General features: G+C 41.5%; 1 protein-coding gene across 3 annotated transcripts; it reads right to left on the bottom strand.

Annotated features, from left to right (window-relative positions):
* Positions 1-34,979: 34,979 nt before the first annotated feature.
* On the bottom strand, positions 34,980-38,587 carry LOC133903363 (F-box/kelch-repeat protein SKIP11-like). 3 transcript variants are annotated; one of them, XM_062344705.1, is made up of 3 exons: positions 38,143-38,331; positions 36,452-37,934; positions 34,980-35,207 (listed from the first exon to the last, which is right to left on the bottom strand). In XM_062344705.1, exon 2 carries the CDS (start codon positions 37,814-37,816, stop codon positions 36,497-36,499), a length of 1,320 nt encoding a protein of 439 aa, XP_062200689.1. In that variant the 5' UTR covers positions 37,817-37,934; positions 38,143-38,331; the 3' UTR covers positions 34,980-35,207; positions 36,452-36,496. The 3 variants fall into 3 exon arrangements, with proteins under 3 accessions (XP_062200689.1, XP_062200688.1, XP_062200687.1); XM_062344704.1 differs by lacking the exons at positions 34,980-35,207; positions 38,143-38,331 and adding an exon at positions 38,343-38,587 and having other exon boundaries at positions 36,089-37,934; XM_062344703.1 differs by lacking the exon at positions 34,980-35,207 and having other exon boundaries at positions 36,089-37,934.
* Positions 38,588-72,089: the final 33,502 nt, after the last annotated feature.

The raw sequence follows: 72,089 nt of genomic DNA, 5'->3' as shown, positions 1-72,089 counted from the left end.
TGTGTTAGTGTGTTTACCAACCTGTTGGTTTCTAGGAGAGCTTCGACTTTAGGCCTTTGTAGAGGGGGTGGAAGCAATGCTTCAAAAATCACTGGTTAGTCGTAGGTCTTATCTGGTGAAGCTGAAGGTGCTGGAACATATGGCTGCATCAAAGCCATTGGACGCCAATGAGAAACAAATACCAAAGGATTTGGCCTGTGAACCTGGCCCTTGCCCTATTGGAATTGCCATGCATTGCCCAACCTATATGACATGGCATGATGCACTACTCTTGTAGGGTCAAAGGGTTGCTTCCCTAGGCCTTCCTTCATGACTAAAACATGTGGATATTGTTAAGTTGTACGACCAACACCTTTGCTGTGTAGCTCACAACACATTGTGCTTGGGTCGCGTGCTTGTCCTTCCTCAGCCTCTAGTGCTTCGGGCGTCACGGCCTCGACCACCCTGGGCCTCAATGACCTCTTACAAGATGTCCTCAGGCTCGGATTCTATTTGGTTGATTTATTTCTGCTTTGAAGTATACCCAAAGGCATCGCTTTTCTTCGAATTCTTCATCCTGTCTTTCGGTTGGCCACTATTTCCCTCCTTGCTGGAGGGAGAAGGCTTGGAATTTTTAATGCTGCCATTTCGCTTTTCCTTCGTTGATGGTCTTCTTCAGATCTTGCATATTCCTCCATTTTGTTAAAGAGTTCCTGGACACTCTCCGGCCTCTTGTGTGTTAGCTTGTTGCTAGCAACCCTTGTCTGATGCCCTGGATAGCAGCATCGATGACTATGTCCTCACTCACTCCATTCACCTAACAACGCACATGTACAAAATGACGCATGTAGTCTTTGAGTGCCTCTGTCAGCTGCTACTTGACTATGAAGAGGTCACCTGCCATGACTTTTTTTGCATGATTGCCTTGGAAATTGCATAAAAGGGCATCGTAGAATTGCTCCCAAGAATATATTTATATCGGAGTTAACACGGAGTACCAAGATCTTGCTATTCCTTTTACTGCCAACACGAAAGCTTTCGCTAGTGTTGTGTCATCTCCACCAACAGAATTTACTACTGCCTCAAAACTCATGATGAACTCCCTGAAGGCCAAGGCTGGTTCTGCAAGCTAGAGGAGAGCAGGGAGTCTGGATCACCTGCGCATGACCTGGGCCGAAGATCTTGCACAACCCATGTCAAAAATGGTGATGAAGGGGTGATGGTGTATTGTGTCTCATCTCCTTCACATTGTAGCATGATAATTTGGCCTTGCAATTGTTCCAGCGTTTTTCTAGCTTCGTCAGCTCATCGACGGTATTTAGCCACCATCCGACTCACTATCAAGCTATCTATCATACGCTTCTTCTGTGCTATTTGGTGTTCTAGGTCTTCGGCTTCTAGCTGTGCAGTTCTTTCTAATTCGGTTTCATCTTCTTCATCTTCATAGTCTTCAAGATGATCAAATTCTTCATGCTCTTCAAAACAAGGGACCTTTTCCTTCACTGTTAGCGAAGCATCAAATTGAGTCTGAAGCCTATTTCTATCCTTTGCATTGAAGCATTTGCCTCTTCCTGTTGAGTTGGCTCTTTGTGAACTCGATCATCCTCATTGGTCAGCACAAACACATCATTTTGTTCTTCTTTCCCTCTTCGACTACCTCGGTCGAAGTGGTGATCAACTCTGCAATGGCTGAAGGGGTCGTGGTTGCATCCCCCCCCCCCCCCAAAATCTATTGTGTCTGCTGTGCTCTTGATGTATCAATGACCTTCGACTTCTTTTTTGGTGGCATAGCTTCAGAATGTTTCGATCCCCACATATGGCACCAATTGTTGGGAACTAGTGTTCCCGAACAAAGTGATGGGCCTTTGAACCCTGGACTAATCCGAAGGCTAGAAGGAAACGTACACAAAGTATGGAAGCTTTCTCTGATATTAATGTAACATGTCCTATCAGTTACAATTTTATCCTATTTATACGATGTAACCAACCATTCCCTGTTACAATTTATGAGATTACTCCTCCAACTGCCACATTCTCGGCATATTTGTGGGTAATACGGTAATATCCTAAGTACACCCAGATTATTTACAGTCTTGCCCTTCATGGTCTTAGATTGCTAGCAACAATCCTCCCTTCGACCATGCCTTTGCCTTTCCATCCGTCTTCATGTTGGGACTTGGGCCTCCCTTCGCTCTGACTCTTGAAGGTATTTGCTCAGCAATACCTTCAGCATCCCTTCGGATGACTCCCTCACACCGAGCTCCAAAGGCCCAACGAAGGCTTCGCCCATCACACCTATTGGAACGGCTCATGTGTTGTCGAGAGTCCAAATGGTTCCTCTGACTTGCTAAAGCATTCCTGCAACATGACAGAGCCGCGAGATTTGTGAACTTTGTTAGTTTACGGTGGCCATAAAAGTCTTCGACCCAGTGTTCGAAGGGGGTCTGTGAGACCATTCCCCAATAGGCTGCATACCAATACAATAATAATGGTTGATTCTTAGACACATCAAATTCAGCTCGAGGATGAGCTAATGGTAATTAGGGAAATGATATAGGCGCAGAGAAGTAATTAGGGAAGGAATGAACTAGTTTCCTTTTAGGTTTTAGAATAATTAGATTTCAGGGTTGATAAGTTTGGCTACTATAACAACCATTGGCAAAGAACCCATTTTAAGCAATTGCACAAACCAAGCTCACGGCCTAAAGGACGGAGGGAACAAAAGTGAAAAATCCCTTTTACAAAACTAGAAATCACACAATATAAAATAGGAAAATTGGGAATAGTAAAATCTTTAATGCAAAATAGGAAATCATACATTGTAAAACAGGAAAACTGACAACTGCAAGATCTCTATTACAGAATAGGAAAACACTCATTATAAAACTGGAAAACTGACGAACAGAAAATCCCTATTTAATGCACTAGGTGTTAAATAGTATTTTTATATATATATAGCTCCGAGCGCATTAAATAAGAAATTTAACATGCGTCCAAGCGACACTAGTTCAACCCAGTCAGCAACCGACGCGCTCGCCCCCAACCATGCGTACAGCAATACAGACCGAAAAAATACATGTTCCCTAACCAGAAAATGTCCATGTATGCACGAAAAAATAGGCTTTCCTGTTTTATATTTTATGTATTCCTGTTTTATGACTTGTTTTTTTCCAGCTTTCTTATTTTATAATGTGTGTTTTTTGGTTTTTCGGTTTTTTATCAGGTGTTTTCCGGTTCCTTAATAGACTCTAACCCAGTTGGCCTTTAAATAACAGTTGTTTCCTCTCTCCCCCCTCTATTCTGCCCCCAAGTAAAGATCCAGGTTTGTAGCCAATGCTAGTGGGGTGATTTGAGAAGGTCGTGAATATTTTTATCTCGTAGCGCTCACTCGCCAACGTTCAACGATGAGCTGAGGCGTCGTCCATTGTCTCTGACACATTCGTGAATCTCTCCATCTCGATGTGCTCGCTCCCTGACGTTCAACAACGAGCCAAGTCGCCATTCATTGGCGCAAGCATGGTTGTACACGCAGAATCTCCATCAACACCTCCATCCAGTGCTCACACCTCTACAGTCTCCATCATCAACCCAATCGACGTACTTGGCAACAGAGGCATGGCAGGTGTGTGCACTGCTCGGCTGTGCCCACGTTGGAACTCAAAATCTTTTGTAGTACGGAAAGAGATCCGATGAATCATTTATTGTAATATTTTTCATTTTTGTTTGATTCTATTAGCAGGCCAAGGATTCATGTATGTGAGTGCATGAAATCTCCTTGTTTACATGATTATTTTCTTGATTAGCTAGAGATTGTCTACTCATGCTTGGTTAAGAAAAAATAAGTGTATTCAAAGCAGGGGCGGATCCAGAAAATCGTGTCACCAGCAGTAATCTTGCTAAAACTCTGGCATCATCTCATGTATAACAGTGATATTACTAGGATATTTTTCCAAGATCATTGGTGTCACAGGACACCAATGCTTACAATGTGGATCCACCCCTGATTCAAAGGACATGCCATTTATGGGTTTTGAGAAACAGACTTGAGAGGCATGGCACCAGCCAGGTGGTTCCAGGAAAGGGACCAGCACTGGTCCTTGGACCCATCAGGTGGCTGGAGGCAAGAAGGTAACTGGGAGGTGGTTTAATAGCTGAGGTCCAGGGCACGAGCAATCACCCTCAGCAGAAGCTATCACCTCTTGCTGCTCAATTAATGCCCGACCGACTCTAGTTTTCAGATCGGTCAGCCCACCAGGGTAGGCGCGACTGATTGTGGGCAGGAAACGATTGAGGATTACATAAATCTTTGGCTGAGCAAAAAACCTTACCACTGAATTGAGCACAGCAAATATGTATATAACTTCATGATGCTTAGAATCCATAGAACATTTATGCATGTTCCAAGCAGGTACCTGATGACAAATTCAAGGAAAAGTGAACTGACTACATGCCACATAGTGAATATGAGACTAAAATAGTTCCAACAATATATAGTAAAAAAATTACTACTTATGTGCTGAGGACTGGACAAGTTGCAAGTGAACTCAGCACAACAAAATAAAAAGTATAGATCCAGAGCTAGTGCATGGCAATAGATCCGGAATATCTACAAGTTACATGGAACCTAGGCCAGAAACAAATAAATGTAAGTACGAGCACCCTGACGATGGAAACGAAAGATTAACATCACATTAAAGAAGTATTCTATTCCGAGTTGTGTAGGGATCGGTGACGTTCTAAAAGGGACTAAATTAGAATATTTAAAACTATTTCGGCTTAAAAACAAGATAAGATAAATCTATATCAATTTCTATATAAATGTGCTCTAGGTTTATTAACTGTGTCTATTCTACCGATCAAAACGCTTACAACCTATCTAAGAAAGTAAATTGGAAGTAAGTAAATGTGGAAACATAAATAAGATAGAGAGAGCAAACTCGGCATAAAGATTTTTTTTCGTGGTATCGATGGCATGAATACCACCCCTAGTCCACGTTAGAGCTCCACAAAGGATATGCTCCCGGTTGGCACCCAGTCACGGCTCTTGAGCCACCAAGTCACAAAGATAAGGCCTCCACCCAGATGAGCCACCAAGCCACCAAGACAAGGTCTCACCACAGCCACCAAGCCACCAAGACAAGGTCTCACCACTAGCCTCTCTTCCGGTTCCTCACCACCGTGATCACTTCGGAGCTTGAGCCACCAAGGCAAGGGTCTTCGCGTCTCCGTACACGCTTCTCGTCACTGCTCCACACCAAATCGAAGGGTCAACAAGTTTCCCAGCGAGTCACCAAGACTCTAAAGTGTCAGCGTACCAAGAGATACAAGCTTGGATCACTCATTGATCCACTTTATAGGCAGCAATCACCTAGTAAAACACTCTCTAGGCCTATAAGCACTAATCACTCTCTAATCTTGTGCTTAATTGCCTAGGATGATCACTTTAAACGCTTTGGTAGCTTGGATGTCTTCTCAGGTTTATAAGGACTTTTCTGGACTCCAGCACCTTTAAATGGTCGAGTGGAGGGGTATTTTATAGCCTCAAACCCGCGCACTAGCCATTAACCCAACGTCTCTGAAAAGCTGTTAACACCAGATGATACTGTGAGAACAGTAGTACTAACACCGGATCATTCGATGAGTACACTCTCACAAACTAGCCACTGGAACCCCACTCAAACCACTGTGAACACCGGACACTCCGATGTATACTACAACATCATCACCGGATATTCCGGTGAGTATACCTTAGTCATCCGAGCCAATATCTTCTCTGTGTAAATTGCTCTGGTGCCTTCTCTGGTGCTTACCAATTTATCACCAGACTATACGATGAGCAATGCTCAGCTATCCGAGCCAAATGCAACCCTCTCTAGAAAATATGCTCCGGTGTACACATGACTTCGTCACCGGACCATCTGATGGCTTGAGCTTCGCCTGCCTCTTTGTACTGTTCATTGTCTGGTGCATTTGTCCGCTGTACTCTTGCTTCATCATCGGACTATCTGATGCCTTCAAAATGTTCTGGCTAGAACCAAATGCTTCGGTGTGTATTGCTTGTTGAACACCGGATCATCCGGCAGTCAGTTGATCTTCAACTTCAACTCTTGAAACTGGCTCTGCTGGAATTGCTCCGATGCTTCAGCCCATTTGACACCTGACCATCCGGTAAGGAAAAATTGCCTCTATCTATATACACTATTCATTATCCAGTGTGTCCAACACATTCAACATCGGACCATCCAGTGAGAACAGAACTCTTGGGACTTCTCCATTCATCCAAACTTTGTCCCTACTTCGGTGGCTTCTTCATGAATTGTATCTATGAGACCTACTAACATATATTCTTGACAAACATGTTAGTTCCATTGACTATGTTGTCATTAATCACTAAAATCACAAACATGACCTAATAGGGCTATTTTCCCTACAATCTCCCTCTTTTTGGTGATTGATAACAACACAACCAAAGTAAATAGCAAATAACAAATGATACCAAATGTAAAGATCATAAATGAGCATAAAGTCTTACCATATTGCTTGGATGCATGTTCTTACCAATTAGTTCCCCTTTGTTGTGGCTCTCCCTTTCTCTATTGCCACTATCTCCCTTGATCGAGCTATCCAAGAGCTTCTCTTTTGTCGATCTTATATTGCTTCTAGCATCTTCTTCTCTCCCTTTGTCAACTTTGGCATTCTTAGACCATCTTACTTGTTGCTACAATCTCCCTTACCTTGTTACTTGCTTCTTACTTTGGTCGTCCAAATTCTCCTCATTTGTCAATAATCCCCAAAAAGGACTATATGCATATGTTGAACTCAAGGAGAAAAACATTAGACCACATAGGAGAGAGCTTCACAAATCATGATCCAATTGAATGTATACCAATTGAATGGATATCACTACAAATGAATTATACCAATTGTAGAGTACGATACCAATTGTAAGTTATGAATCACATGGATCACAATTTATAAAACTCACATAATATAGTCTAAACTCCCACTATATGTGTTCATACATATGATGAGAATAAAACATATGCAAAACTAAACAATATATCAAGATAGGAAGTTTAAGCTATATTATGCATGGAGGTAACTTAAATGAACAAAGATTTGACAATAATACCAGTTGAAGCGTTTGAGCATTGTATACCTCCGGAGACATATTGATTGCTCTATGAGACTACAAAAGATATCACTAGCAACACATGTTACTCTTAAAATCACAACTCAGAGGATATACTCCCCCTAAATTTGTGCATACAAGTGTTGAATACTTGTGAACTTATACTTCATAATTTGAAAGAATTAATAAAGAGCAGGGTTCCCTATGTTTTATCGTCCCTTTTACTTTATTTTGTATACTTTTTATACTAGCATGCCTGCATATTATTAATCATACGCAGTAGGACATCTCTTTTAGGGAGTGTTCCTCTTCGCGAAACAAATTGTTTAATAATTTGAAAACAATTTATTGCATCTGTGTGCATTCAACAATCTAGAATGCTTGAAACAACAATTTAGGAGACCTACTTCAACAATTAGTGGAAACAAATTCAATAATTTACATTAAAATTGTTGAAACAATTCATTTCAAAAGTTGAGATAGTAAATTTGAATCATTGGCTAATTTTAAAATCATAAAAAAATAAAAATATATGGTTATTTACTTGTAGTATTAGTTGTGAAAATAACATATTGTTTAACAAATTTGCTTTATAATAATTATAAACAAATTGCTGACTGCGGATGGAATTTTGGCAAGACATGATTCATAATAAGTATATATGATAAAAAAATGCTTTCACAAGTCAAAGGAAAACCAGGAGATCCTCACTTCTGGGTTGGAATTAATGAAAGTGAAAAGCATTTTATTCAGCTATGGTTCCTTCAGCTTAAAGGATGGCTCAGGAATTAGATTCTAGGATGATCTTTGGTTAAGTAATTTGCTGCTAGAGGACCAATATTCAAACATATACGATGTTGTGCGCAACAAGCAAGAGTCGGTTGCTAAAGTAATGGAGTCATTCCCCATCAACTTATCCTTCAGGCAGGATCTAATTGGCACGTAATTGGTGGAATGGGACGAAATGGCAGCGCACCTCAGCAGTATCACATTATTTGAGGGATGAGATGAGTTCAGAAGGAGCTTAAACAATTTGGAAAGTATTCAGTCAAGTCTCTCTATAGGGCGCTTATGCAAGGGGGAGAGGTAATTCAGAACAGTCAAATATGGAAACTAAAAATTCCTCTAAAAATTAAAATCTTCCTTTGGTACATACACAAAGGAATGTTACTAACAAAAGTTAATTTAAGCAAAAGACAATGGCTAGGTGATCAGAAGTGGTGCTTTTGTCATAAATAGGAGACAATTAAGAACCTCTTCTTTGATTGTCGTTTCGCCCATTTTGCATGGTTCATAGTCCAAGTGGCATCAAATATTTACCAACCGCAAAGTGTACTCAATATATTTGGACATTGGCTTAAGGGGCTTAGTAAAAATTTGAAAGCTAAAATATTGGTGGTGGCAGCCACGTTTTGTTGGTCCCTATAGCTAAGCAGGATGAAATTATCTTTAACAAGAGGAGATCATTTTCTTCTTTGCAGTGTATTTTTACATGTACACAATGCCTCCGTTCGTGGTTTGTGCTATAGCAACAGGAACACTGCGAGTAGGTTTCTTCGGCTTGTACTCATTTGGAGAGAGTGGCTACAAAGCGCTTTACCTAGTTTGGATGACAGTCTAGATTGCACATCCAAGACTAATCATACACAACTACATAGTACCCATTCAGTGACGGTTCAAAAGGGGCCTTCATAGGCAATTTTGCATTCAGCAGTGAATGGTCGGCACTGAAAAGTCCGAACCAATCACTACCTATTGCACAACTAGCACTAAAAGTTGTTCCTGGAGCCAAAAATAAATAAAATGTCCGAACCAATCCCATCGCCGCTCAACACAATGCTCCCGCCATTACCCTGGCAGTTCCTCCGACCCCGTCCTTGCCGTAGCATCATGGACGAGCTTGTGGTTCTTGCCACCATCATGGACGAGCTCCCAGATCTAGACACACCCATGGATGATGACCTCTCCCTCGAGTCGTCATGGAAGATGATGACCTTGCCCCCTAATCCAATGGCACAGGGAGGACCAGGAGGCCATGGTGGTGTTCTTCTCGGCCTATTTTTGGTCCTGGCGGGGTCGCCTATGAAGCTCAGCTTCGCAAGCTCGACGTTGGAAGCAAACATTGGTGAGTGGCCCGAACCCGACCACACCCAGGTGGCAAGGGAGTTGGATGGCCCGCGGAGGGAGATGCAGGTGAGGGCGACCTTGGCGGCAGTGTGCTCAGCCTGATAGCAATTTGGGTGGAGCTTCTTTTGAGTGGTAGATATGGGGCTTGAAGAGGGGCTACTGTGAGGAGAGGGCAGATGAGAGGAGAGCTTGAGAGGGAAGAGACAAAGGGGATCGGAGTGAGAGAGAGAGAGAGGATTAGTAGAGAGGGGCACAGAGAGTTGTGAGCCAGACGTGATACTTCCGAGCCAAAAGCTTCATTTCGAGTACGAAACCTATATCATTGCTGATTTTTAATTTGAATCGGCAGTGGTAATGACTTATCGCTGCTAGTTGTTGTCTAAAATCAACAGTGATATTGATTTTTTTATGAACCGGCACTGATACTTCATTAGTGTTGGTTTTGGCCTAGCCGGCACTGATGACCCAGCATGGATGAACAGTTCTGTTGTAGTGATAATATCAGCAGAGATCTGTTGCCAATTTGTGTGGCTCTTTGTGGCTTTTGTCTTAAATACTTTGCTGTGTTTGTTTTTTAGTTTGGCTGCATGCATTATTAAGATGTAGAGGCTGAGGGGTGACTCTTATGTGGTTGTCTCATCTTGATGTAATAATGAGAGTTAATAAAACTTCCCTTTTCCAAACAATAGAAGAAGCCAAAATAGTAGTCCACCGAGAAGATCTCAAAACCTTAGAAAAGTCCCTGAAAAATGAAACCATGATAGTAATTTCAGATTGAAAACCTACTTTGCTATGATGGGGAAGGAGAAAGCCAAAACACTATAAATTGTTACCTGGTAGAAAGATCAAGTAACATGGAGGAGAAGAGGCACTACTACAGACCAGACATCAGTGTGGTTCAAAACCGCCATCAGTGACTATCAGTGCCAGGTATAGAATTGACACTAAAAATCAGCATCATTGTCGGTTCATAGATCCAACCTATAGTGATAGGTGTTTCCCGCCCTTTTCAAATTTTGGCATTTGCCGCCAATACCGTGCCCATTTTCATTTTTTTGTCGTTGCCGCCAATAGTGTATGGTATATTTATAGGCACGCACATATAAATTTAATTCACGAGATGTCAACTTTTATCACAGCATATATACACAAGCGCATATAAATTTAAGTCATAAAACATCAAGTCTCATCACAGTATATATACACTGCATACATGTCAAGTTTCATTACAACAAGGATAAAAAGTTTAAGGTTTCTTACTAATCGAAGGGTCTATCTGTCTTTTCTTGTTAGATGAAGCTAACGAGATTGACTAGCCAAGTTTATGGTACTCGTTGGTTGGTCTGATGACTTGGTCATTGATGAACCCAACAAGTTGTTCTTGAAGTGCATTGATTTCAAAAGGCAAGAGTCGATATGTGGCCAGCTTGAGGAGCTGCAATTTCAAGAATTGATCAATCCTCATGAACATGTATTGACCTAAAAATTAGTCATCAATATGTATTCCGCCTACCTCAGCATCAGTCACCTGGAGCGATGCATCTTCGATGAATCCATGCATGAATTCCATCACATAATAAGCACATAAATTGTTGTATGGGCCCTGCTTCCTACAAGGAAAGTCGTATCGGACTATCCATTCTTTTGCGTATGGCCGGTGTCTAACACTCTTCTTGATGTATCGTGTGTACACTCTGTATGTTTGTGATTATTACCATAAGTAGACTTAGATTCAATCAAATCAAATATTACAAGAGCAATAATGAAATGGTCGAGTTTACCTTTGTAGCAAGTTAATGACGGGTTGATAGGTTTCTTTTGGATTATTTTGTGTCTCCAAGACGATCTTGCTAATGTCTGGCTGGATGATCACGAGGATCCAGTGAAAACTGCATATAGGTCACCATAGGTTACTTGGTCCTAATTTCTAATGTTGTATTGCTCAAAAATAATAGAACATTCATGAAGGAAAACACATAACCCAAGTGGTAGGGTAAAAGTATGTATTTCTTCAATTGTAGCTCCAGAATACACACCAACGCATAGTCCTCGGTTTCTTTTGGTATGCTTTGGATCGTTGTCGGGTTCACTTTATGTGGGTCGATGAACCCAACATGGTGGATGTCATCCGTCCTGCATTTGTGTACCTCCATTCTACACAAGAAATAAGTTAATACATTGAATCTAATGGTATAAAAAAATATACTGTGAATTATGCGTATATGACACTTAGAGAGTCAAGCAACTCATGATAGATACGTCGAGGGCATCTTGTTGGTACACTCGATTCATTTCCTCAAATAATACAAAAATAGTGACATCCCCATGGAGGATATCTCAATGCTTGTATCTAGCATCGAACATTTGTCTACCCTTGACTCCTTCATGTACCACGCATGGAATTTCCAAAGTTGAAATGTTAGGTTGTTCCACATGTCTAGCGTGACCAACAATTTACCCAGCTTAAATTTCTATCTCTTGGTGGCTTTTGGTGCTAAGGAGTCATCTAGAAGTTGCTCTCTTGTCATTTTGTATTCTTCAAGAAATCTTTCTAAATTTTGTTGTTGTACTACCTGTTCGAGTTTAGACTCCTTTAAGTATTTCTTGCTATTGATGCGCGCGTAATATGATTTATGCTTAAACTCAACAGGTGTGGCCATTCAAAAGCTTCTGTGTTTCTGCATAGATTGGCATTTTCTTCATAGGCTCTGGCTTTTATAAGAATTTCTTGACACTCGTGTCCACTTTCACTCTATTTTCCTCTTCAGTTTATTCATAAGGCAACTTCTCAGGTGCTGCCACCTTCTTGAGTGGCCTTTGCTTCTGGGATGAAGTCATTTTTGAGATGAACTCAAATTCTTAGATTTTGCACATGATATCGCCTTTCGAGGGGGAGGAGTTGGCTCTCTTGGTGGTAGTGGTGGCAACTTCCGAGGGGGAAGAGTTAGCCCTCTTGTTGGCAGTGGTGGTGACTTCCGTGGGGGAGGAGCTGGCTCTCTTGGTGGCTCTGGTGGCGATCTCGGTGGGGGGGGGGAGTTGGAGATCCTCTTGGAGATGGTTGTGATGGCGATGACAGTGGAGAAGTCAGAGATTTTTTGGGTGGTGGGAAGGCTCTTGGTGGGTTCGACTCCACATCAAACAACTCATCTGTCTCTTCTTCAAACACGATGTTGCGTTTGTTCCACAGAACAAAACCACCTATGTTTGATTCGAGCCTCTTGGAACCCATCTCTCTAGGGTAATCCATATCAATCTTACGATATAGCCTTCGAACAAAGTCCACGTGGACCTTGGCGTATCCCTATGGTATCGATAAATCATTGAAGAGAGCCCTTCCACTCATTGATCAACCTGGCCCATAGCCACCATGGTGATAATGTTCGAGGTGGGCATGAAAAGCTTGCACACTTTGCTTTCTCTGATGTTGTCCATGGGGTAACAGGTCAATTCTTCTTCTGGAAACCCCGTGGATGCGAAGCTGCTTCGACTACCACCAGGACTCAAAACATTATCTTCGACTTGATGCTGTCTATTTCTTTGCTAAAGTGCTTCTTTGATTTTGGCGTCTATCATCTGTCGCTCTTGTACAAGTTCTTGACATACTAAAGCCAACACCTCTTCCAATTCTTCACTTCTTCTTTTCTGACTCCTGTAACTTTTAGCATCTTGTGGGAATCCCTCTTTCCAAGGTACCACACCCTTACCTCTGGTGCAACCTGGGTGCTCCTTGGTTTGCAGTGCCAAAGTTAGCTAGTCTTTCTCCCTTTTTAGCCTAAAAGAGCCTTGGGAAGACTGGGTGTGGGCATCTGTAATTCTTTGGATCACTTCCTGTTCTTTGTCACTTTTGAATATTAGGTTTCCCTCTGCCACAAAAGTCACCCCTCTCACATACAAATAGTGATTCCCTCGTTCAATCCACTCAATGTCTTCCCACTCGTCATGTTTGCTCACGTACTCACGCGAGTTAGTTCTATAAGGGTATAAGTTCTTGTGGGAATTGACCATTGTTGGGGAAATAGACCACCCTAAGGATAATGGTTGATGATCGCCATCAAAGGTCCCTCCTACGCCTTCGGTCTCCGGACCTTCAGCAGGAGGCCCTACTTCCGGAGACGCAGGCCCTTTCAAACCACCTCTCCGGTACGTACATGGCCTTCTGAAGACTCGAAGCTATAGCAAGTCCTTCCAAAGCCTTCGGCCTCCGGACCCTCAGTAGGAGGCCTGGCCCTTGGAGGCTGCGGACCCCTTCGGTCCACCCTTCCGATGCTCATACGACCTTTCGAAGCCTAATAATGCAACTGACCTCTAGAGATAATAAGGTGATGGGCGATTAATACCGGTGCAAGTGGTGCTTATCTTGACACTCCAGTGTGATGAAAGTCGTCCTGACACCCCGGTAGAGTGGCACTGGGCCGCAATTGATGACCGGCTCACCCCTCAGGGGACAAGCACCACAATAGTTACCATGATAAATATTTATCTTCTATGTAGGGTAAAAAGTAGTTATCCAGGATAAGGCCCGGTAATTCGACCAGGTCCTAGATATTTGTACGTCGTGATAACTTGTACACTAAGCTACGTACCACCCTATAAATAGGGGGTCGTGGTCATCTAGGAAAAGAGGTCACAAGGAGAACGCTCAGGGAAGCACACATTACATAGAGGTGTCCAAGCACTAAACCACGTTGTGATACTCCCCCCAGAATGATCCATTTTTCTACTATCAATATTTTTGTGGTGTTCCTTCCTCTCAAACTTCATCTCCAAGCTTGATCCTCCTCCTTAGAAGAAATTCTCGCCGTACTTGCTAGGGCAAGACAATCTCTTGCTCCAACCGCACGCCGTCCGTGGGGATTCGAACACAGAAGTGCTAAAGAGAGGTAGAAATCCACCAAAAAAACTACCAATGCGCTAGCCGCCATATCCACCGTTGCAACCATGCAACCATATGCGTGGCTGTCTCAGCCTTGCACACCGTGTGCACCCTCCAGCCCCGCTACCGTATGGGATAGCGTTCCTCCAGCCTTGTCCCAGCACTAGGAGAGGTCACGGTTGAGGTTGCAGCCAAGCAGGCCGCTTTCCAGTGGTTCTAGGCAGTCGAACCCAGGGATGGTCACGCTTGGGCTTGGTCCCAAAATATCTCCTTCGACAACACCTGGGATACCCCGGGCGAGCTAACATCTTCGGAGAATCTGTCCACCCAACGTCCTCCTCAGGCCCCTCCGGCAAAAGAGGGTTCCGAGAAGCCGCAAGGCTCCGGAGTGTGTAGACCCCGCCAGCACCCCCGACGCAGCCCTCGTGACGCCAACCGTGCATAGGAAACCACAAGTCCACCTCGACCAGGGAGGCATAGTCGGAGCCACTTCAGCTTCGAAAAGTGGTTCACTGGACGACCTTGACGGTCTCCCTAAAGGAAAGGAGGCCCTAAGGAAACTACAGGCTCTGGGGCACATGGCCCCCGGCATTGACCTCAATGTCAACCACAAGCTCCGGTACCTTCGGAGGCATATGGGTGCATCCTGCATGGACCAGGGTGCGGCCACAACACCAACGACTGCCGAACCCTCACGACCTTCCGGGAGGAGTACCTCGGAAGACAAGCAGGATACCTGGCCACAGAGGGAACCAGCGAAGGACGGCACAGGGGTCAGAAGCCTGGGGCAAACTCCTGGGCAAATCCCTGGCCCTCTGACCCCCCTCCGTTGTCACCAACTCTGCCACCGATGGTGCAATATCCCAGTAACGAGGACTGAGTGGGAGAACATCATCGCTAGGCTCCAGACGGATTACCTCCAAAGCTGAGCAATAGCTAAGGGCCGAGGGGGTCGAGGATCACCTCTCCCGACTAGCCTTCGGCTCCACCTCCGACACATCGTCACTAGGCTCCGGACGGATTACCTTCGGAGCCGGGCAATGGCTAAGGGTCGAGGGGGTCGAGGACCACCTCTCCCGACTAGCCTTCGGCTCCACCTCCAACACACCGTCGCCAAGCTCCAGACGGATTACCTCCGGAGCCAAGCAATGGCTAAGGGCTAAGGGGGTCGAGGACCACCTCTCCCGGCCTATCCGTAGGCTTCAAAGCCTTTAAGCCTCATAATAGAGGCCATATTGTGGCAAAGGTACACCCACTATTACCTATCGATAGTTTACCTAGCTGGTTTATCTTTTGTACAGTAAGATCAAAATATGTTGGAGGCCTCCAACCTTACTGCTAGAAGTTTTTACAACAGATAGCCACTAGGTAGAAATGGTAAATCTAGATTACATCCCTAATTAGTAGTAAGCAGTAGAACTTAAGTTACATCTTCATTCGGCATGAGTTATGAGTAGTCGTCTGACCTACCTTATACTACAATTAGTTGCTTATTGCCAACAGTAGACTGCAAAACTTAACTAGTACATAACCATGCAAAAACCCACGTACCATAGACGCAGCATGCCTAAATCATCTGAAAGGCAAGACTGCCTAGGTTTCCTAGAAGGTATCGCATAGTCTCGGTAGACAGTTGGCCCACACGCCTGCAGCTGCGCTGCATGCCTAGGCCACCCGGAAGGCAGATTATGCAAAGGTGTCCTGGAAGGCATTGCATAGCCTCGGTAGTGTCGAAGCCACGACCTAGGGCATGTCCTCGGAGGTGGAGATGCGGTGCTCTAAGGAATGTTGTCGCAAGGAATCCTCGTTGCATGACATGCCTACACACCGCGGGCACAGCAAGCCTAGTTCACCACGAAGTCATCAAGCCTAGGTTTCCTGGAAGGAGTTGCATAGCCTCAATAGTGGGTAGATGCCAGTTATCAAGGGACTTCCTTGGTAATATAGTTGCCGCGCTCTCGAAGGACTTCTTCAAGAGGCGTGACACGCCGAAGCACCTGTAAGCATTACTTACCTAAACCTAAAGTCACCTAAAAAGGTTTCCCAGAGGGTAGGCTTTGCCTTGGTAGGCAGTGGAGCCCACACACCTGCAGCAACGCAGCATGCCTAGGTGTCCTAGAAGGCATTGCATAGCCTCGGAAGTGTGGACATCACATATCAATGGATAACCTTGATGTGAGGATGCGGTGCTCTGAGGAATACTATCATAAGGAATCCTCGTTGCACGACATGCTTATATACCGCGAGCGCAGTATGACTAGATCACCGCGAAGGCATCAAGTCTAGGTTTCCTGGAAGGTATTGCATAGCATCAGTCATATAAATGCCACGCACTAGGGCACACCCTTGGAGGACAGTGTTGCGGTGCACCCGGGGCGTTTTCTCGGGAGTACGACAAGCCTACAAACCGCAGGCATAGCATGCCTAGGTCACCTAGAAGGCAAGACTGCCTAGGTTTCCTGTAAGGTATTGCGTAGCTCCGATAGTGTGAAGAGCCTTCGGCATTAATACATACCAAAGGGGATACAAAACCTCCGGCAAAAAATGGAGAGACCTACAAAACCTCCAGCAAAAACGAAGAATCTTACAAAACCTCCGGCAAAAATGGAGAGACCTACAAAACCTCTGAAAAAAATGGAGAGTCCTAAGAAACCTCTAAGAAAAATAGAGAATCTTACAAAACCTCTGCCAAAAATGGAGAGACCTGCAAAACCTCCAGTAAAAATAGAGAGCCCTAAACAACCTCCGACAAAAACGGAGAGCCCTACAAAACCTCTGGCAAAAATAGAGATTCTTACAAAACCTCCGGAAAAAATGGAGAGACCTACAAAACCTCCGGCAAAAATGGAGAGTTCTACAAAACCTCCAACAAAAACGAAGAGCCCTACAAAATCTCCGGCAAAAACAGAGAGACTTACAAAACCTTCGCAAAAACGGAGAGTCCTGTGAAAGCTCCGGCAAAAACGGAGAGTTTTACAAAGCCTCCAGCAAAAAATGGAGAGTCTTACAAAGCCTCTGACAAAAATAGAGAGACTTCCAAAGAACTCCAGGAGACAGAGCGTCTTACAAAAAAACCTCCGTCAAAACGGAGAGTCCTACTAAACCTCCGGCAAAAACGGAGAATCCTCCAAAACCTCCGCAAGATGGAGAGTCTTACAAAACCTCCGCCAAAACGGAGAGACTTCCAAAACCTCCGCAAGACAGAGAGTCTTACAAAAGCTCCGCGGGATGAAGAGCCTTGCAAAAACCTCTGCAAGACGAAGAGTCTTAAAAACCCCCGCAAATGGGGATGTCTTCCAAAAAACCTCCGCCAGATGGAGAGGTTCTAAAAGGACCTATGCGCAACACAAACCACTATGTCACAACCTCATAACTTTTGGTGTCTCCTAGATTATTGCTTGGACTACTTGTGCAACAAAGGATGGAGAGCATGCCATCAAGAGGTACCCAAGTAGCATGCTTCAAAGAAGCAGGCATATTTCAAGTTCAGATAGAATGAAAAGAAGCTGCTCCATCCAGTATTGTAGGCAAGAGTACGAAAGTTAGCTGTCTCGGTCGTTCTGGTAGCTAAAATCTTGAACATTTGTACACGAACATGGGAAAATCTATCAAAGGAAGCATCATTAAGTACATGATTATTCCTGGCTTGCCTATCAAACAGATATTTGCCCAATTTTTCCTAAGTTCGAAATGATCCATTGCAAATGAAAGAATGGATGATAATCAATCAGGTAAGTAGAACATCTTAGAATTTGACGTAAATTGGAATTATCATAATTACATATCCAAAAAAAATGTTGGATTGTGTTGAGGAAAGATCTTAAATATAAAAGTAATGACATCAATTTAAGATCACCACTTCCTCATCAGAACATGAACCCAAAGATTTTTTTTTTCACTCATGCATACCTCTTTACGGAAAATAAAAAATCAAAAGATTCAAATGTTTTTTTAATTGATTAGTTAGGTGTCGACCACACTAAAAATATGCAAATCATAACCCATATTCAATGACTTGTAAGGATTACACAATTTTGAAACAACATATAACATGTTGCATATTGCACTATAAGACATTGGAAACGAGTTATCAGCAGCAGCCAGCCCTTTAGATTCTCACGTGCTATTTATTCTTTGCTTTGTAGGTTTAGAACAACAAATCATCCTTTTTAATGCATGAAATACCTGGTCGGCTGACACTACAGAATTTGTTCAAGAAGTAGAATGCATGATAGTGTTTTGACAACCATTAATCTATGATGAAAATAGGGTAAATGACATCGAATACTAAACTCATATGCTTGTTTATTATGCCAGTATGTAAGCCCTACTAAGTGGACTCATCCTTATGGGCAAATATTTCTCTGGAGCTCTGCATTCAAATTATTATCTTTTGTAGTTACTCAAGTAAGAAAATTCAGAGCACCAGATTGAAGTCCACCTCATTCATTGGTCCTAGGTTATGATCTTTGAAAGCGCTGAATCATGACATAAGAAGTCAAAATTGTAAAATGAAACACACAAATAAAGGTAACATGAAATTTTCCACAATAGACACTTTCATAAAGCCAAGTTCAGGTGTACGTTACAATAATAGGACAAAATTAAACTGTTGTATGAGACAGATGGTTTAGAGCAGGGAATGAAGATTAACATGCTAGAAAGGAACCTAGTTAGCTGTTTCAGGAAGCACAACATAGCTCCTACTCTTGTGCACATACCAAGTTGTCTCATATTTATTATCATGGTTTAACTAATAAATCTACAACACACAAACCAGTTGACCTTTCAGTGCCAAACAAACCATATTATCCATAAGTCATTTACGATAAGCCTTCCAATACAACCTTATTATCACTTTCACATATCCAACAATCATTGAAGGATAACATATTAATACAAATAAATTTAGACAGTTGTACATTTATTGGTGTTCATAATCATGCACTCCAATCAATTAAATCTGAGATAACTATCAGGCTTGTCTAATTAATAGCCATTCCCAAAACTAGTGTCATTGTCCATGATCCATATAACTTAGCCACCTATGTCAAACTAACACCTCAGCATGATGGGATTATTGAAGTACATACAATTCAAATTTCGCTTACGGGATTATCTCCACCTATGTCATTCCCTATTCTTTGCACCAATAAAATTATCTCCACTTGAAGTACATACAATTCAAATTTTGCTTGCGGGATTATTGAAGCCTATGCTGGTGTTGATGGTGAGGAGGTAGATCTCGTCGACGGGGAGGAGCACGGCCGGAATCTTGGGGTAGGAGCGAGGCCGGGGTCGTCGAGGTCATCATGGTGAGGCGACCATCATGGGGAGGGGAGCGGGCACGGGCCGGACGGTGTCGGGGCTGTGGGATCCGGGCGACATCGGGGCAGCGGCTGCTAAGGTTAGGATGGTAGTGGATGGAGAGGGCATGCAGGCATGGGCGAATGGCATCGAGGCGGCGACTGCCGAGGCTAGGACAGCAACGGACAGTGAGGGCGGGGTTGCGGGATCCGAGCAGTGTCAGGGCGGCAGCTACTGAGGTCAGGGCGGTGGCGGACGGTGAGGGGTCACAGGTACAAGCGGACGGTGTCGGGGCAGAGCGCAGAGGAAGCGGTGAAGCAGGGCTAAATGGAACAATCGAGGCTAAGTGTTGGCTATATGGATAAGGAATCAGTGCCGGTTCTAGGTACAAACTAGTACTGATATATGTATCAGTGCCAGTTATTACTTAGAATCGGCACTGATAATTTTTTCCTAGGAAATATTCTTCTATTACATATTCCATATGCATATATTTAATACATGTCCTTAATACAATCTTGTATGTTATGTCACATTCTTGTATTATATATTTTTGTTACATAAGGCAATGTGTATAGTTAATAAAAAATTAAGCTTCTTAATTAATATATGCCCTAAATATAAATTAAAGCATATTATTATTCCATATATGCCCTCTAAGACGTATAAAGCTTGAAGATGTAGAAAGCAAGCATAGATACATAGTGTACTATCTTAGATTGGTAATTAGTGTTGTAGCACATAGAAATAGGGGACACTTTTCGATACAAATTAAGGTTTATCCTAAATTATGAGGTCCCCAATGAATGGGCAACACTTTTCGAAACATATTAAAGCTAATCCTAAATTTATACAAATACATGAAAGCTGCTTTCATTAAATGATTAATGCTTTGTTATGGTTGTGGCGTATGTAGGTAGCTTTCTCAGTGTCATCAATGACAGGTAGTTCGACATTCTCTCCAAAAGGAGGTAGATTATCGAATTTATCGTAGTTTTCTTCGTCGACAACATCCTCAACACCGATAATCTTTCTTTTTCCTTGAAGAACCACGTGACGCTCCTCCTTATTAGCTGGGTCCGGGTCCTTTACATAGAGGACCTGTGCAACATCCTTGGCAAGCATGAATGTTTCTTCTCTGTATCCAACGAGTTTGAGGTCTACGGTAGTCATACCATACTTGTCGACCTTGACTCTCCCTGGGAGTCTGACCCATTGGCACCAAAACAGAGGGACCATCAACTCGCCATATTCAAGCTCCCAAATCAACTATATGAATCCATAGTAGGTCTCTCTATTGTCAGCGCGATCATAGAGCATCGTCGATATCCTTACCCATCATGTGTTTACGTAACCAATTACCGAAATTATCTTTGAGCTCTCTTGCCATCCGATCCTCTGACTTCGTTGGATTTGTGGAGCGTAGCATGCTCACATGCATACTGACATACGGGCCCACTACAACTGATTATTGTAGAATTGCGAAATGTGCTTGCGTGAATGAAACATGATCTTTGATATGGATTAAAGTATGACCTATCATCCCTTTCCCTTTTAGCCTCCCCTCATAGCGAGATATAGGCATACCAATAACGTTCAGTTTCATGTACTCAATGCAAAACTCAATAACCTCCTCCGTAGTCCACCCTTAGACAATGCAACCTTCTAGGTGACCTCAGTTATGAACATATTTCTTCATAATCCCTTTGAATCTTTCAAAAGGATATATCTGATGCAGAAACAAGGGGCCAAGGCTCTTTATCTCACCCACAATGTGAACAATTAGATGGGGCATTATATCAAAAAATATTGGAGAGAAAATAATCTCAAACTGGCATATAATATAGACCACGTCTTCCTACAACTTTGTTAGTTTGTTCAAATCAATGACCTTTTGTGAAATTGCGTTGAAGAACGAACACAACTTTATGATTGGGTCTCGGACCTTATCCGGCAGAATACCTCTAATTGCAACTAGTAGCATCTGCATCATCATCATATGACAATTATGAGACTTCATGCTAACTAACTTCTTAGCTTTCATGGTAACTAAGCTCCTCATGTTGGAGAAGTAATCAGTCGGAACTTTGACATCATGCAAGCAGCTACACTGGCTGATCTTCTCTTCCTTGCTTATAGTGTAGCAATCTATGGAAAGTTCCTTTTTGCCGTTGTCTAATTGTATGTAATGTAGGTCCTTCCTGAGGTTCATTTCTTCCAGGTATAGCCATGCATTTAGTGTACCATTTGTTTTGCCAGATATGTCTAGTAAGGTACTAATCAAGCTATCAAACACATTCTTCTCTACTTTCATGACATCGATTGCGTGTCGGACCATAAGATATTTTCAATAACATAGCAACCAAAATATTGATATCTTTTTTCACATAGAAGCATGTTGCTCTTATATTCTTGCGGTATGGGTGATCCAGGAAAAGAAACCTATGGTGACCCATGAAGATTATTTTTTGACTATTCGTCAGCCACCTCCCCCCCCCCCTATTTTCTCCAAGCACTAAACACATCCATTGTACCCTTTTACAGTCTGCCCTGATAAGTTACCAAGAACAAGCCAATCTGAGATCGTTACAAATAGCATTACGTGTAGGGTGAAATTCTCACATTTGTACTCATCTCATACCTGTACACCATATTTCCACAGTACAAGAAGATCTTCAACCAATGGTCTGGTGTACATTGATATCATTGCCTAGTTGATTTGGGCCACTAATCAACAAAGGCATCATAAGGTACTTCTGCTTCATGCACGTTCAAGGTGGAAGGTTGTAGATACAGAGAGTCATGAGCCAAGTGCTATGAGTACTTCTCGCGTTACCGAAAGGATTCATCCCATATGTACTCAAACCGAACCTTATATTCCTCTCTTCATCTCTAAATTCCTTGTATTTTTGTATCGAATCTTCTCCATTGCATGCATTCAGTAGGGTGTCTAAGAATTCGCTTTGTTAGCAAACAATAGCTTCAACTCAGCATTCACTTTGTTAGCAAACAATCGCTTCAAACGGAGGATTATAGGGATATACCAAACCACCATAATAGGGGGTCTTTTCTTCTTTCTCTTCACCCCCACACCATCGCTCTCGATATCATCAACGTTGTGCTTGTACCATGGTGCATTGCAAATGCAATACGCTTCCAAGTCTACATCCTACAAATGCAGTCGTTTCCACATGCATGTAATTCTCTACTTCCAATCCCAATATACAGACAACCTGCTTGGCATGGTACGTGTTTTCGGGCAACATGTTCCTCTTCGGAAGCAATTCCCTCAAGAATTATAACAATTCATTGAAGCCCTTATCAGCCCAAACATTGCTAGCCTTCATTTGCATTAGTGTTAGCACCACATGCAACTTGTTGTGCTCATCTTTACAGTTCAAGTAAACTAGTGTTTGAGTCCTCTACCATGTGCTAGAACTTTTGATGTTATCTTTCACTAGTGAAGTCCCCCTCCCCATCACGCAACATTTGTTCTATATCGCCTCCATCGTTCTCGACAAAATTATTTTCGAATGCCAATATATCGAAGTCTTCGTTAGCCATCATATCGTTGCCTCTGTCTTCTTCGACTGTTGGTTGCCCTTCATGCACAACATCTTCATTCACCCTGCTTAGTCCAACGGGTATAGTCAGCCTTGAAACCCCTATGAATCAAGTATGCATAAATCTGCTCTATGTTTGAAAACTACTTCTCGTTTTTGCAATCCACACACGAACAGTATATATAGTGATCGGCACGTTTTCTTTTTGGCTTCTTGTACACCACGACAGCCCTCAAAAAAGCCTCAACACCATTACAGAACTCTGGGCCTCAATCCTTGTACATCTATGACCGGTCCATCTGCAAATCATTATAATTAAACCCATACAACTTATAAACATTAAACATTTCAAACTCTACAACAAATTCATTGAATTACCTCGCATCTTCGCTGGTCCCATTTGATAGCACATCCCTATAACACAGTATTATATCAATTATGTTAAATTCACTAGGTTAATTAATGAATGGAGGAAATCCATTGGATTAGTATTTAAATTTAGACTTTAAAATATATGTAATCCATATACAAGAAAATTGGAGCTAAATTTTAACGCACATACCCACATCTATTTATATGTGACTTTAATCTACTCCTTAAATCATCTACAATGATAAAATTGTGATCTTTCTCTAAATTAGATCTTGTCATGCCCGATTTTTCAAAGGAATAACCAGGTGCATTCCACATGTATGTCAGGATCAGTTTTATCATACATGCAGTGACGTATTAAGTAATATACAGTTCTATATCGAACAAAACAACTTTATTAAAATAGATACCAGAGTTTGTAAACAATAGCAGAAGAACAAGAGGGAACTGTAACGAAAGCTTCAGGGCACACCATAGGTAATCGACTGGGGGCACCATGACCTAGTAGTTCCGTCTTCATTATAGCCTTCAGTTCCCTGATCTCCTTGTAGTATTCTCCAACTGAGCATCATTTATTATTGAAAATAGCATGTGTGAGTACATAATGTACTCCGAAAGTGTGGAAAAGCATGACATGGGGCTTAAGTCAAGAAAAGGTTAGACATTTTTTTTACTGCACTAAGCAACCTTAACCTATAACTCCAAGAATCAGGCATCCTATTTACTAAGTGTGAAGACACAACTTAAACAAGAAGAATAACTCATTGGATTCCATCCGACTACCAAACTCACTAGATATTCTATATCCGACTACCATAACTCGCCAAGTAATCCCGTTACTTGGCTACCCGATCATCTATACCAGAACCCTGATCCCAACTAATCAAGAAGAAGTCTAAGCCGCTCATGACCATAAGTACGGTTGATTGATTAGTTTTATACTCTGTAGAGTTTGCACACTTTACCCACGAATCGTGATTTCATCACCCGCATTACCAGGTGACAATCTCCATGTTGTCGTGCTGGCCAAGCACTTACAGACTTCCGAGGTGTGCGCTAGGAGATCACTACAAGGCCTTTACAAAGCTCCCGCTGACCTGCAAAAACCCACTGAGGTTTCACTGCTAACAGTGATTCCATCACTGCAGAAGCCCTCTCTTGTGCAACTCAACCATCCAATGGTGCTCACAGAACCGGAGGGGTGGCTAATTAATTGACCAGGCCGTACCCATATAGGCCTCGTGGTTGTGATGTTTAGCCGGGTTACATGCTTCAAGAATCGGTCCTTAGGACCCCACACAGGAACCGACACATTCCCACCATGCAGCACAACACATGTGCCTTCATGCACCATCCACATACCAACCATCTTATTAGGATCCCTATTCCATGTTTCTATGAAAAATTACCATACCTGATTCATGTTGCATAAACATTAGTCAAGTTTAACATCTACCCCAACCAAGAGAGCGACTAGCATATCTACCCTTTATTTTCCATGACTCAATCAGCGGCGACAAGGATATTCAAACAATTGCTAGTAAACCCTAATCATGGGATTCCAATTTAGACAAGCATGCATGAAGGATAAACAACTCGCATATAAATCCTAAAATAGGTGCAAGATGTTCAAGGACACTTGCCTAGCTGCTGCTCAATTATCTTCGTAAACTCAGTTCTGGCATATCTCGAAGTCTCGACCTTGTAGCTCATCGAATCTCTAGAAACGTCATATTCTGCTCACAAGATCTACCGACAAAAGAAAATGCACAAAACAACTAAGAAACAATACATCAAACAGAAACAACATATCATAAAAACACTATGGTTGGATAGGATATGATTTTAGAAAAATTTGGGCACAAGAACCGCTCAAATCAAAGTTCAGATGGAGGAAAACATGTTCTCAGAAAATTAAATTAGGGTTGAAGAAAAAAGACCTAGAATATTCCTAAAAAATATTTTTGACCAATTATTTGTTGAAGGAAAACCCTAACTATGGTGATGACATGATATTAGCAGGGAAAAGAATGAAGGACTCGATGCATCCAACGATGATATGGTGATGGCGTGTCAGAATTTTAGGATCTTGCCGGGTAGGACACAAAAAGGATGTCTGATCAAGATGGTATGTGAGATCTTATTAAACCCTAACTGACAATTGGAAGAGAGTGGAACAAGGCGATGGCCGGTGGTGGGCTCTCGGCATCGTCGGCAATGGAGGACACGGGCGACGGTGGTGGCGATCACTGATGTCGACGTCTGGCAGCAGTGAGTTTTAACAAATTGAGGAGAGCATAGTGTAGAACGTGAGAAGGTAAGCTCAGTTTTATGGTTGGTCTTGGCAGAGGAGTTTCGAGGTAGCAGTAAAACAACGACAAACGCTCCCAGGTTCAGTGGTGGCCGTGTATAGACACATCGAAGAATATGTGCGCATTACCAGACATTGGTTGTGTTTTAGGGAACCATCTGAAGAAAAGTTTTTTCATTGGAACACGATGCCACGATGGTGGTTCAAACAGATCATCCCCATAGAGGGAGATCGATCGGGGACATTGGTGAGATTGTGCAACGATGTTGGAGGTTGGGATCGCGTTCCTGGTGGTGTCGTTGCAGATCCGAGGGGACCCTCATGTGTCTACATAGAAGATGTGATGTAACACACCGTGACACAGTCAGTGCATAAAAACCACTATTGGATTGACCGGAACACGAATGAATTCAGGGTGCACGCGTCGAACACACCTAGACATGGGGGCAACGGCATAGCAACCACAACATCATCGGCGTCGATGCTCTTCTGGCTAAACTGGTTCTAGGGGTTGTTGAGGATGACCAGGGGCACATCTCAGTGAAAGGGATCAGTGACTGGTGCGGTTGATGTTCTAGGTGCGCAAGACGTGTGCAGGCACTGGGCAGCAGGGATTGCAACGTCGAGAATGGGGGCTTTGTTGCAGCTATGGACAAACCAATTTGGCAGGATGTACACGACTAGTAGAGGCACGTCTCAGCCAAAGGACTCATGGATTAGAGTGCTAGTTCGCCAGGGAACGCGATTTGAACTTGTGCTATACGCCCAGATCTCCAGACTGGGGCAGTGGCACGGCGATCGTGATCCCGATGGTTTCAGAGCTCTAATGGCCAATCAGTTTTGTGAGGGTGTGTGGGACATCCAGGGGTACGTTCTGGTCAAAGGGCATGGCGATCCAACCTCTAATCGGCCGAGGAACGCCAATGCCAATAGGGGGCCGCATGGCTGTCCGCGACGACGACGGCCGTCACGACGCAACGAGGGCTTTGGTTGGGCTGGGGGTTCAATTATGGCTCAGAAATAGCATTTGTATAGGGCACAATAGGAGGAAAAAGGGGCTAGTCTGGGTCCTCACCTTGCTGCAATGATCAGTGATGAAGAATTCATGGAGACAACGATGGCACCGATGGCACGACAGCACAGTCTAGCGAGCAGGGGTATGGAGAGGATCCTCGGCGGTGTTGATGAAATGCTATAGCATAGAGACATCATCGATGGTGGCGGGGCAATGGGGCAGCTCCTCCATGGACGATGACTCATCGGCACGGCGGCGAATGGTGGCACACGGGCAGGCAGTAGCTATGTCTATGATTTGGGAGAAATGGGAAGGGGCAAGGGAGGGTGTGGAGCTCCTATTGATAGCCTAAGTGAGGCTGGCCATGAAATGAGAAGGGGAAACGGCCGAAGGTGAAAGACGAAACGGACTGGGTGGAAGATGAAACAGAAGGCTCAAGTTTGAGGATGATATCTCCATCGTCCGAATACCAAATTGGATATTTTTGGACTCTATCTTGTAGTACTCAAAAAGATCTACAACTTTGGTATTCATTGGAACTTCTGGAAATGCCATGTTGATTTCCAAAAATGTGTCAAAAGATAAACTATTTGAATTCAGCCTTATCTGCGCAACACTGATCTCGAGGGCAATAACTCCTAGATCTATTATCCAAATAGGGAGTTCAATAGGTAAAAATCGAAGCTCTCGATGAGACCTACCATTTTGATGTTATCAAGATTTGCATTTGAGGTTGTATTGAACTCCGAAACTGCGTAAGAAAATGAGGCTGGCGACGAGCAGTAACGGTGGCCGGCTTCAATTGCCATTATTGCCATTAAAGCAGCATTTTCCACTCTGAATTGCTGAAAATTGAAAGAGGATGGAGTGGCCGCTGGTTTTGTTTACTTGATGGATGTCAATGCGTTTTGATTGAGCACTTACTTGAGCTTAGTTGACCGGCCATGACTACCATGCAAAGGGACGACGTCCTTTGGATGTAGATGGAAATGATCAGATACATGCACATGCAAGCAAGCTGGTTTTGCTGGCATTAGCACACAAGTGGGCCGTCCTGCTAGTAATCCAACATGATGCAAGGTTGATGGCATGCTGCTGATTTGGGGTCGCGGACTAGAGAGAAAAACATTGAGAAAAGGCAATACATGTTGGGTTGGATCAAAATGACATGAGATGATATTATCCACAGAGGATTTTTAGATGATATGGGGAAAATGGAATAAGGATTTATCCAACCTTGAAATTCCTTAACCTATTCTAATATTTTATAAATACATTTTTCATCACACAAAACAAATTCTTTTTAAACTCCAATTTTTTTGGAAAAGCTTTCAAATTTCAGGAAAAATGTTATTTTATTGTTTTAAAATGCTCACAACTCAACATCGGAATTTTGGGGTGTGACAGATCTCAATTGTAGCTCTTGCTCCTTCCAAAATTTAACACCAATGAACAACCACCTACATTCAAACCTAGAGTAATCTAGCAACTAAATCCAATTACGAATGAAATGTAGATCATCTCTATACATCTAACAATGACAAAATTGAAAACTTTTCCTAAATTAGATATCAATTGGAGCTCTTGCTCCTTCAAAAATTCAACACCAAGGAACAATCACCTACATTCAAACCTAGAGAAATCTAGCAACAAAATCCAATTACGAATAAAATGGAGATCGTCTCTATACATCTAACAATGACAAAACAGCAAACTTTTCCTAAATTAGATCTCAATTGGATCTCAAATTTTATCACTACGGAACGCACTAACCATCAACCCTAAGCAATCTACCAAGTAAATCTAACTAAAGATAAAATATAGATTATCTTACTAACCTTAGAGAACCTTGACTCCTCCAAATTTTGAATGCTCCAACTGCAAGGATAGCAAAAATGGCAGTCGGCTCTGTTCTGCTCGGGCTTGGAGGTTGGCTTTGTTCTGATCAGGCTTGGGGTAGAAAGTGGGCTTTATACTACTGAAACCATTAGTGTTGGTTCTATCCTGATACCGGAACTAAAACCAACTTTCAGTGTCGGTTCATGGCTGGAACCGACACTGATACTTCAATGCCGGTTCCAACCACGAACCGACACTGATAGCCGGTTTCAGTGTCGGTTCTTAGAGGCTCAACATTGTTCGTAAGCGGGATATTAAGAGCCGGCATTGATACATTTTCAATACCGATTCCTGCACAACCGACAGTAATGATCTGTTACCTATTGTCTGTTCTGTGGTAGTGAGGCAGAGAAAGCTAAAGAATCCAATGAGCTCGAGACGAAAAGAAAAGTAATGCGAGTCTAAACTCTAAAGTCAAAGATGATGGAAGATATTGGATGGCAAGGAAAGCATGCACAAGTTAATCTCAAACCCTAAAGACTCAGGTCAGTTGGCTGACATAGGAATTTCACAATTAATCGATCGACCAAATATGGGCCTCTTAAAAAAGATTTGCTTACAAGTTTGCATTATTTGAATATATAGGGGCAAAGCTGAGACTCAGGCCACGTACTCGAACCACGGCCTAAGTCGCAGGCTCAGTAGCAAGAAGTAACTAAACTTAGCTAGGTTATATGGTAGTCTCAAGAGTCCAGATAGAAGACGTGCACATATAGTTGATTTGGCAAGTTCATTGAAGATCGAGATGTCAGTCAAATTTTGCCATATCTTCTTCTAAGATGTTTGCCAATGACTTTGTTTCCCCCGATGACCCCTTAATTTCTCTACTAATCAGGATGAGTTTCAGGCCCAATTAACCTATCCTCCAACAGCCGATCCTTCATTTCACGTGTGTTTCCATATGCTTATCTCGCTCGATGTCTCATCTTCCTTTCTTCGACACGTACCACTGCACGCCAAGAACGAAGCCCTAGCCTCTGGCCCGTGAATCCATGACCTTATGCCTCCTCTCCCCCAAACCCCAGTTTACATTGAAAAGGAATTGTACATGATCTACTCAGTAGTCGTAGAGCTAAATTCAAGATAATAGAGATGTTACTTTCACGACCTCAAACTGATTATTAGAGATAGATTGTAAACTCTTTCATAAATAATACTGTGATATCGACCTTTTTAGAAACAGTTTCAGAACCATCTGTAATAGAGTCATAGTCAGTTACACATAGATAGATTTTATGTAAAACCATCTGGTTGGTAATAAGGGTCACAGACGGGTTTTTCTAAAATCTGTTTGTAAGTAGTTAGAGTCACAGACGGTTTTTGTTGAAAGTCGCTTATGTTAATTGTCACAAATAGAGTTTTTTTAAAAAAATTATGTGTGACAATTTCCTCCCTATAAGCAAATTTGCTTTCTAGCTGCTCTTATGGTATGGCATACACACTTTTATGATTTACAAATTAAACAACATTATTCAGAACATCAATCTCATATTGTTCATAATATCAATCATACATTATTTAGAACACAAAACATAGGTATTTACATATCACAAGGGTTAAGAATATCACACAGATGCACATCACACATTGTTCACAACGCATAAATCTAGCTAGCTAAACACAATCCCTAGCTATACATCATTGGCGATGTTGTCTTCCCAAAGGATGAGATGAAAGACATCATGGCAAAAACGCCTTCCAAAAGGACGAAAAGTGATCGACAAACTTGGGTCAAAAAGACGAAATGATAGACACAACGTCAACCCAAGTGTCATCTTCAATGAGTAGCTCGCAGTCATTCAGAGCAGGCTCCACCTTGACTAGCTCTCGCATGAGCTAGAATCAGACGGTGTTGTTGCCAAATCGCTAGCCATGGTTCAATAAGAAATGTGCACTTAAACCTGTCTTGCAGTTAAAGAAAATATCTCTATTATGACGAACAGCAATGGAGAAATTTCCGTCTAGAAGAACAGAATGGAAAACACGATTCACAACATACATATGGTCCATGGAGGGGGCATTCACAGCAGTGAAGAACACGAAGTCCACTCGGCCAAAGTCGACGCCAAGTATTTGTACCATCGAATCAGCCATAGTGACAACCCCATCCTACCACTGCCTAATTGGCGTGAACTACGTCATTGCAGATCTACGATGAAAACAAGATATTACCATCAGTTACAAAGATCGAAACAATTAAAAACCTACCAAACCCTAACTAAATCAAGATGGGAATAATATGATACTCACTTCAGTGCAGTAAAAGGGATTCGGCCCTAAGATCTCGCTTCTCCGACGCTAGGATGACAAGTGAGGATGACGCTTCTCAGTGAAGTGGAAGATATGAACATTAGGATGGCGAGTGAGGAAGAAAAACACTTCGTGTCACTTTATATTGAGGGGAGACGAGCGGGTTGTGTGTAGGAAGCCAAAGAGCCAGGGGAGGCGAACGGGTCGTGTGTGTGGGAAGCCAAAAGAGACTGGAGAGACGAGCACTCAAATTTGAAAAAGTTCACGGGTCTTTACGTATAGATAGGTTTTCATAAAATCTGTCTGGATCATCATAGAGATACAGATGAATATCACAAGAAACTGTCTATAACAATATCACATATGAGTTTTTTTAGACATCGTCTGTGTCTATATGATGGAAATAGATTGACTTATAAAAACCGTCTATGAGTTCAGACACATCCAGAAGGTGGTCTTGTTATAGACATATCTGACTTAGCAACCATATGAGGATATTTTGTCAGTGACGGGTCCTAAAAATTGTCTGTGATATACTGTTTGCTTTCACTAATTTTGTGATAGTGTTTCTTTTGTATGGCCTACTTATGAGATGTTCGATCTAGTTACTATATATCTAACTTTTCTTTTATTGCAAAACACATGCTGGCATGTTGTGTATGTATAACTTTATGTTATATTTCTTCTCTATTTGTTTCAACATTCCTCCCTGCCCCTGAACCCAGCACCCCCAAACCCCATTGTCTGATTCCCGGCTGGGCTGCCTGAAGGTTCAGATACAGAAATCATACATCTAAACTCTGTTCCATTTAGTTTGATTCCGTGTGGGATCGACAAATCATAACTGCTTTGGGTATCAAATTTCTACTTTCATTTCCCAAAGAAAGAGTTGTCGATAATTTCTTGAGTTCAAATGAAGGTGCCCATCCATGCAAGATTTCGTGCTGTAAGCAGATATGACATGTGGACTTCAGTAGTCACGAGAATCAAGCCTTGATTTGGATGGTTAGTAAATTTGGTTATACCTCCTACCTATCAGAAATCAAATATCAGGTTTACTCCTTATGCGTCTCACTAGAAGAATTTTCTTTTAGTGTTAGCCGACATGTCCATCAACAACGAGACATATATGATGATTTCGTCAATCTTCAAACTCCACCTCTTCTATTTTCAATAAATGATGTATAAATACGTGTGTCTACGAGTTATACGGGTGTTCCTTAAAAATTGAAGATGCACTACTCCATGTGCACTTGTCTTAGGCTGCTTAGCAGGCTTTAGCTATTCTCTTAAGTGGGCCAAAAAAGCGGCCTACATGGCGAAACTCGCCACGAGTTTTTTTTTTTATATCTCCTTCAGACAAAATCTGTTCGTCCGTACGCCGAACGCACACACTACTGTCCCTATTGGTCTAAAAAAACTGTAGCTACGGTCTTTCCGAAACAAAGATTCACAAGTCAGAAGGGTACAACTAGTTGCTGCAGTACGTTTTAACCTGTTCCGACTTCGAAAGTTTTTCTTTTCTTTTCTTTCTGGTGAAGCGGTTGCAACTCAAAACTGAAACGACGATTGATTGATTCGCCAAGGTGTCGATCGATCTGTTCCATGCTGGCGTTTCCAGAAGAGTACAACTGCAAAATGATTGTCGCGGTACCATGCCATGATTCTGCACAGGCTATTGTTTTGTTTGTTTTTTCGGGTTTCCAAGTCCCCACACTGACAGCCTTTTCTGGTGCACCAACAGATGCTGCAGCAGACTGAATCCGAAACTTCTTTCAGCACCGAAAAATGCGTCAAACATCAACCGTGCAAAACCTGGACAACCAACCACAAGCATCACTCCAAGAGACCTGCCATTTGGATCGAAATGCACGATTCAAAAAGGTTTATTTATTTTATCACTTCTTATTCTAATATTTTAATATTAACTACTATCAGACTATACTTCCATAAACAGACCATTTGGTCCAGCACCAGTTATCGTGACAAATGATTACTTGCATGTCACCTATTAAAATGTTCCTGCTTATGGTATGACCAAAATGGTTAATTCTTGGAAATATAGTTGGAAACGTGTTGGTATTAAAATATTAGAATAAAAAGAGCCAGAAAAAAAAAACTCTTCTAATGGGCACATCTCAAGAACTCGAAAGCTGCTGTTTTCTAGCGTTGTCAAATGCTAGATGCATGGGAAGGAAAACGAAGTTTCGATGGACCATGTCAAGTACGAGCAACTCAATTCGGCATGCACCATTCATAACCGCAAATGCTGACTCAGAAACTTCCATGAAAGCGAAGCCACACCACCACAGTGGGGACCTACCTTTTCGCTGCTTCCAATGGGGCTGCGCCGACGAGTGCGAAAAATTCTGAAACATGCAGGGAAGGAGAAAAAGGAAAGACGAAGATGATGAGAAACGGGAAAGGAGAATAAAGTTAGTTTCTTGCAAGTTGCAGAAACGACTTGCTCACCAGAAGCCATTACGTTCATCTCTTGTCCACGTCCCTGCAAGAGAGAAGGGGAAAACAACTTTTCCAGCCATATACCATGCCAAACCATTGCATGTTTATGCCTTTCACACACACATCAATCCTAATATTCCACCAGACAATGCATTTCTTGCTTTAATCAATTCTCCACGGAAATATGCGCATGCTGGCAAAACAAATTATGCAGTATATGTGGGACATTTCAATGCTTACGAGGTGCAGCAAGAGTCCCAACGAGACGGAAAGGAGTTCAGAGAACTGTATAACTTAGAAAGTTCAGAAAATGGCTCAACAATTGCAGAGATGTGAGATTGACATATTCCCAAGTAGTTCACTCCAGCATGTAAAATAGATGTTAATACTGGAAACGGCAAGTGCAAGATCTGACACAGCTAAACAAAGACAAATCATCCGAAAAACAAAAAAGGAGGATGCATATGCCCCAACAAACAATTGACCTTCTCTCGAAAAAAATTGACCTGGAATGAAATTTCGCACTTCAGCTTTCCAACAAGCCAAACGTGCACAAACAGCAAGATTGAACTTCATACCAGAAAAGTACAGCATTGACTAATAGCAAATTATTGAGGTCCAGTTCTGAATGCAGTGTGTTTCACGAGATGTTGCAAGCAGCAAAAGCAACAGCTCAAGCTATGGATAGCTTCAGCGCTCAGAGTCAAAGGAGGAAACTTCACGCCACACACAAGAACAATGCATATGTATGCAACTTCTACAGTTCATTCCTCGATCATAAAGTGATTCCATTCCTTGATAAACTTGTAGAAAAGCTTAGCAGTAGTTCAGTATATTGTTCTAGAATATGTGAAGAGTTCTATCAAGTTGAACCACTGAAAAGGAATGACACCCGATTCTACCAAGCTGAACCATTTGCTCTCGAGCAACATGGAAATATAGATGCAATACTCAAGTCTGAATCAGACAACAGAGATTCAAGTATACAAGTTCTTTTTGTCAAACAAACAAATGCGCATCTCAAACCAGTCAGATTTCCGTCAGAACAAGGATTCAAAATATTTTAAAATTCCGTGTTACCATGTGCAAAAACCAGTGCCCTATTCCGTTTATGAAAAAGTAAAAGCTACTTTCCTAATTGCACATGGTGCCACACTTGCTAGATGTCCTGCCCTACTATAAAAGTTGACATCTAACCAAATTAGTTAAGAGTTCAAAATTAATTAAATTATTCTGTAAATAAGATGTCTACGGAATAATCCTCTCAACACATCAAAATGATATTAGAACAAATCACCTAATTCAACATATATATAACAATGAAAAAGATCCTCAACTACAAGCTTACAAGCTATATATCATGTTACGCTCATGGAAAATGGTGGATCAAGAATAGAGCCACACTATCCTATGTAATTTAACTTACAAAGTTCCCAATTCTTATCAAACTGAATTCCTGTTCTAGTCAGTTGATAGTCATATTACTGATGTAGCTTTCTGTGTAAGCTTTACACAGTCGCACTACGAAGATACCAAATGTTTGAATTGTTTGACCATTCTTGCCATACAAAGTAACCAAACATTATGACCAGCTCATATTAGTAAATTATAAATGATCTGCAACGGGCTAATAATGTAACAGTTTCATCTCCCTAGTTCTCACACTAAATTTCAGTATCACATTCACAAAGGAAAAATGTATCATATGTGTTCATTAATATTTCTGCAAAACTAACATCCACAAGTAATGCATTTTACAATTCATAAGTCAAATTCAGCTTCCCAGGCATTACATGATGAACAATTCAAAGAGCTACTTATATCCAAAAAGAACTTGGTACCCTCAGGAATCACAAGTTTAACTTGGTTAGGTCATGAAGTATGTTTGTTTGTATCCAGGTCACGCACACCAGCTTCTGCAAGGTATAAAAGAGCATTTCTTAAATTACTATTTTATTTCACCTTAAATATATTTCTAACGGAGGCCACAAAGATACAATCATGATGACAAGAGAGAAAAAACATGTAATGCATATATCCACTGGAAAAGAAAAGAGCAGCAAAATTACGTGAAGTCAAGGGCTTTTTCCGATCAAACAACAACCAGATTAGAGTGCAAATTAACAGTACTAGCATTTAACATGGTCATTAAGGTTTTAATTACAAGGATTAAAGTGCAAATTAACAGTACTAGCATTTAACATGGTCATTAAGATTTTAATTACAAGGATATCTTCAAGTATGGAAAAGAACCTAATTAACAATTTTTCAATCTTTGTCGCATAAATTTTTCCATCGAAGTGATACTACAAAAATATTCACCATATCCAAAATGGAGTGATAGTGAACTTTTTAAGAGGAATATATACCAAATCAATCCATAAGCAGCATTAGCAGATTCTACTAGTTTTGAATTGTCTTCACCAAAACAACTACTGGATAGCATTCCAAACCATGACAAGCACAAGCATCTCAGAGCAGATAAGGACAAAGAAAAGCATTCCGCAACCAGAGAATGAATCGAACAAAATGCTTTCAATACCTGCTTCAAATTTGGAAAGAACTGAGTGCAATAGGGTATCTTGGCAAAGATTTATCTGAGTTAATTTTAAGGAGAACACATAATTGCCCTTGCTCGTCTTAATTTCAATCCAGACAGGATTCCAATTTGTAATAGCGCCCTACTCAAACTAGTGCCAACAGTTTAACTGGAATCCAATTGCTAGGTTACATTTGCAACAGTCATTGAGCCAAGTTAACCAATACAGAAAGAGACAAAAGAGCAACATATACGATAGATCAAAAATTTGGAATGCGTGCATAAACTGATGGTCACTTCTTTGTTGCAGACATAGACAATTGAATACTATTCAAATAACTTGCTTCATCATCATCAATGATGAAAAGCCTCTGAAATTTGATGCTTCTAGATTATTGGTACGACATTTGTTTGCATGGTATCATCTTCTAAATCACGAGATTGATCCAAATGTAAATGAAGAAATGGATTAGCTGGGGTGAAAACAGATGTATGAACTCAAGGGTTACAAGATCCTGCTGCTGCTCTGCTGATGACAAATAAATCAGCTACCAGGTCCAAGGCAGAAACTCATGATGAAGAATGAGTGATGAAGCTAAACAGGCCTGCCTTGGTGCATACCTCTCTTTGTAAACATCATTGTGCTGACCCCTTGATCAAGTGAACTCAGCAGCCCATCACAGCACAATTATACACAAAGTTCCCGGATTGCCGTCTGGCAATCAAATTCCACACAGGTGGCTTGTCATCCGGGATCCAGGAGTTGAGCTCAATCGTGCCCCCAACGGAAGTTCTTGGGCCACCAATGACAATCAGCCTCTCACCAAATGCCCTGAATGCAAGACCCCAGCCATTCATGGACACAGATCGCTCTGGCAATTTACCAAGTGTGATCCATTTATTATTCTGCTTATCGTACTTCTTCACATCCTTCTCGCTGTAATCAGCTGCGTACAGCTCATTCTTCACAACTGCAATAAGTGGGGGTGCACCACTCACTCCATTGAGACCCTCAGACATGTTCTCAATCACCTTCCAAGACTGGCTCTGTACGTCATACTCTTCACCGCAGGTCAAGACCTTGTTGTTGTTGGTCACGCCACCTATAACATAAAACTTGCCATCCATGAACACCCCAGAGCAATTCTTTCGTGCCCTATTCATGCTAGGGAGGGGCATCCATGAATGTGTTTCGGAGTTGTATAGCTCTGCTGAGCTGAGTATCCTGCCACGAGAATCAGTGCCGCCAGCAACATATGCCTTCTCCCCGACACTTGCTGACCCAAACAGACACCGAGGCGAGTTCATCACTTCGCCTCGTGTCCAAGAGTTTGTCAGTATGCTGTATCTGAAGACAATGTGTGCCATCCCAAACACGAGCAGCTCGGTGCCCACAGCCATCGACTCCTTGTCTGAGCACATGAAGCACTCGTCAGGCGGCATCTTGGGCACCGAGATCCAGCGCTCACGGTACGGGTCATATGCATCCCACTCCAAAACATTGCAGGAGAAATACACCCAATGCTCAGAGATATTATTCTGCCGCCGCAGCCGGTAGATCTCCCCTCCACGCACCACAGACCGGAAATCCTGGCTCAACAAAGCCACTGAGCCATACTCCGACCGGGACAGCCGGAGGAGGCAGTTGATGGACAGGTCACGGCCGATTTCCCCTATGAGGTTACCCCTACCGCCGGCCACCACCGCACGGCGGCGGCAGGGGGCATGCGCCTCACGGATATCAGGGGTGTGCGGCTGCGGGGACGACGGCTTGCTACGCTTGCCACCTCCGCAGCCGTCGGCCTCGTCCAGGTCCTGGACCTCCTCCTCGGAGTCTTCCGGCGAGTGTCGCTTGTGGCCAGCGCCGCCGAGGAGCCCCTCTGCCCACTGCGACTCCGGCTCGCAGCGGCCCCGCAAAGCGCGGGGCGCGAGGCAGGAGTCCCCGCCTTGCAGCGACATGTCCTCTCCCTTGTTGCAGAGATCCATTCCCGCAACTGTTCTTGGGAGGACCGGATGCGGCAGGAACAGGAAACACCAAGACTGGAGCTGCCTCGATCCTACCTCCTCCTCTTCACGAGATTTACACCGCTTCTCTTGCTCTGATCTGCAGGGAGAAACAAAAAGGGGGAAACGAATTTAGCAAGAAATAGTCCAGAACGATGGATCCATCAAGAATCGGAGATCTGAGAAGCCTCCGAGAATGGATCCTCGTCAACACGAATCCCCGGCCCCAGCCACTCCAAGAACACCCGATCCAAGAAACCTCTAGAACGAATCCCCCCCCCCCCCCCGGCAAGAAACGGCGCACGCACCTAGAACGAAGAATGCATTCAATCAAGAACTCTGAATCGCCGGAAGGACGCGACGACGGCGGCTGGATCCGGGAAGCAAAAAGGGCCAATCAAACCCTCCCCATCAACTACCCCCCTATCTGTCTCCTATACAAAAATTTCCTCTCCCTCTCTAACCACTTCTCTCTCTAATCCCTATCTAAATGGCCATATAATTATACCTGCATATATATAATAGATGGACAGATAGGAGATAGAGACATGTAGGTGGCTCCTTCTTCTACTGCGGCTCCTGCCGCCGCAGCTTCAGCTTCAGCTTCCCTCCTGCCGCCGCAGAGCCTCTCTCTCTCTCTCCTCTGCGGAGCCGGTGCGGTGTGCAGGCAGCTAAATGTGTACTTGGGATTCTTCTCCCTTTCCTTATTTTTATTCCCTTCACTTTTCCCCCACTACTTTCATAGTTTATTTTGGCTCCATTTTTTGTCCCTGCTTTTCTTATTCCCAGTTCTTTTTAAGGTTTGGTGCTGTGCAGTGTGCACGTTGGGTCCTTGAATTTTCTTCAATCCTTTTAATTTTGTTCTTTTTACGTTATGGTTTTCCCAGATGGTGCCTGCATTTCCACTTGTGCCGTCAAATATTGGGCGGTGTTTTGCTTCTTCGATTTGTTTTTTCCGCGTGTGGATGATACGTCACTAGTCCAAAATGATGATACTATTATGTCACAATTGGAAATTGGATATATGATTTATCTTGTCTTGCCTTGTTTCATGTCACGTCCGTCTGTATTGCCTTGAGTGTGTTTTTTTTTTTTTTGGTATATGGAGATATTGCGCGCTTAGTCTAGTGCATTTTTATATTATGGTTTCCTGGATCATTCAAAGATACTTCTAGGAAATATAGCTGGTGCATTTTTATAGGTGTATCATATTAAGGAGGTACTATGAATATAAATATTAATTGCCGGCCTTATATATCAAAACCGACGGTCTTTGAAACTGACATTTGAGTAAGTGCAGCTTTTCATAGTTCAAAGCTAGAGTGCCTCTTCTCCTTGCAGTTGATGGAAATGTGGAAAGAGTGCTTATTTTTTTATGATAATATTTTTGTTCCATTTAGAATTTAATTATTTTAAATCTTAGGCCAAAGTAAAAGAAAATTAGTGGCTCTATTTTTCATCCCTGCTTTTCTTTTTCCATTTTCAATTTAAGGTTTGGTAAGTAGTGTCCTCCTTCGCTTCAGTCCTTGAATTTTCATCGATCGCTACTTTTTATTCTTTTATTACTTTTGTTTTAGTTCGTGTCCTTATTCATTTCCACTCGTGCCGTCCAATACTAGGTAGTGTTCTTTCTTCTCTGATTTCATTTTGTGTGCACCGTTGGTATGTCCTTAGCTTGTTTCATGTTACACTCATATATTTTGTCTTGTATTTGTTTCTTTGTCCTGCAAGGAGATATACATGTTCAATCTACTGCTTTTTTATAGTGTGGTTTTGTCGCCATACTTAAATATTGCTTAGAAATATACCCAATGTGTTGCGGTAGATGTATCATTTGAAGGAGGTGCTATAACTACAAATATTAATTGCCGGTCATAAGTACAGGTTTTCGTTGTTCAAAACTAGAGCGCCTCTTGTCATGTGATGGAAATATGCTTATTAAACACACTTCTTTTATGAAGTATTTTGCTCCTCTCGTAAATTACAAATTAAAGAAAAATAATGGTCCTTCCTAGGTGTGATCAGCGGCTGTTGATCGCCACAGCCCCAAAGGATTCGAGCCGTCCACTTGTCTTTGCAAAAATGTGATCTAACTGAAATAATAATTAATTGCTTGGCACTTGGATCCAGTAGGCTACCTTCAGTTTTGGCCTCCAATTTTGCAAGAAGTTATCACTACTATAAAACGGATCTTTTGTGAGGGTGATAAATTTTCATGAGAGGAATTAAAAGCCCTAAAAAAAACATGTATTTTCGTGACGGGTAATTTTAAACCCCCACGAAATTACTTTTTCACGGTGGGACCTCACTGCACTCCCAGAAAAATTAGCTTCCCACGCATAACTCTTCGTTGGCGCCACCCACAGACTATTTTTTTCAGCTCGCGCCACCCTTTCCTCTACTCCTCTCGCTGTTTTTTTGACGCCACCTGGTCCAGCTTGAACCCACCTCTTAGATCCCCAAACGCAACCCCCACCTCGACCCCTGCCGCTACTACCTCTCCAGCCTTCGCCCCCCGCATGTTTCAACCCCCCTTCATCCACCTGCCGAATTCGCGCTGGCCCTGTCCCGTTCGAGCCCCTGGTCTAGCCCAAAGACCAAAGCGACGACGGGCAGCTCGCGCGCCACCGAGAGCTTCGATCCAGTGAGTTCTCCTGTCCGACCCTCCCTCCTCCGATGTGCCTTTTGGCTGAAATTCTGGTTTCCGAGAAGTTGTGTTGGTCGATCTGGTGACGCGCTGCTGGGAGCTATAACCTCTTTTGGGGGATTTGAGCAGCAACTAATCCACGCCGTCTTCAAGCTGGTGTGGAGCCGTCGGGGAGAGAGGGGCAGCGGTGACGTCCACGAGGTCGTCGACATTGAGGTGATTTGCTAGTCCAGTCCGAACCCTAGATGCTCTGGTGTTTTTGACCGCCCCTCTTTCCCCTACTAATTGTCCACGTTGCTGTTGCTATGTATTTCTGATCTGGGTGTTTTATTTTCTGATTGGCAGCCTGCTCCGGAGACCTCGAGAAGAAATCGGAGTACAACTGGTAAGTGAGTGCTCTTTTTTTTGCTAGACTGATGTAAGGATTTGTTACATGGTTACATATCAGGACACTTTGGCAAACAGTAGTATGAAATAGCTTATAGTAAGTGCATATGCTGGTCTTTGGTGCAGTCGAACGGCATCAGTTTGCACAGAAACTCTTTAGCCAATGTTTCTAAAGTTTCTAATCTTCTTGGATAAATTTTGTGTAAACAGAGACAGAGCAAAATTGGTGCTTAAACTTTTTGGCCTGGCTACATAGGGATGTGCTTACCTAGTATAGTAAACATCACAATTCACGACCAGTAAAATGTCTGCCAGACGAAATTTGCAGTTACAAGTTCTTTTTGAAATATTTAATGGGGTTGTACACAATAGAGTTGTAGCGAGTTTCAGTATGACAAGCCATACACTTGATCTGAACTTAACATATATTCATCAGTTAGTCTTCCATATACTCTGATTAGTAATTATAACTGTAAGTCGATGTACTCTGATATTATACCGAATTTGTATTATCTTTTGTCACCTTTTGTACTCTTTTACTAAATTTATGGTCTTTTACCGGCAAGACGCACGAGGTGGCCGCGTGCGCTCTCCTCAGGTAATTCTATTTCTACCCTGCATAATCTTTGTATATTTTGAAATGCTGTCTTGTTGGTATGTTTGATGTGTATTATTCGTTTCTGCTATATGTTCAATTTGTTCCTCTTCTGCATTCGAAGCTGTCCTGTGTGTACTAGTTTTGTAGTTTATTGCAAGATCATGTGATCTCCCATGTGTAGTACTTCCGTGTGAATATAGCTAGACCATGTTCAAGTGGAGTTGCTGCCGAACATCTGCATGTCATAACAAATTATGTTGCTTTTGATATGTTTAAAAGATGCTATAACATTGTATGGAACATCTATATTGACCATCTGTAGTGTTGGAATTGGATCTGTTTGAAATTTGCTATTTTCCTATATTTTTGCTTGCTATTGTTGCACAGCATCTGGAATGTTGTGTGTCCATGTGTTTGAAACTGTGAAAGCAAAATTGTTGCTACGCTACCAGCTGTGTCAGTTTGAAGTTGTTGCTATTTTCCTTTTAATTGGAATGTTGTGTGTGTACGTATCTTGTATGTGTGAAAAAATTGTTGCTTGTGTGTACGTATCGTGTATTTTGAATAATTCATTCTTGAGCATGTCATAAATGTACAGTACAGGGCATAAGCTTGTTCATATTAATTTTTTTCACACACTTATTCGTATGTACAGAACACATAGTTGTTCAGTACTTGTGTTAGAGTAGCAATTTTTTTCACAAGTTGATTCTTGTTCATATGACTTTTTCATACGGTTGTTCATATGTACAAAACATATACTTGTTCAGTACTTGTGTTAAATAGCAATTTTTTATAAGTTGATGTTTGTTCATATGAATTTTTTTCATGTGCCATGCCATTAGCTGTAATTATTTGAGCAATCAGACTACATGAGTGAATGATATTGCTCATCTTTTTTAAAAAATAGAATAAAGTAATGGCAAACTGTGAGTGGATATATGCTAGTTGGTCTCGTGGGCAGGCTCCATCTAATGATTGGATTGAAAACACCAACCTATTCTTAGATCGTGCGTTCTCTATGCCTAATCTGGTTGTAGGTGGAACCATTAAATGTCCATGCAGTATGTGCTGGAACTTTGTTATGCATAAAAGGTTTACGATAGAGATGCACTTGTGTAAATTTGAGTTTAAGGATGACTATGCAACATGGACAGCACATGGTGAGAGACTTGTTGATAGTCATTTTGAAGGTGGACATGATGAGAGATTTGGAGAAACTGACCGCATGGATGATATGTTGGTTGAACTTGGCAGCAACCATTCACCACTAATCGATGAGGAGCCAACAAAGTCTGCTCGAGCCTTTTATAGGATGGTTGCTAGTGCTGATCAATCGGTCCATGAGAACACAACACACTCATCTCTGTCTACTATAGCACGCTTGCTCGCTTTGAAATCACAATACAACATGTCAATTGCACACTTTGAAGCGAACTTGAATTTAATCCATGAACTTTTGCCTCCAGAATCTAAGTTGCCCAATGACTTCTACCAGTCAAAGAAACTCTTAGAGGGTCTTAGTATGCCATATATCAAAATTGGTGTTTGTTATAACAATTGCATACTTTACTATAAAGATAATAAAAATAAAGACAAGTGTGATGTTTGTGATACCTCTCGTTATGAGGAAGGCCATAATCGAGTCCCACGTAAAGTGTTGCGGTACTTTCCCATCACAGATAGGCTACAAAGGTTATATGCACATGCGAAGATGGCAAAGCTAATGCAGTCTCACAAGCGGTCCACATTTGGTAAGATGGTGCACCTATGTGATCGAGAAGCGTGGCAACAATTTGATGAAGACTTTCCAGATTTCGCTAGTGATTGTAGAAATATGTGGCTTGCTCTTGCTGGCCAGTATTTGTTACTCTATTGAATTTTCCACCAAGCACGATTATGAAGTCAAAGTACATATTCCTTACCCTTGTGGTCCCGGGTCCTGAACATCCTGGAAAGAAACTTAACATTCTAATGCAACCTTTAGTTGATGAACTAATGAGGTTGTGGGAGGGGGTAGAAACATGGGATGCTTCGCTCAAGCAAAACTTTATAATGCGAGCCGTCTATCTGTGGTCAGTTCATGATTTCCCTGCTTATGGTAACTTTGCTGGATGGAGCACTCATGGTAAGTTTGCGTGCCCAGTATGCTTGTGTGATAGTATAGCATTCACACTTTGTTATGGTCATAAGGCTTGCTGGTTTGATTACCATAGGCGCTTCTTACCTAGAGGCCATGAATTCAGATTTCAAGCTAATGCGTTTTGTAAGAACACAGTGGTACTTGATGAGGCTCCAAGGCATTTATCATGGGAGGAAATATTTGCACAAATGAATACACTCATAGATGACACAAGAAACTTTGGTAAAGTGCACAATTGGACCCATGTTAGTTGTTTTTGGTAGCTTTCCATACTTTCATAAATTACTATTGCCACACAACATTGATGTGATGCACAATGAGAAAAATGTGGCTGAAGCTATATGGAACACATGCTTTGACATACCCGATAAGACTAAAGACAATGCGAAGGCGAGGCAAGATCTAGCCGAGATATGCAATCGTCCAGCACTGCATTTGAAGCTGAAGGAAAATGGCAAGTGGGACAAGCCATGGGGCCCATTTGTCATTGATAAGAATGACAAGCCGAAAATTGTTAAATGGTTTCAAGAACTCAAGTTTGCTGATGGCTATGCAGCCAATATTAGGAGGGGGGTTAACTTGTTGCAAAAGAAGACCTTTGGCCTAAAGAGCCATGATTACCACATCTTCATGGAACGCTTACTTCCCATTACATTCCGTGGCTTTCTTCTGGAAAACTTATGGGTCTGTTTGGCTGAGCTTAGCTTCTTCTATCGGCAGTTGTGTGCCAAAGAGTTGAGTAAGGATACCATATGCTCACTAGAACAACATATTGTTGTTCTCAACTGCAAAATGGAGAAGATATTTCCTCCTAGGTTCTTCAACCCTATGCAACATCTAATCATTCATCTTCCTCGTGAGGCTCGACTTGGAGGCCCTGTCCAATCCCGTTGGAACTATCCATATGAGAGGTAAAAATAGAAACAATATACTATTTTTATTGTATACTATTCTTCTCTTCATTATTTGTTTGGTTCATGCAGGGAATCCAAAAGCTTAGAAAGAAAGTACGAAATAAAGCTCGTGTTGAGGGTTGCATTGTTGAGGCTGAATTAGTTGAGGAGGCCACAAATTAACTTTCTCTCTTTTTTAAGCCCCAAGCTCGATCAATTAGAAATAACATTCCTCGATATGATGATGGTGCTTCTACCTTTCAAAGTTCATGCAACCTTGAAATCTTTCAATGCCCTGGTCGGTGCATTAGCCCTCGAGGTGTTCATGAGCTCTCAAAGGAAGAGTATGAGGTTGATTTTCTATATATTTTGACAAACATGCCGGAGATGGACGAATTCTTCAAGTGTGCACACATTGAATCTACAAACTCTAATTTATTTTCCATATAATTTGTTGGTAGCATGCTAACTTACTTTGTTCCCTTAGAAAATTTGAGAAGGAACAATGGAAGAGCCGAATTAAAGCAAAACCTGAGCAGCTTTGGGACTTATGGTTGCATGGGTGGAAGAATAGCCGTGGGAAATACGGACCTAATTTTTTTGATTGGTTCAAAGAACAAGTATGTTGCTGAAAATTTTCACATTAAAGTAATGTAGCCATCTGAATAGTCCAATAACTAACATATCATACTATTTTGAACTTGCAGTGCATGAAGTTGTGTAGTGTTGATAATGCCTTGCGTGAAATATCTTATGGTTTTCGCAAAATAGTAACCAGCTATGGATGCTATGACTTGAATGGGTATAGATTTCGTTCAGAGGCATATGAGAGAACTAAATCAATGTTAACAACGGTTAATAGTACTATTTGTGTATCTTGCCTTGATGATAACAACAATGAGCTGTAGTATTATGGTGTTGTTAAGGACATCATAAGAATAAAATGGGAAGGAGGCTTGCAACTAGAGATGATTTTATTTGATTGTTATTAGTTTGATCCAACACCAAATGGAACTAGGCGTACTGAGAAGTTAGGGTTGGTGGAGATTAAACATACTTCTAGGCTTTCAGTGTTTGAACCATTTGTCATGGCAAGTCAAGTTAAACAGGTTTATTATTCGCCTTACACCTGTACAGACAAAACAGATCTAACGGAATGGTGGATTGCATATCATGTTTTTCCGCGCATCTATATTCCTTCAAATGACATCATTGATGATTCAAATCCTCCTAATGGTCCAACATAAGAAATATCATTCTATCAAGAGGATGGGCTACCGGGAACTTTTGTCATTGACTTAGGGATGGATCTAGACAATATAATTTCAACTGTCTCAGACAAGATAACGAATCCAGAGGATTTGAAATTTCTATCCAAACTGAATATTAAAGCGGCAGATGAAGAAGATATGGATGATCAAGATACCGATGAAGATGATGAAGAGGACCAAGATGATCAGCCTGAACACCCACCTTATGACCCAAATGATTTTTGACTTATATTGTCTTATTTGGAAATAAAATCTTATTGTATGTATATACTGCTCTAAATTTCCTCCAAGCTTTATTTACATGTCCTGATCTTTTCTTGTCATTTCTCTGGAACAAAATGTGTTGAATCTTTTCTTTGCAATGAACTTATTTTTTTTTTTTGGTAATGCAGGAGATGCAGGGCCTTCGACACAAAAAAACTTGCGAGTAACCTGCGTGCAGCCACTGGCAGGAGCTCCCAAAGGAGCGATGCTGATAATATTGACTCCCAAAGAGTTGGTACTAATGGTGTTAACTCCCAATTGAGCAGTGGTGCTAGTGGTGATGATTCAAATGATGGTGCTATTTGTACTAAATGGGCCAGCGAGGATCCTCAAAAAGAGGGAGAGGGAAGAGTTGTAGGACACAACTGAGATTACCTCCACGTGATGGGAAGGTTTATCTAATTCCTAAGGGTTCTAGATAAGTATAAACATTAGCTGAAGAAATGTGAAATTATCATTTTACTTTTTTTATTACACTGAAGAAATGCATTGAACTAAATTCAGCCTTTTGCCTCTCTGAAAAGACACACTGCAAACTTGAAATATTACATATCCAAACATTATTAGAAATCCTCATTTTCATTTGGCCTAATTATAGTCTACCATTTGTGTCATTCAAGTAGATGACATGCACTAGTAGGATATTGAGTGGTAGAATCAAGTTATAGGTCTTTCCTTATGCTTCTGTCAATTTGTGCTGTCAATTTGGAGCTCTTTCCTTATGCTTCTGTCAACTCTTTCTGCTACTAAAATTGCAAACTAACATTTCAAGTTTTTATGCTAACAGTTAGTTCACCTATGCCAATTACAATCCTAAAGACTACAAGTATGGCTCGCAGCTTGGAGTAATCCTCAAACAGCTATACCCGGGTGTGATCCACATCCATGATGAGGAAGGCAGAGTTTTTGATACATGTCCGGCATTTGCATGGTGCGATTATTTTTGGAAAAAGAATGAACGTGGAATATCACATGCCAGACTAGTTAAGCATGAATTTTGGGTAAGAAAACTAACTAGCTTGTACCTTTTGGGTTCTGAAATTTGAGTGGACATATCTAACTTAGTTGTTTTTCACATGTTCAGAGTTTGTTCCCTATTAGAAGACAAGATATGAGAAAAGCTGACCGTAATTTAGAGACCTATCTATTTAAAAGAGTATCTGATATGATGTATCAAGTCCGCCTGGATATTGTCAAATTGTACTTTTCTAAAAAGAAAGAGGACTATGATGACAAGCGAGCACGGACCATAGAACTTACAGAAGAACAACACTTAACCTGTAAGCTTGATTGGTGCAGTAAGGAAGTTTGGGCCAAACTCTCCCACTATTGGACCACTAATGAGTACAAGGAAAAGAGAATGAAAGCCCAAGCATCAAGATTGAAATCTGAAGATGTTACTCAGAACAGAGGAGGTTCAAGGCCATGGGGGGAGACACAACAATTGTTGGTATGAAATCCTTGTGCTTTCCTTGTCGGTGAATATATATGTAGCTTTTGCTGAAGATATTATTCTGAAAAAAGGCCTTACTTTCCTCAGTTTCCTCAAGTAATCGGTTATTTAACTTGTCAATCACTTTGTACTTGTCATGCTCAATCGCTCGTATGCTCACCTTCTGTGAAGGACTTTTATGTAGAAAACCAAAATATTTCTTGCTATTAAAAAGATAAGTTATATTAAGCAATAGAAAATAAATAATGAACAAACCTCAGGTCCAATATAGTTCCACATGCTTGAAGAGAAAGGTCCAGATGGGTTGTTAATGATATAACCTTTGCCTTTTAGGGTCGTCATTACACTGTCTAGACTAGAACCAAAGTAATGCTCATCATATTGCATTATTTCCTCAAGCATTGCATGTTTTGATCTGAAAGCAATTTAGATACCTCACAAAATAAAGGTGCCTTACTTCTAATATGTCGCTTAAGTATCATAACATAGTACTAAAGCATAATGGTGTCTCGGCCTCTGACTAAAAATTTAAACCGCAAGTAACAATGTTTTTGTTTTTTGAGAATCTCAAGTAACATGGTGCACTAAAGTAAAACTTTTGATTCATGAGCCATGTTGTATGTCCAAAGATAGACAATAGTACAACTTTTAATAGCAAATACTATTCTTTTAACCACTTGAGAAATGAAACTAGGAAAAAAGCTATATGGCATCAGTGATCAAACAATCATGCATAGATCAAAACCCAATTTGAACGCTCTGTTATTAGTCAACTTGCTAGGGCTCTAACATTTTATATGATGAGTTTGTTCTCTCCTCTAAAAATATATGGCTGTCTTGTCCGTTATAATTTCTTTATTGTTTGGTGGTCTTATAGGAACATAAATTTGGCCGTGAGAAGGCTGGCACTTTAAACACATATGCTGTAATGAAATTTGGGATGAAAAATGTGGACAACAGTGGAAAAATGCTCCAATCCGTAGCCAGATAGCACAAAAGCGATTGGTACATTCTTCATGCTTAGTATTCTTTTTAGATGAGTTTGTTCCATTCTTTGTAATTTAGATATTTTGTTTTAGAATGAGTACAAAGTAGGGGGGAAAACAGATGAGAATTCTCAAGAATTGGATGGGAAAGTGTTATACTCCATAGGACATGGCATGCCTCATGGCCGTGTACCAATAGCCAATGGTATTGTAGAAAAGGCTAACATTCTAGCAGCTGTGAAATCCAATAATGTCCACCCAACCAAAATAGCTCATGGAAGTCTAATTGAAGAAAATGAGTAATTGAAGGAGATGAATGAGCAACTGAAGCAGACAAATATGCTCCTCATGGAGGAAAATAGTGCCAACCGTGAGCTGATCCTGGTAATATCTGTTTCCTTTCTTGCAACAATCTTTTTAGTCCTGTATAACTTTGGTTATTTGCCTACTTTTCAATTGCAAAGGTTCTATGCGGACTTTGGAAAAGAACCACCTGCTGATCTGCTAAACCGTCTAGCCAATATTAATGCCCATTGTCATCAGGTCAGAATAAGAACCGTCTTGTAGCTAGGCTTTACAGTTGATGTACTTATGTTTATTGGGTAAAATTGCTCACCTAATAATTCAAGTTTAGGAGTACAGGACTTGCATGAGATAGAATTTGCAGCACCCAGGATATTAGCTAACATCAATAATATTAGCAGCAAGCCTGCAATTAGGTGTAGTTGGGTTTTAGCCTGCAGCACTCATCTGATTCGATGTTGAATATTTGATGATACCTTAGAGATTCCAGGGCTATGGTTTGGTGTGGCTTTGCTACGAAATGCTTGCACTTTTAGCTTGGATTCAAGTTGTTGACTTCACTTTGTTTGCTCGTATTAGTGTATTTGTTCCTAAGCTGGAATGGGAGATGTTCCGGAACCAAGTGGACCAATGAAATCAGTGTGTTGTCATCATGCTTTGTCCAAAGTGAGAATGCAATCCAGCTAGCAGTTCTACTGTCAATAGATTTATCTCTTTAAACAGTCCTATTGTCACAGTGGCTGTAAAACACGCAGCAAGCTATTTATAACCTGCAATATGACACAAAATGCAAAAATAGATAAAGCACAGGTAGCTAAAATATTAGGTTAGAAAAGGCATAGGTATAGTGCTGCCAAGAATATCCAAGCAATATACCTGCATTTGGAAACAGCTTCAGAGAACCAATACATCTTATTTTACTTTTATTACAAGTTCATATACCAGGGATTGCTTACCATCACTGAAGTTTGAATAGTTTGGTTTGATGGTCTTCCTAATAAAAGGTGACGAGAAGAAATAGAAGAAACCAATCAAACAATGGAACACCATTTATAATTCTTGTCCAACTTCATTGTAAGGTTTTGCAAGTTATCAGACGAAAAGAAAAAAAGCCAACCAGCAAACATAACAATCATAAAATGTCTTGAGTGCTCATGCGGGTATGGGTATCTATGAGTGAGGATAGTCCTCATCCTCTCCATTTTGAGGGATTCAATCAGACGGCTAGATAGTTGCTTACGGAGTTTTTCTTTTCCCATAAAAACTCCTAAGTCAGTGGTTCATGCTCCTAGGCAGCCAAATAGAGTACTTTATCACTGGAGAAATGTCTCAAATTTGTGCACAGATCTGCAAAACGAAATATTTAGGATGCCTACCTTCATCGGAGGATATTAAAAAAAGTTTTCAATAACTGAGGAAACTTGCACAACGCATTTCTCACTCACAGTACCCCACCACTGCATATTTTCACGAACTTACCCTGAAACCCTGACAGGACCACAGCTGTGGAGTTTCACATGAAGTTGTGTCTGATGCATCTTTATCATACCTTTTGCAAGGGACAAGTTCATCACATGCAGCCACTGACCCAGACGACATGCGCAGCAATGGCAATGACCTGGACTCTGACTATGTTGATGATGAGGGCAGTGATGACGTCTATGGTGATGAGGCCTATGATGGCATGTACGGTCGCGATGAGATGAATGGTGGATACAATGGTGATGACTATGGTGGATACAATGGATGGTGAATATCAAACTGGATGAAGCACCTGATGCTTTTGGCCTCTTTTTTGTTCAGGCGGAACAGATGCACCAGGAGTACTTTTGGTAACTAGTGACTAGCTTCAGGTTAACTGAGTCGACAAACCTTTTAATATTTTGGTAGACTTAAACTATGGCTACTGTGCTTTTGGGTGCTGGAATGATATTGTGTGATTAATATATTTCGTGGATGTTGCTCGAATGAGTGTGCTTCATCTGTTCACGGTACAATTTGCTCGAATGATATCTGTTCATGAGTGTGCTGGAATGATATATATCACATTTATTTGCAAATTGTACTGTGGCTGTTCATGTATCCTTGCAGTTCTTGTATAACCTGAAACACATTTTCCTATGGGTGAGCAGCTTTTTCCTGGTGGTTTATGTATTCACTGAAAACACATTTTCCTGTGGGTGAGCAGCGTTTTACTGGCGGTGCAGCTAGATAGGGAAAGTAAACTTTTCCTGGCGGCTAATCTAGTTTTCCTGAGGGTTTACAATGAGACAGGGAATCATGTATTTCCCTAGAGGTTTGGACTCATATTCCTGTCGAATTTTCTTGTGGGTTGGCCGTCACAAATCCGACTTTGAAAATCTGACGACACATGATATTTCATGACGGTGACCCTCACGAATTCCCGTCACGAATATCTTTCCTGGCGACCGTCCGCCAGGAAATATTTATTTCCGTGGCGTCTGTTCCGTGAGTGATTTTGCCTGACGGTTGGCCGATGGGAATAATTTTCGTGGCGGTTTTGGTTATTTTCGTGGCGGTTTGAAACCCATGGGAAAAGTCTGTTCTGTGGTAGTGTATGTCCACCAATGAGATATGCCAAACTATATTTTATCTCTTTTGAGATTGTGAAACTATATAGTTTCAACTAACAACCTTCACTAACCCCTACTTTTCTTTTTACAAGCGTCATCATTTGCCTCTTTGATATCGAGTGTGGCTTCAATTTTGAGTTTGCCATGTTGCCCTGGGATGATCAATGGCCGGTGAGTGGTGTTAACAAAGATTGCATTGATATACATAGAGCATATTTTGATAGTGGGGAAATATACCCAATATCTTGGAAACATCGGTGTAAAAATGAACTGAATCACCTATTAATCCAAATGATTTTGGCTTAAACAGCCTCTGCGAGACAAACACTCCAATAAAAAGAGCTGCATTTAGACAAGTTTGCTCCTAACTTTTTTGCAAAACACATAATTGGATGAACATGTATGTCATGTAGATTTGCGTAGCGGTCCGTGCCCTGTTCCATTCGTGCACGAAAATAACAGCATTGCTGCTTCCTAAGTTGCCTTTTTTAGTGTTCGAGGGGAGGAGTGAGGACCGAAGGCTGAACTGACGTAGGAGTATGCCCACACATGCGGGGAGTACGCCCACACGTGTAGGGAGCACGCTCATGCATGCCTGTCTGCCAGTGTACGTACATCGCTCCATGATCTCTCAGTCGCTGATGCTGCTCCTGCTGCCATATTCCCAGCAAATATTTGGAAATGTGTGTGAGCCAAAAGGAGATATCATGAAAATAAGAGCGCGTTTGGATTCTTGCTCGGGTGAATAAGAAATTAGATGTTTGGTTGTCTTGTTCGCTATCTTGGTGTCTACATTTTTCAAGATTTACTTTGCCAGTATGAACAGGCCAAAACCACTCTCCAGCGTTGGTAGGGCTAACCATGCAGAGCGAGGTGAGATGAGTTGGATGGGTAAGCCAACCAAACACACCTTGAATTGCTGATATCCGTGTCGAGCCCACTGGTGTCCTTGCATCTGAGTTTGGTGATTCGGTTTTTTTGGTTGTTAGGTAACTAATCCTTGTCCCTTGGTTTCTCTTCCTATGCTTTGGCTGTTACGTTCCAAAATATCAATTACATAATTAAGCATATATGATCATTATCGTATGTAATTATACGTATTCGTTTATCGAGTTGAATCAAAATATATTTTAAGTATTTTAGAGATAGTTTAGAGCACTTTGGAGAATCCCCAAATGCTTAAAAAAAGGTGAAGAGTGAAGATAAGCCCCAAATACTTATGCTATTTTTTTAGGTTCTACTGGTGAGAAAGAGGTGGTGTTTAGCTACTTCACGCCCACCGATATTTGGTGGTGGGCCTGAGTAGGCAACTACTCTCGAGTGGCGAAGTTTTTGGGTTGAGCCTAAAGGCATGTGGCTCCACTCTTTTTTTGTTGTTTATAGTTTTGTTTCCGCTGCGTATTGATCTAATCTTTTGTGTAAATGTTGTAGATGGTTGAATGCTTAAGAACTTGTAATTTAATGTTAATTATTCGCTTTTTCTTAAGTTTTGTTGTGATGTTATATGTTGGAAAGGTATGTGTTCCGATCTTGAGCACAAAACACGTGTCAGGACTACCAGAATGGTATTCTGGTTAATCATTGAGATTGTGATTAAGCAAATATCCTCATGATGATTAATTGAAATATTATTTGGACGGTTTCTCACAGCGTGGTATTAGAGCTTGGATTAATGAAGTAGTCTAAATATGCTTAGGACGTGGGTTAGTAAATGTGTCAGTGTCACTAAGCAACCCATTAAAGTTCTTTTTGTGCCCATCTTGCTAATTTGTATAAACTTGTTATATTATGTCCCTAAGTGTAATACATTGTTGTGTGCGACAATCATGTTGTTTAATTTCGCATTGTGATGATCCTTTTCATGAATCATGTTGCATCAACCAAAAGGTAAGGAACGCATCCCGTGACGGTAAATCTCGGAGGCTCAACCAGTACGAGGCAGGGGCCTGGTGTGTCCCGTATGGTGATGGTATGGGAAGTGAATACCTTAGCAATAACGTATGAACATCCACCATATGCTAGTAGATATGGTCATTTACCTATGTGGTGATTATATGGGGTGTCCCGTAAGGCGACGATATGGGAAGTGAATACATTGGCAATAACATATGAAATGTTGCTTGTGTGGTGAGATGTACAAGCACCGTTCACGCTACATGTTCTTTTCTTAGTGCGAAGGGTGATGATTGGTAATTATCGTATATATGAATGTATGTAATCTTGATGTTTGTTGCGGAGAGACGCGTTCGAGAAAGAAACGTGTAGATAGGAATTGAGCGTGCCTTCATTTTTCTATCGCCCATATGCATGAGTTTTTTCAAATATACGATATTATGGGATCCAATCAAATAATATTCAGCTAATGCTGCTATGCTATGTCGGAGTTTGACCTTTCTCTCTTTCATCTTATCATCACAACAGGATGAGGACGCGTTAGAATCTCAGGAATGATCTTCCTGAGAGTTCCAATGAGAACAACCCTCCACCGCCTCCACCGCCGAGTATGGTGAATGTGCTTATGCAAATTGAATAGAACCGTCAAGCTCAGATGGTGCTCCTCGAAGCTCTCGTGTGTAACACGGCCCCTCATAGAAGAGGTAGGGTCGAACGCCATGATGACTTCTCAGGTTTTCTCCAAACGCAGACGTCCACCTTCATGCATGCTGAGGATCCTCTTGACGCCTATCATTGGTTGCGGAGTATCGAGCATAAGCTCACTCTCCTTCGGTGCGAGGACCACGAGAAGGCGCTCTTCGCTTTCCATCAGCTCCAAGGCGCGGTCAGTGCATGGTGGACCAACTATTTGGCCATGCACGTCGCTAATCACTACGTCTCTTAGGCGGAATTTTGCCAAGACTTCCATGATTTTCAAATCCCCAAGGGGATCATGGAGATCAAGAGGCAGGAGTTCCTATACTGCAAGAAAGGAGGTAGATCAGTGATGGTATGTGCAGGTGTTCAACCACCTTGCACAGTATGCTCAGGATGAGGTCAACACCGACGAGCGGAAGCAATACCACTTTGTGAATAGCCTCAATTCCAAGATGTAAGACTGGATATTGACGCATGAGTTCGCCGACTTCAACAAGCTAGTGAACACCTCTCTCATGGTGGAGTTCAAGCTGAAGAACCACCATGAGAAGAAGAAGCACAAGAGGGTTCTGTCGCCTTCCATAGGTGGGAGCTCTCAACGTACATGGACGGAGAGTTAGCCTCCTTCATCTCACATGTCGTCCTCGACTGCTCTACGATCAATGTGGATGGTGCGATGCCTGACTTTCTCTGCTCTGCAAGGACAGACTCTAAGACCTACCGTTTCTCAAGGGAGTGTGACAGGTGGCCCCAACGGCACGTGTTATAAATGTGGCCGCGTCAGCCACTTTGCACGGGATTGCCCTTATCCGAAGTCAGGAGCTGTGCTGACTATTCCAAGGCCACCAACCCCTCAACCCGCTCCTCAAGCCTCCCAAGCTACACATGTCCCCAAACATGGTCGAGTGCGTCACATCACCAACGAAGAGACTCGAGGGGATGATAGCGTGCTCGTTGGTACGCTACTTGTGAACTCTCATCCCGCAGTTGTTCTTTTTGATTCGGGAGCATCTCATTCTTCATCAATGGTAGTTATGTTTTGAGCCATAATTTGGTCACCGAAACCCTACCCTCTGCCTATCATATTGATGCACCCGGTACTAAGTTGACAACCAACCGAGTAGTCCCTAAGGCTAAGATCCTAATTGAGGGAGTTTAATTTTCTGCAAATTTGATCCTGCTGGATACTAGAGGAATGGATATCATATTAGGAATGATATGACTTAAGATTGGGCTACGACCAAATAAAAGTCCGATCGGAGGATATTCCAAAGAAGGCTTTCTCCACCCACTATGGGCTTTATGAGTTCAGCATTATGTCCTTTGGCTTGACGAATGCTCCGGTGTTCTTCATATATTTGATGAACACGGTGTTCATGGAGGAACTCGATAAGTTTGTTGTGGTTGTCATCGATGACATTCTTATATACTCCAAGATTGAAGAAGAACATTATGAGCATCTCCGAGATGTTCTTGGCCGACTTTGAGATCACCAACTCTATGCCAAGTTCAGCAAGTGTGAGTTTTAGCTCAAGGAAGTCACTTTTCTACATCTTGTCTGATAATGGAGTTGCTGTTGACCCGAGCAAAGTGCAAGAGGTTCTCAATTGGGTGCATCCCAGAAGTGTTACTGACATCCGAAGTTTTCTCGGACTTGCGGATTATTACCGCTGGTTTATTAAGAACATAAGCCCATGACCGAATTGATGAAGAAGAATATCAAGTTTAAATGGTCCGAGGAGTGTGAAGCAGCTTTCCAGATATTGAAGTTTCGTCTCACCATGGCGCCAATTCTAACGTAACCGGACGTTCACAAGAGCTTCGATGTTTATTGCGATGCCTCTCACTTTGGACTCAGTTGTGTTCTCATTCAAGAAGCACGCGTGGTCGCCTATGCTTCACACCAATTGAAGCCACATGAGGAAAATTATCCCACACATGATCTAGAACTTGTAGCAGCAATGCATGCCCTGAAGATTTGGTGGCACTATCTCCTCGAAAATGTGTACAACGTCTATACTGACCACAAGAACCTCAAGTATATTTTCACCCATGTCAACCACAACATGAGGCAACGGAGATGGCTCGAGCTGATCAAGGATTATGAACTAGAAGTGCATTGTCATCTTGGCAAGACGAACGTTGTTGTCGATGCACTGAGTAGGAAGGCTCGATGAAATTGCCTTATGGTCGTGCCCAAAAATACCACACTTTGTGATGAATTCCAAAGGCTTAGGCTTAAGATGGGTCCGGAGGGATTTCATGTAAACTTGGAGATCAAATCCACCCTCCTGTATGAAATCAAGGAAGCTCAGAAGGATGATAAGGGCATGGTCCAAATCCGAGCAAAGATGAAGGAAGGCATGGCCACATGTTTTTCTGAAGATGGCCAAGGTGTTCTGTGATTTGGGAACTGGCTAGTGGTTCCAAATGTTGAGGTATTGAGAAAGAAAATTCTAGATGAAGCTCATGATTCTTTGCTATCCATCCATCCCAGAAGCACAAAGATGTACCAAGATCTCAAGCCCAAATTTTTGTGGACTCGCATGAAGTGAGAAATCGCTCGATATATTACTGAGTGTGATGTATGCTGAAGAGTGAAGGTCGAACACTTCAAACCGATCGGTACGCTCCAATCTTTACCCATTCCCTCCTGGAGGTGGGACTAGATCGTTATGGATTTCATTACTGAGTTGTCAAAGACCTCACATGGATATGACTCGATTTAGGTCATTGTGGACCGATTGATAAAGTCTACTCATTTCCTTCCTGTAAAGACCATGTATTCGGTCAAGAAATATGCGGAGCTGTACCTCACTCGAATTGTTTGCCTTCATATAATTCCAAAGAAGATCATTTCTGATCGAGCCACTCAGTGCACTTCTCATTTCTAGAGAAGCCTACGTGAGGCCATGGGAACTGAGCTCTTCCACAGCACCGCATATCATCATCAAACTGATGGTCAAACCAAGCATGTGAATCAAATCCTGGAAGACATGTTCCAAGCTTGTGTTCTCACTTATGGGAAGCGGTGGGACATATGCTTGTCGTTTACGGAGTTCTCCTACAACAATAGCTACCAAGTGAGCATTGAGATATCGTCATTTGAAGCTCTCTATGGCCGTAGATGCCAAACGCTGTTGAATTGGTCTGAATCCTGCAAGAGGGCTTTCCTAGGTCTAGATTTGGTCAAGGAGGCAGAAGAGCAGGCCTAGTCTTGACAGAAGAGCTATGCAGATCGCCGCCAGAGAGAACTTGTCTTTAAGATTGGAGACTTTGTGTATCTCAAGGTTTCTCCATTCAAAAGAGTTCGACGCTTTCAAGTCAGAGGAAAGCTAACACCCTGATACGTGCGACCATTCCAAATTTTTGCTCGGCATGGAGAGGTGGCCTATCAATTGGACTTGCCTCTATCCCTCTCCGCTATTCACAACATGTTCCATGTGTCACAACTAAAGAAATGCATTCGAGTTCCAACCGAGGTGATCGAAGTTGCAAACCAAGGGTTGTAGCCAGATCTTTCATACCGTGAGCGACCAATCTGAATCTTGGACGAAGTGGAACATAAGACTCGATGGCATTCCATAAAGTTCATCAAAGTATAATGGAGCAACCACACCGAAGGCGAGGTGACATGGGAGCGTGAGCATAAAATTCGCTCCGAGTATCCCTAGCTGCTTTTTGAGAACTTATAAGTGTCATTTTAATTTTGTAAAATTTGGACAACTCCCATGTCTATATTCATCACCGTGTTGAATGGAAATTTTGTTCCAAAGAGTGCACTTAGAAACCTTTCAACCAGGAGAAACCTACTCTTGGTGGTCTGACTGCTATTGATCTGCCGGTCTGACTGCCAAAGGCATTAAGACTTCCAAAACTCTATGTTGGCTCGCGGTCTAACCGGTGCCTCTACCAATCTGACCGCTGGTAGGTGGTTTGACCACCACAAGACTTGTGGTCTGACCGTTATAGCCCAAAACTCTCTCTATATAGATTTTAGTCTAACTGCCATTTTCAAGGTCCCAAGCCGCGGTCTGACCGAGCCTAGCTGTGGTCTCACCGCTAGTTCACAGGGAAGCCCAATGATTATCTTTTCTTTCCATCGATAAAAGCCAACGTGATTCTTTCCAACTGAGGAGAAATCTTTCCCATTCCACCACTGTCACCTTCTCCCTAAGTCTACTGAATCTCAGGATGAGATTCTTTTTAGGGGGGAGGGGGAGGTTTATCACGTCCCAAAATACTAATTACGTAATTAAGCATCTATGATCAAAATTGCATGTAATTATACGTATTTGTTTATCGAGTTGAGTCAAAATGCGTTTCAAGTACTTTAGAGATAGTTTAGAGCACTTTGGAGAAGCCACAAATGCTTAGAAAAAGGTGAAGAGTGAACATAAGGGGACACTTAAGAAAATTCAGCAAAAAATCGCCCTTGTGACCTGACCGGGCTTACCCACGGTCTAACCACCAGGTGTGCAGCCACGTGAGCTTGCCACGTGGACTTACCATGGTCTGACCAGGAGCATTGGCATTCTAACCGTCAGAGCGCAGAGGCTCGACTTAAGTGAATCGATCGCTCACTCTCTCTCTCTCTCTCTCTCTCTCTCTCATACTCACTCCCTCACTCTCTTCCCCACTCCACCTTAGAGAGAGAAGGAGAACTCCACCTCGACGTCCATGACAACCGGAGATCGACGGTGGAAACCTCCCCAAGCTTCTAAAGGATTTCCCCAAGCTCCTCCCCTCTTCTCCCTCATCGGAGGCACGCTCATCCAACCTCAAGCCCGCACGCCAATCCAGAGTCCAATCTCCAAACCAAAGCTTCTCCGGAGTGGATTGATCCGCTAGGAAGCTGCCATACATTAAGGTGAGGCATCCCCTACTATTTTTCTATTGTTTCCGAGCTCGATTCGACCCTCATGTCATTTAGACCCAAGTTCAACCTAACCTAGATCCAATCCATGGGGTATTTTAAGTTTAGATCGGTGAATATTTTCTAAATCACTTTAGAAGCACTCCACTAGTCCCATAGAGCATTTTGGTACCCTTCGTCGTCGAAGGTTTCATCAGAGTCCTCACCCACGACATCGCAAAGGCGCTATCGGCAAGGTCTGGCGGTATGATCGTCGATAGGTTCGGTTTGACCACCAGTTAGGGCCGGAGAATCTGAGTTGAAAACCCTATACAGGGGTCAGACCGCCACTAGGGCCGGTCTGACTGCCATACAATGGTCTGACCGCCATCATGCCTATGATCTAGCCGCCAGAGACCAAAACCTTCTACACGCTAATGGTCTGACCACTAGTTCAATATCGATCTAACCGCCAGACTCTAGAAGCTAGATGGACTTAGGTTAGCTTATCCGAGGTTTCAAACTTCGAAACCCTAATCACTTAGCGATCTTTTGCAAATATTTTTGAAGCACGATGCTCTAGTATTATTCAAGCATACATCATGTGCACATTTTTTCATCGTTTATTATTTATGCAATGCATTCGTATTTTGTTTAGATAGCGTTGCGCTGACAATCCAAGCGAGTGAAGGTGACGCCAACCTCTTGGAGTTTTTCGAGTACTGTGAGGGAGGTATCAGGCAAACCCCAAAGCAGCAAGACAAGTATCTAAGCATATTGCACCCTTTGATTGAATTGTGGAGTCTAAATTGATAAGTTAGGCTTTACATAAGTTGCATGTACAGTGAGTCGATATTGAACGTCTATGGGTAGAACCTATGTTGATGCATTACCTCTACCTTGAGTTGTTGATTATCCATATCCTTGTAGCCTTGATAACATTGTCAATGTCTAACTTAACAGTCGTTCAAACTACTTAGCAATGCATCGGTTCTCGATAGAAGTCGAGTAATGGCTCATCCGTTGTTCACGAGCTTATGGCTTAATTATTGTTCACAAATATTGATTATGATATTGATGGTTGGCTGAGTGGTGAGGTTGAGAAAAGATGTGGGTGGTGCTAGGTGTGTGTTCTGCCCTGGAGGAGTTCCTCGGGGTAGTTCGGGAGAGGAGCCTGGGCACCATAGACCGCTTGCACCGTTTAAGCATCGTCCGTCGGTGTAGTTAGCTTTAGCACTTTTTGTAATAACCATATGCTAATCTAATGGTAAGGTAAGTCGAATATCATACGCCATGCTGTCACTTGCTTTGCGGTCCTATGACGCATAAGAGAAAAAGAAAAGGAGAAGGTAGTGAGGAGCTGGAGGTGTTCGGGACACGCTCGCGGTAAACCCGATGTCATAGGGGCATTGCAAGTGGGTGATTCCGGGTCTCGATCATGAGCATGCTCCTGTCCATTTGCATCGGTCGTAGAGTCATAAATGTGGGATGATTGGTATGGTTTTGTTGGGTATGGTTGTCGATGTTTGTTGTTTACATGAGATGATTTCTGTTACATTTATGTTCATGTTGTTTACAGGTTTGAAAAGGTTTGTTTGGTTAAGTATATGTGCGCACACATATATCTTTAGGTTGCGGTTGTATATGTTCTACTTAATCATGTGGTATTTTCTTGCTAATAGCTCAATGCATAATTCTTGGAGTCAGACTATTTATATGTGCTCTATATGGATTAAGTCTTGTGAGTATCTTCGTATTCACACTGCTTTTTTCAGGTTTTGCTGGGGAGGAGACATTGTTTGGCTACTTCACGCCTGTCGATGTTGGTGGTAGACTTGAGTAGGCAACTACTCTCGAGTGGAGAAGATTTGGGGTGTAGCTTAAGGGCATGTGGCTCTACTCTTGTTTTGTTGTCTATAGTTTTGTTTCCGTTGCGTAGTTGATCTAATCTTTTATGTAAATTATTGTAAACGGTTGAATGCTTAAAAATTTGTAATCTAATATTAATTAATTGTTCTTTCTTAAGCTTTATTATGATATTATACGTTGGAAAGGTGTGGTTTCGATCTTAAACACAAAACACATACTGAGAATACCAGAATGATATTCTAGTTAATTATTGATGTTGTAATTAAGCAAATAATTTTTTTAATAATTAATTAGAATACTATTTAGACGGTTACTTACATTAGCCAAATATGTTGAGTTCAAAACAAAATGATGTGAATTTAATAGATCATTTTCTTTTGATCTTTGTCAATCAACTTGAAATTAATGGTCTTTTTCTAACTCGGGGCTTTCCTGGGGAAAAAATGGCTGGGTGGAGATATGAGTATCTCTGTTTGCTAGCCTCCCAGACCAATAGATTTGAGAAATGTGACTATTTGCTAGTAAGGCTACCAAGATGGGGTACCACCATAAGTTAGGAAAGGGAATTGGAAGGTTTGGGAAGATCACCGATTCCAATTTCACAGTGCGAGAGTTGAAGCTGGAATCACCGGGCTGACAATATTCCCGGCCTTGGCTACTTTCCTCTTTGTTTCGAGATCCGCCACGACGGCACGTGCGAGCCATGCATCGGCCATGTCACGCGCGCGCGGGGCTCTATGGGGCCGGCCACTTGCCAAGTTGAAGTAGTACTACTTGAGCACAGCTAGCACAGGTGGTGTGGTTTATTTACTCTGCTAATCGAGTTTTCGAGCAAAACCGTGTTCCCATTCTGGAGGCGTACGTATACGGTTACGATTAATTAATCTATTCGAGATTGTATGCTTTTTTTGCTTGAGTTTTAGTTACGGATTAATTAAATGGCCGTGCATAAAAAACTTCGACTTAGAATTCGATTCAGTTCGATAATACCAAGCGAGGAGATTCCACGTCAATCTGATATATTGCTCACCTCATTACGTGCCCCTTGGACATTTGCCCAACCGTCCAGTACAACCTGATATCACCCCGAGTATATAAATAATACTCTTTTTCGTTAAATAATATGTTCCTGTTTGTGTTTTATACTCCTGTTTAATTGTACCTGCCAAATGTACGGACACTATTTTCTTTTCGTTAATTCTCAAATATCTGGTGCATGTGTTGTAGCTTATACATGGTTCTTTTTTCGACTCAACTTTGGTAACTGATGTCTTCACAAAGCTCGATGTCCCAAACTCCCAATGTTGAAATAAGGTTGAGTACTAAGGGTAACTTTAACATATTCCTAAAATCAGTCTCAATAACTAAATTTTGGGTATATGAGCCAAAAAAACTTCTAATAGAAATCCAAAAATATTCTAAAAAATAGCTACGTCCAAAAAATGCTTCCGAGCTCGCAAGATGTAGTGAACCCCAATCGGAGTCCCAGTCGGCGAGATCCTTGATCCCACGCTCATCCCACGCTTCGCGCGCCTCCTTCGCGTGCCGCTGCTGGTTCTCGCGTCACCCGTAGCGTAGCACTCACCGGCGGGGTGCGCGAAGCAGCCTGGCAAGGGCATCGTTTGGCGGTCGGTTGCAGGGCTTGTCGGGCGAGGGCCACAGAAAGATCTGCTCGGAGGAGGCGATGACTTCCCTTTGCTTCCTGTGCAATTCTTGCGGTTCCTTAGAGTCCAAAGACAGCTACTACATCACCAGCCTATTGATGGGCATCGCCACCTCTGCTCCAGGGCTCGACTTCGGCACGCTGGATGGTAGGTTCTTGGAGATGCTCTGGGGCGGCGGTGGTGCCGTCCTATTCGGGTGCGCAGGTCCCCAGAGGGGTCATCAGTGTTCGACCCGTCATGGGCGCATGCGAGGGGCGGTGAGAGACTGGTGAAGCTGAAGGTGGAGGAGGTGACAACGAGCGACGACTTGTTTCTTATGTTCAATCGCTGCAACAGCAAGTTGAGGTGAAGATGTCACTTACATTTGGTTACATCACATGGTCGTAGCTCGAAATTTTGATCTTTTTTTTTCTATTTATTACACTTTCAGTTCTTCTCCAAGAAGCTCGTGACCATGAATCTGTAACTTGACTTCAGCAATCTACCTACACTCCTACACAAAGATGTGAGCTTGAAGTATCTCATTTTTTGTGCTCCAGATCTATGAAACAATCCGCCCCTAACATATTATTTCCTCAGTAATAATCAGTACTCTCCAAGTCTGTTAGACATGGATCTACCCCACACAACCAACCCACAGTTTGCTTTTCAGAAGTAGGTGACTAATTATTGATATGGTGTGATTGATGCAGGTCAGTTATAAGCTAATCATACAAATATCGAGTTCTAATCCCTGGTAATCTCCAATGTTGATACTTTTTGTATATAGGGAGTATAAAGACATGTGGCAAGTGAAGTCCTAAGTTGACTACCATTAGATTTTAGGCCTAACAACAAATTAGTTTCATGATATACTAGATGTACGAGAGCTTGATTCTTCTCATAGAGATTATATCGATCTCGCAAAATTAAAGTAGATTATATAATAGATATGGTGCAAATATTATAAGCACCATTGTTGGGGATGATCCCCCCCCCCACACACACACACTTCGAAGGGAACCGCGAAGTCTACTGGAGATGCTGCGTGATAGCCTTTGTGGTTTTGTTACAAGGAGTTCATCTGTTAGCGGCAAAGATCGTAGAGCTACGTTGGTCGAAAGGTGTAGGCGCGCTCGCATCTTCGACTTCCCGGACCGGCGAAGACAAAGGAGTCCTTCGACTGAAGAGCGAAGCCTGGGTCCGCAGTCTGCATCGTTCGCAGCGGGCGAAGACGCAAGCTGACCCTCACGGGGGGGCGAAGGCTATCCGACGGGCATCCGAGCGAAGGAGGCTTCGACGCCCTTCGAAGAGATGAATCACCTCGACACAGTGGGCCCGATTTCGGTCGCCCAGGGTACTGCTGTAATTATATGATTATGCTTATTTGTACCATAATACCCATAGTTCGAGTTGTAACTATTGTTACCATGACTTAAATGGTAATTGCGATCATGTTATACCTGCCAGTATCGTAACTAGAGTTACGTTATCCACGCCTGAGTTGTAATTATTATTACCATGACTTTGAATAATAACTACCGATGATATTTATATATTTAAAAATAGTTATTGAAAATATCACGGTTTGAATTGTAGGTATTTAAAAATGTAACCGTTGAGATATAAGAAGTTATATATTGAGAGTCTGTTAGAGACTACAATGATGTTAGGAGGGAGTTTTATTGGAAAGGCTACATATATATATAAGGTTTTTAAGATTGATTTTTTGAGATTCTATTGGACTGTCCTAACATTTTCTTATCTTCAAGGCGAAAAGAATATGAGAAATGTATAATCGAGGTTTGGAGAAGCTGCATATGTAGGAAATTATTTGACGAAAAGTATGGAAAACATTGCTTGCTTAATCATTCTGGATCAAATATTGTTGGTTGATGTGTCATCAGGTCCAGACTTTGCGCAGATCGAGCAGCGGCGCCAATGATTAATTCGGTGCGGCGCCTACAATTTCTCTCTCGTGTGGCAGTTTGAGCCCGGGCCCACTGGAGGCGACCTTCCCGGCGTACAGCATTATAAGTGTAGTGATGGAAACGGATCGAATATGTATGGAATCAAATTCTGATAGTATAATTTATCATATTTTAATTTGAACGTGAATACAGATTCGGATATCTTCGAATATGAATAAGAATCGGATAGTTCGAATACGAATCCACATTCGGATATCTACTCGATCTTCGAAATTCAAGTCGGAAATTTAAATTTTTGAAAAAATTTGACTGAAATTTTATAAAATTCGACTGAAATTTGTTCTAATTTGATTGGGCCGGAATTTTAGAAATTTTGTTCAAAATTCATGTTGGAAATTTAAATTTTTGATCAAATTTAACTGAAATTTGATGAAATTTGACTGAAATTTGTTCCAATTTGATTGGGTTGGAATTTCGTTCATATCTGAAATTTCTAAAACTTTAGCAAAATTTGGTTCTCTAGCTGGCGGATACGGATACGAATCGGATATATCTCGAATTCGGATATCCACATTTAAATTCGAATCTCGAAAACAAATTTGGATATATTCATTTTAGTATCCATTTCAGAAACGAATACAGATACGGATATCCATATTCGTATTTTAACGGATACGAAATCGGATAATTCAGATTTCCTGCCATCCATTTCCACCCCTATAATAAGTGTGTAGGATGACTTTGCGGTCATCCTTCTTGGGTGTCATTAGTTATCCGTATTTGAAGATCTGGCTCGTTAGATACGTATGTTTTATATAAAAAAAACATGTTTGATTGTTCGTATGTATTGTTTTAGTCTGATTTGATAGATATATATACAGAAGTCGATTGGTTGTCCGTATGGGTGACTCTGGTCTAGCGGATGCGTATAATATATCTAAGAGAGAAACATATTTAATTGCTCGTATCCACTGCTCCAGTCTGGTTCGATAGATGCAAATATACGTCTTTAGTTTAGTCCGGTGCATATAGGCTACTGCATCCGTACATGCAGGTGAGGCCAACATTTCAGTGTCACAAAATCACCTTCATACAAGTAATTAATCACAATCTCAACTCTTGCATCCGCTCATGTGACATCATATTTGATCAACCAAACACAAACTTAACACAGTCTGTCCAAACATATGCTAGCAAATAAACAATATTATTTTTAACAAATATAACTCCACTCATACTGCATATGAGGTTCATGAGGACAATACCCTATGCGGACAACCAATTATACCCCTAATGAACCAAATGGATCAGGATTCTTGGGCTGACTGGTGGACCTCACTGATGTCCACAGCTTGATCTTCCTACGCTTCTAGATGTGTGCAAAGTCGTAAGACAAAACATGAGCCCCTTAAAACTTTCAAATAACACCCTTTGACTCACTTTAAATTTTAGATACCCCAACAATTAAAATAGTTATGTTTACGACCCTACAAATATAATCCTAGTGTAAAATACCCCCTTAAAATTCTTGCTTAATACCATAAATAAGTATTTGTCTTGATGTGAACTTGTGTGTTCTGTATATGCTACCATTGTAGAACGGAGGGGGTGTGAGAGGGTTTGACAGCTATTTATGGAAATAATTGCATTGACATATATGATCTTGTGGACTTTAGTGTAGTTATAACTGTCCCCGTCCCTACCTTTCCATGTTGGCAATCTATTGGAGTATTCAAGGTCACATCATGGAAAAATATGTTGATATAGCATCAAACTAGAATACTAAGGGGGTATTTTGCACCAGGATTAGACTTATGGGGTATTAAATATAACTATTTTACTTGTAAAAGGGTATTTGCAATTTGATTTGACTTGTAGGGGAATTTGTATTTTCTTCTTAATAGAAAATAGACTGTGTGGACCTATCCAAATTGTATTTCAATTGAGCGATCATTTAATAAGAAGAGATGTAACACATGTCTGTCTCTCAACAACCCACGTACTAACCCACATTTCACCATAACAATCGTAGCCAATAAATAATTAAAGCGAATCCAATCCCAATAGTCCCCATATGTGTCTTTTGATAATTCACATGATAGTTATTATCCATACATATCTCTACCAATATGTACATCACAACATTACGATTAAACAAGGATTCAAATGATTACAAGTTGATAAAATAAACAAAAGACAAGGTAGGTATTATCTCACGGAATTATACATAGATCACAACGGAATAACAGATACAAGAAAACAAAGACCGATGGATCCTTTTGCCCACAAGGCAACCGATCGGGGTTAGTAGTAGTATAGTAACTACTCATCACCACATCGCTCTTGGAGGGGCACAAGTAGTCAGCTTCTTAACTTTTCTTGTAAAACAATCTATAAAGCACAGTGAGTACGAATGTACTCGCATGTGTATTTATATTCCCAACTTTAAGGATAATGCATTTGGATGAATTAGTAAGAAATATTTTGTAGGGGTAAATTGAATTATGTGAAAGATAATTCAACCTACAACCTAACATATGAGCACCTACATAACTTAACACTTAAGTTATACTATCATGACCATAAAAATATAACAATATACAATAGGTGAATATGATTATATCAATATAGCACATAGCCCAACAATCTTACATCGTCCCACATAACCTCCAGACCACCAATGAGACTCTACGATGATGTCTAATGAACATTAAGTTTACTCATAACTGAGAGCGCGACAATTCAAATTGATTTTACACCCTACAGGGGAATACATCTTTACCCACATGACATGAGACCACCCTCCATAAAACACGTTGGTTGTAAGTGATGATTCATGTGACAACCGTTCACGTACCCATCCTGAACCTTTGTTCCTATGCCCGAATATGCAGAGGCCACCCAGGTCTACTCCTGGAGCAACTTCAGGTGCCTCTACAAGCCCTCTCGCTCACATCATAGGCGCATGAGTTGAATGGACGCAATGACTTAAGATACTTAGCTCATAATTACCCTATTTGGATATGTGGTAGTACGAAGATGTGCTTAAGTTAACAATGCCCATGAACTGTGCTTAAACGATGCAAGCGGTCTAAGCATCCTTGTCCCACTCCTGATCTGCTCATAACACCGCTCACATCTCATCTCATTCTCATAACTCATCATCCCAACATCATTATCATTGTGAAAGTAAGTAAGCCTATAGCTCACAGATGATGAAACTTTTCACCACTCGATTTCTACTGGTGACATATGCATTGCTAACTATTTCAGATAAATTTTAAGTTTGATATTAATATGGATATTCCCAGATTACAATGACTGAGATTTTTAATAACAAGACAGGGATAAATACAACAAGATATGTACTACCCGATTTCCCAACATCAACTTGCTAAATATGCATATACGACATATTGCAACATCTAACAACTTGATGAATAATTCATCAAAATATAGGAGAAATATCTCTCCGGTTCGTTGATCACTAAAAGAGAGAAAATACTTTGCAATAAGCATGATGAAATACCAATAAATATAATTTATGATGCATGATCATGAATAAGATGCAAAGCAACATGCCATGAAAAATATTTTTCCTAGTTGCCAATTTTGGACTTGAAATTAATTAACGGTGAATTAAAGAAATTTTAACATAATTAATTTATCTAAGAAATATAATTAATTATTTCATGACTGTAGGTATTATAAATAGGTAGATGACATTATTATAAAACCAACAAAATGAGTTTCATAATTTTTGGAGCTATAAAGAATTTATTATGAATTTCACAAGTTTCAGCAAAATAGTAAATTGCACTAAAACAAGTCTGTCCGAGTTGACTTCGTTCAGACTGCTAATATGGGTGGTCAGACTGTTGGGAGTGGCGGTGAGACCGTGAGGAAGGGTGATCAGACTCCTGAGAAGTGTGTCAGTTTGATACCCGGCGATCAGACCAGCCCAAGGGATGGTTAGACTCCTGAAACGATTGTCAGACCATTGTGCTCGGTTGGTGGCACTTGCGAGCTCACCAGTGATCATTCCAATGGTGCATTCGATTAAGGCCAACATCTAAACGCTCTATGTAACTAGGGGATCCATTTTAGATGGTTTGAGCGACATGCATGGGGCCAAAAGGTTGGGCCTCATGGATCAACTTTTATGGCTAAGTGGAGCTCGGTTCTATGGCTATGCGGAATGAGGGGGAACTCAAGGGAAACAAGAGAAAATGGGTTGGAGAGCTTCACCTTGGTGTGGGGAAGCTTTCTTGAGGGTTGGCCAACTCCGGGAAGCTCCAATATGGAGATCAACTCCGAGGTGCTCCGACCGGTCTAGAGGTGGAAGAATACTTGGAGCTTGCTCCGACCAAAGGGATGCTTGGGGATTCGCTCGGGGACGATGTGAGGAACTCGTGGTTGACCTCCTCATCCAATCTTCAGCTTCTGTTGAGCTCGAGATGGAAGAATGGTGAGGGAGATCTCCTTGCTTCCTCTCTTTGTCTCTCAGGTGGGGAAGGAAATGAACGAGGAAGTGAGTGAGGGAGAGAGAGTGGGTGAGAGTTGGTCGATGACTTTAAGTTACGCCTCTGAGCTCTGATGGTCTGACCACAGGGAGGCCCGGTCAGACCGTGGGCAGGACCCATGTGCTGAAAGTATCATTTCTTTTCTCCATTTCTTCCTATTATTTATATCATCCTTCCTAAACGGCTATGGGTTTCCTAACCATTTCTAAACAATTCTCACTCATAAGCATATGGTGGGAATTCACATTGATTAACGACGTAATATTTTTTTTCAAAACATTTTGAACACTTAAAGCAAAAATCAAAAAACATGAATTATAACATCATGATGCATATGCATGCTTGATGACTATGTTAGAGTTTTGGGGGTGTGACATAGACCATGCTAGGTCTTCTGTTCCAAATTGTTATTTAGGGCCCTGGTTGAAATCCGATGTTTTCTTTCTATTCCTATCAAAATTGAATTGTTTCTTGTGAAATTACAACAAAATTCCCCCAAAATCCATACACTGACCAAATTATTAGAATGAGCATCCTAATTATTATACCCTCTATTTCTTTTTACAGGACGTATTATGATTTAAAAATATCTTTAGAAGTATATTTTGATCATTATTTTTCATAATATATTATCAATTACTATAAAATCAATACCATATTAAATAGATATCTGAAATACGGATCTATTGATCTAACTTTTGTATACTAAACATATAAATAACTTGACTAATTGTTGATTAAAACTTATGAAGTTTGACCTTTTTAAATCCTAATATGTGGTATAAAAAGAAGAAAAAAAAGAGGGAGTATATGTTTTAGTCGAGGCTAAACAAGTCAATAGATATAAGAGTAAATTTTAAAAACCAACAACTATTTTGACATATATTGTAAAATACTATAATTTCTAACGCTTATTTCAAAAACCTATAAGTATTTTGATACATATTGCAAAAAATTATAACTTTCTCACCAAAAGGACCTATCATTTTCTAGCAACAAGTAGACCTACGGTTAATCTTCCTATTACATGTCATAGAGGTTGACGGATGGATTCATAATAAGAAAGTTATAGTTTTTTAACATATATCAAAATAATCATAGATTTTTAAAGGGATAAATGCAAAAACCCCCCCAAAAGTCACTTGGATTTTGACTTTCCCCCCCAAAAGTTATTTTGTTGCAAAAAGCCCCCTAAAAGTTTGACTTTGTTGCAAAAAACCCCCTAAAAATTCAAAAAAATAAAAAAATCATTAAAAATATTCTAAAAAAAACTAGAGACAATTCTAAGACCTTCTGTGAAATTTGTTTTCAAAAATAATATCCTTTGCATCATATTTCATGGAGAGGAAGTTTGGAAAAAAAGAAAAATGTGCAGCTCATTTATTAACTCATGTTATTTTAACTTTGTCATGTCTACCATTATTTTTCCTACACAAATAATTGTTTAAGTAAACTAATAAAAGTGGTTTCACTAATTTTGGGGGTGTTATGGATTAGTTATGAATTAATCTATCTGCAACCCATTTACTGAATCCTGCACATTACAATAACTATTTCAAGATTTCATGTATTTTTACAAGATAGAGAATCATGTAAGAAGACTAAAAAAATTTGTTTCATGATTTTTGGATTAGTAAATAATTAACTATGCATTTAACTCGAATTAATAAATGAGTTACACGTTTTTCTTTTTTTTCAAACTTACTCTCCATGAAATATGATGCAAAGGATATTATTTTTGAAAACAAATTTCACAAAAGGTCTTATAATTGTCTCTAGTTTTTTTTAGAATTTTTTGTGATTTGTTTTAAAATTTTTTGAATTTTTGGGGGTGTTTTTGCAACAAAATCAAACCTTTGGGGGGTTTTTTGCAACAAAACAACTTTTGGGGGGGAAAGTCAAAATCCAAGTGACTTTTGGGGGGTTTTTTGCATTTATCCCATTTTTAAAATAGACATCAGAACTTATAGTTTTCTACCGTATATATCAAAATAGTTATATGTTTTTAGATTTTACTCTAGATCTAACATGTACTTTAATATAGCGGAACTTGTTTTTTTAGGAAAAATAGAGGAATTAAACCATTGTTTCGAGATCTTCGGTCGGTGCCTACGCGCACGCTGCCATGACGCGAGCATGCACGTGCGGGTCATCTATCAGCCATGTCACGCGCGGTTCTATGCGGCCACTTGCCTATTTGTACTTGAGCACAACTTTACCAGCGCGGTGGTTTATTGTTCTGTTATAATTGTGTTTAGTTTAGTTTGTCTTAGTTTTGTACTGCATGAGGTGCTGCTGAGTTAGCACTGTCCGTCACTTGTTAGGGCCATCATTAGCACTACCTGGTATCAGCGTGATAGTGTTCCTGGAATCATGAAAGAACTTTGATTTAACACTTGAAATTAAAAAAAAACACTAAAATACCAATGATTAGTAATTCTATCATAGGGTCACTATGTTTTGGTGATTAATGTCAACATGATTAACGAGATTAACAAGCATCGAAGGTTAGTTCCTAGCAATTATTTCGGTATGCATGTGCGTGTGTTTGTGATAAACTCAAGAACACATGGATTATCTATGTTCATAGCTCTCTAAAAATAACAGCCCTATGTCTGGTGTATTTTGTTATCAGAGTTTTTTTAACTGGTTATTCGACGTTCCCCTTACAAATTGGATTCTTCTCTCTTCATATACTATAGATAAATAGAACTTACACGTGGACCCTTTTCTACTGACTCATATATTAGTTAAACCTCCCACCCCTAGGCTATTTAAAAATGGACGGCACACGTGTCCCTTTTTGTTTTGATGAAGTAGCCGAGCTCATCCCATCCGCTGGACACCTCCACGCCTATGCCATCCCGATCAGTTGGTATGCCCCGTCACATCACCAGTCTCGCACGCGCACCTATAAAGCAGTCTAACAGAGCTGTGAGCTCGTCCTGTAACATTTAATGCTACGGGACGGGGCATGACACCATTGCGCTGGCCACGACATGTCCGCTGGGGAGGAGTGCCTAGGGAAGAAAAATACTTGAGTGGAATGCATTAAATGAGAATAGATTAGTTTGATAAGTACCACGACCAGCGAAGGATGGTCGCGGGAATCCCTTATATGGTAAGGCCTGGTCGCGCAGTGGGACCCTGGTCCGGGAATGAATCTTTTGCCAATTGGATATTGGCTGGTGTAGGCCCTTAGAATAGGGGACCCCTGAATATATACACCGATAGTAGCCCCTAAGCTTCTTCGCAGATGTGATGGTTTGAGTGGTTCGCCGCGTGGTCGCAGATGGACCTAGT

Source organism: Phragmites australis, chromosome 21 (genome assembly GCF_958298935.1).
Source record: "Phragmites australis chromosome 21, lpPhrAust1.1, whole genome shotgun sequence".
Lineage (NCBI taxonomy): Eukaryota > Viridiplantae > Streptophyta > Magnoliopsida > Poales > Poaceae > Phragmites > Phragmites australis.
This window is presented reverse-complemented; position numbering and strand designations above follow the sequence as displayed.

Excerpts from the sequence above, each read along its gene's own strand:
- LOC133903363 (XM_062344704.1), bottom strand. The coding sequence starts at position 37,816 with ATGGATCTCTGCAACAAGGGAGAGGACATGTCGCTGCAAGGCGGGGAC.